The sequence below is a fragment of the Lissotriton vulgaris genome, chromosome 11, assembly GCF_964263255.1.
Source record: "Lissotriton vulgaris chromosome 11, aLisVul1.2, whole genome shotgun sequence".
In the NCBI taxonomy this organism is placed as follows: Eukaryota; Metazoa; Chordata; class Amphibia; order Caudata; family Salamandridae; genus Lissotriton; species Lissotriton vulgaris.
Genome location: NC_141699.1, coordinates 405,892,635 through 405,964,723, shown reverse-complemented (window position 1 = coordinate 405,964,723; position 72,089 = coordinate 405,892,635).

Here is a 72,089-nt window from a genome sequence, read left to right as displayed (position 1 = left end):
ATAGTGGTGGTGGATTGATAGTTTGAGTATTTTAAAGACTGGTTAATGTAGTAGGAAACTTTTTAGTGTTGTCGCTGATCTGCAATCACGATGGACTTTGTCTGTCACTTCGCGTGCAAATCAAGCAATACTAATAACGTAGTAGACCACATGAGATCGGTCAATATATCCCGTGGAATAGTTGTCTATTTGCTTTTTAGCCAAAATATTTTGTTATTGTTCTTTTGAAATGTTTGATTTGGTTGACAAATATCATCCATGTTTTCTGGTCTTTCTTTCTTTCATGTTGTACATCAGCTCCCCCCAGGGGCAAGAGGACACAGGAGGAGGAGGCTGCTGTTCAACAGGATGCAGGCAAGGATCGGGCAGGCGAGGGCTCCTTTGCTGGCCCCGATAAGTTTTAATTTTAATATAGAGTATCTATTTTTTCCTAGCGTTCCTCATTCGATTTTTTCTAAATCGTCTTTGATCTTCTTGTAGACTGTATCTAAATTCTTATCCTGCCTCGACTATGACTCCCTGTGGTATTACTAGATTATTCTTATTAGTCTGTCTGTGTAGCTAACTAAGATTGCACATTTGGCAATTCCATTGGACTCCCATTCTAGTCAGCAATAGCTCTATGCACTGAGTGCAGTCCTCTGGGATTGTCCATAATGTCTTTTCAAGTCTTCTAAATGTTTATGCTTTGACAATTGCCAACAATAAAAAGGTGAATGACCACCAAGAAAGAATAGGATACTACTTTACTTTTAGTTTGGATAGGAGGACAATCCATTCTACTACTGTTGCAGGGACAAATCTGCACAAACAGAACTATGGACACTAAATAATATATTGCTTAGCTTATCAATTATAATAGGCGCTGTTAGACTTTCCATATACCTCAGTGATAACAGACTAAAAGACCAAAAACCACAGAGTCTATTTAAGTTTCAAAGCTTTATTAAAAGTAAATACATTTATTAAAATCAAGTTTGTCATAAAACTAAACGTTTAACTGAAAATGGAAAAGTGCTTAGTGCTGACGATTATTTGAACACATTTCTTGTGGTCCAGCCGAGCTCTCACCTGGTTTGAACTTGATCTTGCTCGTGTTCTTAGAAGTCAAGCTTCTGTCTGTTAGGAGAAAAAGTGGTGAGTTTTTTTAAAATAAAAAGCAAGCATTCATCAGTTGTGCCAAAAAGTGCAGCAAGACAACAGCCTTCCCTGGAAAAAGGGACATTTTTACTTTAGAGTAGACAGTCACAAATTATTACATTGTTTTCTGTTTTTTTCACATTTCTTTATTCCTAGACCAAATATTATATAGTAGTGGGTGAGTGAGTGGTGTATTCTAACATTCTTAAATGTACTTTGTAGGTGGAACATCTGGTGGCGGGGCCAGCGCGGAGGTGGTGGTGCTGGATGAGGAGAACACTTCTGGGGAGGAGGCGGTGCAAGTGCCGGACGACACCAATGTGCCTGTGAGGGTTCACACGGTGGTGGCGGGCGGGCAGAGGTAAGCTATATATTCCTTACTTATTGAGATTGAAGACTGCAGAGTGTGCTTTCTGCACGGGTGTATTATAAATCAACCAGGTAGTAGCCTCATCTAAATGTACTTCGACTTAGCTGTGAAGTTTTTGGCGAGAAGAATCCCAATCAGATCTGAGATGAACTTGATGGATGAGATGAACGAAAAGCGAAAGAAGGGTGTAAGTAAGTGTGGAAGGACGAGAAATGCAATGATGACTGGCAAAGAAGAATGATATGTGTTTGCTTGGTCAACGAGGTGGCTGAAAAGGAAAGAATATGGTATGGCGCATGGCTGGGTGAATGATGAAGCAAGGATGGGTGGAAGGAGAACAGCCTGGGTGGGTGAAACAGAAACTGTATGTGTGCATATACTTTGAATGGATGGATGCCTGGATCATGGTACTATCTGACTCTTAGATAGCATATGTGTATCTAGAGAGAGTAGACGGTCACTGGATGAACTAAGTGTTACTTTGAAGAGGATGTAACACCGCACCCGCACGTCCGTTCCAGTGTAGGAAAGGCAAGGAAAAGAAGTTGTAATTTTGTCCAAATACTACCATGAATAGTAGCAGTAGTTTGTATTGCAACTGCAAGCACAGCATATATCCGGTTATTACGGTGGACACTCCCTACCTCTCTTAATAAGTTTAGTTTAGTAGTAGTACGTCATTCATGTGTGGGTGTATCACTGTTCACTCAATAATAAGCAAAGCACCTAAAGTCATCCCATATGTAATCAAATACATCCCATGTGAAGTGATAGATAATCAGATTTAGCTTCTTCATTTTCCTTTTTTCTAGTACTTATTTGCACTGTGGGGTGAAAGTATAATTAATTAATCAGTAGCCCTCTTAACAGAGTATTCTCAGTGTCACCGGTAATAGAAAAGTAAGAGCTTCACCACCTGCATGTACTGGACCGGTACAGTAACGCAAGTCTGTCTCACTCATCATGGTACGCGTCTGTTTTTCTCGGGTGCAAGTTCACTGCGCTGGCATTATGCCGGCTTGCAATAGATAACGTACCAATTTTCCTAAACAAGAGAGAAGAAGTAGAATAAGACTGTGTACTGTCATAGTCGACTGTAATGGAAGTCCATAGTGCTCGTAGAATTTGTTCCTTAAACTCCCACTAATGTTAGAGCAAGGATGAAGAAGTGGGAGGTTAGATAGATACTGGCCTCAATAGTTATGTACTGTGCTTTCAAGTTGCTAGTTGTACTGTGACACAACTTTCTGCTCATTCATTTTGTGTTAATCTTAAGGAGCATTGGTTACAGACTATGTCTTTCTTTCTTCATATAGTTGCTCCTTCCAAATCAACAACACCATCAAGGAAGGAGCGGGCTCGAATGGCCCGGCAACGGAGGCTGGATGCCACTGTCGCCGAATATCGGCGGCTGATGGCCCTGGAAGAGGAGGGCACGCAGTCTACTGGTACAACATCCACTGTGACAGCTGCATCCTCCTCCGTGCCCCCACGGGCTGCCAGCCAGCGCAGTGCTCCAGCGGTACGGAGCCGGGCTACCAAAGCCAACCGTCACCGCCGAGCAGCAAAGACAGCAGCTCCCCCCCACAGGAGTTGCAAGGCACGCCAGCACCGCTTATGCCTCAGAGTGTCCTACCTGGAGCAGGAGGTCCTAACATATAAGACCTTGGTGGAGGGCCTCCGCTCCGACCATGCCACCCTCTGCAAGGAGTATGATGCCCTGGCCGCTAAAGTGAACAGCATCCTGCCGTAGTGTCCCTTGCCCCTTTTTTAGAGACTTTTGGGGGGTGGGAATTGGGAGTTGGGTTGTTTTTGGGACTTTTGAAGGACAATCGTTGGGGTTAGGGAGGGTCTTGCGGGAGATTATTTTGTTAGGGCTACACAAATATACTTTTTGAAACTTTATCTGAGCATACCTGTTTTTTTTCTGCTTTTGAGTCTGGTGGGTGGGGGTTTAACAGTAAGTTTGTTTTCCTGAAACTTAAGTCTGTGTCATTTTCTTCCTTTAAGTGTAAATGGCTAAATGTTTTCAACACTAAGTGCCTCTCACAGAGTAAGTGAATTCAAGAGTCCTAGGACTTTAGTAGTACTACCGTCAATCTCTCCTAATACTCCATTATACTACCTCCCACCAAACGCTTATCTTACCTGTAATTTGTGTTTGAAAGTAGGGCTAGGCCCAGGGCTGGCTCCACGGGAAATGGCGATTAAGGTTGGCAATCCTGGGCGGATGAAATGTCCTTATTGCGGTGGTACTAGTGGTGTGACACAGTGGCAGTTGCATGCCTATGGAAAAAAAGAAAATGAAACCTGGTTTGTCCTTACTGGAGCATTACAACGGTACGATAGAGAATGTAGCAGGTGACAGTACACTAGAACAGTGCCACAATGTAGCCTAACAAATGGTAAAGTATTGAAAGTATAACTAGTACTTGCGTTGAATTTCTTTGACATTGGCTACTACTACAAGAAATAGTACTGAAGCTGAGTAAGTCTAGAATATATCCTCGGATTCCTTCACCAGCCTGTTGCTATGACCTTATCCTCCCCAGCAAGTGTGTGGAATTATTGATGTCATTTAGTCACACATCAATAAAAACCACACAGCCCGGGTGAAGAGGGATAGGGTTTGGAAAATGGATGGGAATGGGGGTTTCTTTTTGGGTAGGTTTTGTTGAGAGAAGAAAAAAAAAGCACAGCATGGACAAACAATAATTGAAGATAAAGAAATCTTTGGGTACAAAGCTAACCATAAATCTTTTAAGTGACATGAAGGAAGTGCATGCACTACTGCATGCATTGTTACTGAAAAGTAAGTAGTACTTTCGACAACCGTGAATGACAGAATGAGACAGTACAGGGCTGCAGCGTTTTCACTTGCCTATCTCTGCACTCAGTTAAACACTTCTTACATTAAATTAGGTTTAAAAAATAGCCGAAGTAAAACCTATAGAATGGCTGTAGGGATCAATTTAGAAGCAGAGAGAGATCCAAGAAATGCAGAGTCACACTCATAGAAGTTCACAGCAATAAGATTACTTAAAAAAACATTACAAAAGAATGGATACTGTATCTGTTTGTTGTTGTAGTTGTCCTGTTGAATTTGGTAAGTAAGTTGCACGCATCAAACCATTCCTCTTATTAGCGGCACTCCTCCATTCCAGCTGACGCTCTGTCCATCAATGTTGGTGACCAGAAGACACCCTGTCCACTGCCTGCCTGGCGGATGCTGAATTGCGGCTCGGTAATGTGAAGCCTGACTTCATCCTTTTTTTCCCATTGCACAGACTGAAACGCGGCCTGTAATTATTGATGGAAAACAGGAAGTGATATTAGAACACCACTGACAAATAAATATAAGGTATGTACGCTGTGTAGTGCAAAAAGTCACACTTTGAGTTTCCTAATAGACAGTACAATATTTTTGAAAGTGCGTACTCTGTCTGAGTCTCCTTTTGAAGGATAAATAAGTATGGGCAAATTAATTTAGCGAATCTTTCCCCTCAAGCTAGGTGTACTGTAAACTGTGTTTTAGAACAAAATTAGACCTTCCCAGCAGTGCTCCCACACAGACCCTTACTAAAGCCAGTCGCGAAAATGTAGAAGACCCCCAATCAGATCTCAATAAACGAGGCCTAGTAGAAAACTGGTGACAAAACGTACTTTGAAAGTAAAAGTAGGCCCAAATACCCCCTTACCCACCGTGGATTGTATTCAAACCACTTCCAAGCAAAAGTATCCATACCCAGCATCGCTCCAAAACTCGCAAACCCCCCCTCAAACAGCCCCCCACCCAAACACATGCAATACAAATACTGCTAACCCTAACAAGCCCTAAGTTAAGAATAGTGGAAAACGCTTTCTTAAACTATGCCAAATCCCCCCTTTCCCACCATGGATTTTCTTCAAATCACTTGCAACCAAAATTACACATTCCCACGAGTGCTCTAAGAAGACCCTAGAACTCAGTCAGTTGCAAAAATCTAGAACACCCCGAAACACATGCAATCCTGGTGCTAGGGCTAACCCTAACGAACCCTAAGTTACAAAAAGTGCCAAAAGGCTTTTCCGCATGGATTTTGGCCAAACCACATCTATCCGGTATTAGACCTTCTCAGCAATGCCCCAAGACCCGCCAACCCACCCGCAAAAAAGCACAACACCCCCAAACAGCCAAAAAGGAAAATATCATACTTACAATATTTATCGGCCTTCGGTCCAAACGCGCTGTGCAGCTAGGTCATAACTCCCGTTTTCCACCACGGATTTCCAGAAAAGCAAATGCAATCAAAATTAGACTCTCCCAGCAGTGCTCCCAGACCCCAAAACTCACCCACAAACACCCGGAACCCCCCCAAAGAGCACCTCAAAGGCAAGCAAGTCAGCAAAAACACAAATAAAATGTTGCCTCCGATTTGGTCCAAACCACTCTTATCCGGTATTAGAGCTTCCCAGCAATGGCCCCAGAGCCGTCAACCCAGGCGAAAACTAGTAGAAGACCCCCAAACAGTCAAAAAGCAAAAGTACAAAAATGGGGACTTAGTCATTTTCATGGCAATTTCCAAAATCACTCCGCGCGAACTCTGCAGCTAGGCCCTAACTCCCCTCTGCCACCATGGATTTGCTTCAAACCTCTTGCAATCAAAACTATCCATACCCAGCAGTGCTCCCAGACCCCGAAACCCACCCACAAACACCAGGAAGCCCCCCAAACAGGCCTCCGAAAACACTACATTGAGCAAAATGTCAGAAATAGCCTAAATAAATTCAGCATGGATTTTGTCCAAACCACTTGTATCCGGTATTAGACCTTCCCAGCAATGCCCCAAGACCCGCCAACCGACCCGCAAAAAAGCACAACACCCCCAAACAGCCAAAAAGGAAAATCTCATACTTACAATATTTATCGGCCTTCGGTCCAAACGCACTGTGCAGCTAGGTCATAACCACCACGGATTTCCTGAAAAGCAAACTCATTCAAAAAATTTTCTGCTGTATGACGTTTCTCCAAGCCAAACATGGCTAGTGTTGCATGTTTCCGAGCAGCTTTAAAAACTTGGTCCGGGTCAACACCTGCGTTTAGCTTTGCTTTAACCCCTGAAAAAGAGACCCAGTGTGCAGTGATGCACATGTAATCAGCACCTGCACCACTGGTCCACATGTCTGTTGTCAGATGTATAGTGTGAACAGCACTCTTCTGCAAAGCTGCCCCAATCACCTCCAGCACATCTTCATGTAGTGCTGGAACCGCAACTCTGGCAAAATAGAACCCGCTAGGAACCTTCCATTTAGGGCAAAGCGCTGCCACTAATTCTAGAAAACCAACCCCTTCTACAAAAGAAAAAGGGAGAAGGTCCAGAGCTAGCATTTTAGCCAGCTTAGTCTTATACAGACGCGTCAGTGGGTGGTTGCGATCATATGGCGCCTCTGAAAACAACATGGTTCTAATGTTGCCCTGGACCATGCATTTACGGGATGATGATGATGATGACTTCTTCGACCCAGTTACGCTCACTGATGAACTTTTTCGCATTATATTTATTATATATTTATTTGAGAATTTGTAAAGCGCGACTGACACCTTGCAGGCTTCCTGGCGCTGGAAATTACTCTGTTGACGGTAAACCGGGAGAACAGTCAGACGGACAATTTATTTGGGGAAGAGCCAGGTCTTGATACGTCTCCTGAAGGGAAGAAGCTGTGATATCTGACGTATGTCAGTGGGCAGGCTGTTCCACAGCTTGGCCGCTGCAACACTGAATGATCTGCCCCCTGTTCTGGTTCTGTTAAATCTGGGTACCTTTACCAGACAGGCAGAGGATGAACGTAGGTCTCTGGCAGGGGTGTACCATAGAAACAGGGCTTGCAGAGGTTTAGGTCCAAGTCCGTGCAGAGCCTTAAAGACAATGCAGAGGGATTTGAAGGCCACTCTTTGTTTTAAGGGTAGCCAATGTAGCTCAGCCAGAGCTGCTGTGGCTGAGGCCCTCCTCGTCCAGCCAAGAGCCAGCTTGGCGGCGGCAGATTGAATTCGCTGTAGTCGATCCAACATCGTGACTGGAGACTCCAGGAGCAGGGCGTTGCAATAGTCAAGGCGACTTAGTATCGTGCACCTGACTATCGATGCCCTGGCTTGTGCCGGGAGAAGAGGCATGATTTTCCGCAGTGATCGAAGCAGGGCTGTGCAGATTCCCACAGTTTTCGTCACCTGGGTTTCCATACTTAATTTGTTGTTCAGCATGGCTCCCAGGTTGCGCACCGAAGGAACTGGCAGAGGTTTGTCTCTAAACTCCGGGGGCCAGAATTCGTTCGGAAACTGGCGGGGTATCTTAGTGCCTGAGCAGAACAGGACCTCCGTTTTCGCGGAGTTGAACTGGAGGGAATTACTGTGTAGCCATCCAGCCGTCTCTCTTAGGCAGTCGTGGAAGGTTGAGAAAGGAATGGCATCTTCACCTTCCCACGAGAGGATGAGCTGTGTATCATCCGCGTAATTTATTGTTTTGACCCCAAAGGATTGGATCAATTTGATTAGCGGGATGAGGTACACATTAAAAAGGATGGGGCTGATGGAGGAGCCCTGAGGGACTCCCTGGGGTACTGTTGCAAAGGCAGATTGAAACGGGGGAAGAGAGACAGCCTGTCTTCTGTCCCGAAGATAGGAATGAAACCAGAGCAATGCAGTACCTTCCACTCCCACTTCCCCAAGTCTCTGCAGCAGCCTACCATGGTTGACCGTGTCGAATGCGGCAGACAGGTCCAGCAGTATCAATGCCACTGGCTGGCCCCTGTCTGCACGCATGCGAAGATCCTCCATGGCGGTTAAGACTGCTGTTTCGGTGCCGTGGGCAGGACGGAACCCGAACTGGTGATCGTCAAGAAGGTTGTTTTGTTCTAGGTGGGCGGACAGGCACGAACTGACCAAACGTTCGGCGACCTTCGCTGGGAAAGGCAGCAGAGAGATGGGTCGGTAGTTGGAAAGACAGTCTGGGCTCAGGGAGGGTTTCTTTAAGAGAGGGGTGATTAGTGCCTGTTTCCAAGGGGTTGGGACAAAGCCACTGTGCAAAGACTGATTGCATATTAGGCGCATGGTATCGAAAAGTTCATTACCAAAATTTTTCCAGACTTTTGGAGGTAGGGGGTCGAGTGGAGAACCCGAGGTGATACCAAGCGCAAGTCTTTCAAACTCGACGGCCGGGATCGGAGGGAATTCCCCCAGTCTTTCCAGCAGGGCAGAGCCTGGAGGCGACAAATTTCGCGAGCTGGTGTCTGGTCTCAGCGTGTTAGAAGTTTTTGAAGAGGGGGGTGTTTTCAGGTTGTGAATAATGGTGTTTATTTTATTAATAAAAAACACTGCAAGATTGTCGCAGAGGGCTTGGGTAGGAGGCTGTGTAGAGGTGACACAGTCCGGATTGGTCAGATTTTTGAGTATTTGAAAAATACTTTTTGAGCTGTTCGTGGCGTTGGTTATGATGGAGCAATAATGTTTGGCCTTATTTAGGGCGATGGCAGTTTTGTACTCCCGGAGGTTTGCTTTCCAGAGGGTTTTATGAGTATCAGAGTAACCCTGCCTCCATTTTCTCTCTGCTTGTCGGCATGCTAGTTTGAGAGCTCTTAAAGAGTCATCAAACCATGGGGCCGGTGCTCGTCTCTGTGGTTTGCCCTTTTTCAGAGGGACGAGGCGTTCCGAGGTGCTGGAAATCCTTGTACAAAGGGATAGGTAGTTGGCCTCCACTGGTTGCGTAATGGAGAAACTGTCTTCTACTTCAAATACTGGGCCATTCAGTCTGAGTTTGTCCAGAGCCTTCCAGTCTCTGTACGGGGGTACATGACCGTGGAATGACGGTCTGCAAGACCTGTTACCTACTATATGAAATTTGATCAGTGCATGATCAGTCCAGCACATTGGCAGAATGTCGCTCAGAAGTGCTAGCTGGGGGGAGGAAAAGATTAAATCGAGCTGGTGCCCTGCTGCGTGTGTGGGTTTGTTCACTAGCTGGGAAAGTCCCATTCCTTCACAAGAGATAAGGAGATTGTTGAGTGCAGAGTCGAGACTGCCGTTGGGCCAAAGGTTGAAATCGCCCAAAACAATCAGGTTGTTGTGAGAGGTAGCCATATTGGTGAGGGTGGTGAGGAGCGACTGCTGCTGAGTAGAATTAAACGCTCCCGGCGGGCGGTAGCAAATCACCGCCGTAAAGGTAGTACCAAGATGACAGTTGATGGAAAGGCCGAGTAATTCGGTCCCGACCACTGGGTCCATGGCAATAGTTTTTGCTGACCATGATGCTCTATAGATTACACCGACACCACCGCCCCGTCCCTTAGGTCGTGGGAGATGCAAGATTTTGAAGTCTTGTGGGCAAGCCCAGTCCAGTTCTATATTGCAGTCGGAGTGGGTCCATGTTTCCGTCAGGAATAAGACGTCAAGATGATGATTATCTATGAGCTGGGCGATTTCGTGAGCGTGTTTGGGCAGGGACCTCACGTTCAGCAAGCCACCTGTAAATAAGCCTTCGCGCGCGAAATCGTGCAGAGGATAGGCGGTGTCTTGGAAGGACAATTGTCCATTATGAGCAAAGTCTCTAAAGAGGAGTAGAGCCTCACGCGTCAAGTGTGGTGAGCTACTGGTGGACGGGGGGATCGAGGCCGCAGGTGGCGCACTAGGCGCTGCCGAGGCGCGGACGAGCGCAGACGAGCTTGCCTTAAGCGCGCCTTCGGCGCGCAAACGGCGCTCCCGCTGCGCTCGTCCGCTGCGCTTGTGTGGCCGACACATTTATGGCGATGTTGTGGGCGTGGCCTCGCAGGGGGCGTGGCTCGCCTTCGAACCGCGATGGCGGTGAGTTAGTGAATCCTGTCTCAGCGCTGGTTGCCGCTGTTTCAGGAGTGCCTCAGAGGGTCTGCTAGGCGCGTGAGGGCAGCGCTTTCCAGTGCAGGTGAGGTTAAAATGGCCAGAACACAAAATACAAGTGAATTTTTTTTTAAAAAATAAACGAAAGTACCGTCCTCCGGCTTTCCGCCTCAGAGGAGTTTCCCAAGTGGTGTTTGTTGCGCTGCGATCAGCGTTTTATAAGGGATCCTGGGTGGGCGTGGCCTCGCAGGGGGCGTGGCTCGCCTTCAAACCGCGATGGCGGTGAGTTAGTGAATCCTGTCTCAGCGCTGGTTGCCGCTGTTTCAGGAGTGCCTCAGAGGGTCTGCTAGGCGCGTGAGGGCAGCGCTTTCCAGTGCAGGTGAGGTTAAAATGGCCAGAACACAAAATACAAGTGAATTTTTTTTTTTTAAATAAACGAAAGTACCGTCCTCCGGCTTTCCGCCTCAGAGGAGTTTCCCAAGTGGTGTTTGTTGCGCTGCGATCAGCGTTTTATAAGGGATCCTGGGTGGGCGTGGCCTCGCAGGGGGCGTGGCTCGCCTTCGAACCGCGATGGCGGTGAGTTAGTGAATCCTGTCTCAGCGCTGGTTGCCGCTGTTTCAGGAGTGCCTCAGAGGGTCTGCTAGGCGCGTGAGGGCAGCGCTTTCCAGTGCAGGTGAGGTTAAAATGGCCAGAACACAAAATACAAGTGAATTTTTTTTTAAAAATAAACGAAAGTACCGTCCTCCGGCTTTCCGCCTCAGAGGAGTTTCCCAAGTGGTGTTTGTTGCGCTGCGATCAGCGTTTTATAAGGGATCCTGGGTGGGCGTGGCCTCGCAGGGGGCGTGGCTCGCCTTCGAACCGCGATGGCGGTGAGTTAGTGAATCCTGTCTCAGCGCTGGTTGCCGCTGTTTCAGGAGTGCCTCAGAGGGTCTGCTAGGCGCGTGAGGGCAGCGCTTTCCAGTGCAGGTGAGGTTAAAATGGCCAGAACACAAAATACAAGTGAATTTTTTTTTTTAAAATAAACGAAAGTACCGTCCTCCGGCTTTCCGCCTCAGAGGAGTTTCCCAAGTGGTGTTTGTTGCGCTGCGATCAGCGTTTTATAAGGGATCCTGGGTGGGCGTGGCCTCGCAGGGGGCGTGGCTCGCCTTCGAACCGCGATGGCGGTGAGTTAGTGAATCCTGTCTCAGCGCTGGTTGCCGCTGTTTCAGGAGTGCCTCAGAGGGTCTGCTAGGCGCGTGAGGGCAGCGCTTTCCAGTGCAGGTGAGGTTAAAATGGCCAGAACACAAAATACAAGTGAATTTTTTTTTTTTTAAATAAACGAAAGTACCGTCCTCCGGCTTTCCGCCTCAGAGGAGTTTCCCAAGTGGTGTTTGTTGCGCTGCGATCAGCGTTTTATAAGGGATCCTGGGTGGGCGTGGCCTCGCAGGGGGCGTGGCTCGCCTTCGAACCGCGATGGCGGTGAGTTAGTGAATCCTGTCTCAGCGCTGGTTGCCGCTGTTTCAGGAGTGCCTCAGAGGGTCTGCTAGGCGCGTGAGGGCAGCGCTTTCCAGTGCAGGTGAGGTTAAAATGGCCAGAACACAAAATACAAGTGAATTTTTTTTGTTTTTTAAATAAACGAAAGTACCGTCCTCCGGCTTTCCGCCTCAGAGGAGTTTCCCAAGTGGCATTGATGTCTCACTCTCTCCCACACTCTTAGTGTGGCTCACATGGGGTGTGCTGCTGACAGGGGTACTGGGTGTAAGTGAAGTGTTTGACACGTCTTCTTCCTCCTCGTCATCATCAGATGAAACATCAACGTTTTTTTGACTTGCAATTCGGGCTTCCTTGATCTCCTTTAGGTGCGCAAACCATTGGGCAGAGTGCTGTCTCTTAAGATGGCCTATCTGGCCTCCGGTACCATAGTTGGTACCAAACTTACCACGACTAACTGCAAGCTTACAAATGCTACAAATGGCGAAGGTTTCCTTTTTTGGGCAAACACTAAAGAAGTCCCAAACTGCGGACTTGAAATGTCTGTGGGGGCCGGAGGAGGCGGCGATACTGGTGGTGGTCATGCTGCTAATGCCAGATGAAGTGGAGGATGTGGATTGCCGAACTTTACTATGTTGTGCACTTTCACCACCACTAATTGAGGTCGAGGTGGATGGAGGTCCCTTCTGGCGAGGAAGAAATATGGAAGCGGTAGGTGTTGGTGTACTAGTTAACTCCAATGATTGTGGTATTTCCATTGCCTTCTCGTCGACAACACGATCACGCTGGGCCCTTTTACGGACGTTGAGTCTGGTTACGATCTCTACTGTAACTGGCTGACTAAAGCCTTGGATAAGTTGATCCCTATTGCTGAGAGTAAACACCGGCGTACTGACTCTAGCCCTTGGTATGATGACTCGCTTCGGCTCTTAAAAAAATCCTGCAAACAAGCTGAAAGAGCCTGGCGTAAGTCATACCAACCTGAAAGGAAAACTCAGTACCTCGCTGCTATTAAGAAGTATCATAGAGCAATCTGTAGGGCTCGGGCCGCTTATTTTTCTCGTGAATTTAGTGCTAGTACTAATCCTGCCAAACTCATTTTTAAGGCGCTTAAAGACCTTACTACTAGCAGAGCATCTGCCGCCGAGATTTGCTCCTCTTCCCATTGTGAAGATTTAGCTGCTTTTTTCATCAGTAAAGTGGAAGGTATTTATCGTGCCTTTCCCAGTTCCACAGGGTCTTCGCAGGCAACGATATCCACATCTAAAACTACCTTATCCTTATCTTACCTCCCAGAGCTTTCTATGGAGGATTTTAATAAACTTGCAGCCAAAGTTAAATCAGGTTCTCCTAAGGATCCGTTACGACCTGCTCAATTTAGAGAATCTGCCTCCCTTTGTCTCCCCCCATTATGTGAGCTTATTAATCTGTCCTTAAGTTCAGGCTCTATCCCTGGTGCTTGGAAACAGGCCTAGGTGATTCCCATTCTAAAAAAACCTGCCCTGGACCCACAAAAATTGGAGAATTATCATCCCATCTCCCTCCTCCCGTGGGCAGCTAAACTGACCGAGGCCATGTTAACTCCATCTTAGCTAACCACCTCCACTCTGCAAATATCTTAGATCCATCGCAGAATGGTTTTAGGCCCGGTCATAGTACTGAGACTGCGCTTCTCTCTATGGCTGAACATCTTCGCATGTTGGTTGATTCTGGTCATACGGCGGCACTGGTTCTTCTTGATCTCAGTGCCGCGTTTGACACTGTCTCCCATGATATCTTACTTCAGCGTCTGGTTGAGGCTGGTGTTGACAATTTTGCACTTGAGTGGTTTCGATCTTTTCTATCTGGTCGCACCTTCAAGGTTGCCACTCCACCTTTTGAATCTAAACCTCATGCGATTGCTCAGGGAGTCCCGCAGGGATCGGCTCTTAGCCCCACTTTATTCAACCTCTATGTGCAGCCGCTAGCTACTGTCGCCAGGCGTGGGAACTTGACTATGATGTCCTACGCCGATGACACACAGCTGGCGGTTGCCATAAGTGGGGACTCCGATCTCGAGGCTGCTAAGTTCTGCGAGGGACTTATATCTGTAGCTCGCTGGATGACTGATAATTTCCTTCAATTGAACGCCAAGAAAACCAAGGTGCTCATTGTCGGGAAACAGATTCATCTATGGGGCGACAATTGGTGGCCACATGAGCTTGGTCCTACTCCTATCTCTATTACTGAGGTTAAAAACGTAGGGGTATGGTTTGATTCTCATTTGAGCTTTTCCACTCACACAAAAAAGGTTGCTGCCACGTGTTTTGGGACTTTGCGTCAGCTTCGATCCATTTTTAAATTCTTTGACGCACCTACTAGACAGCTCATTGTACAAGCAATGATTATGTCCAAGTTAGATTATGCCAGTTCTCTTCTTCTCGGAGCTAATCAGGCTGAACTCTCTAGTCTCCAACGCGTCCAGAACGCTGCCGCCAGGGCTCTGGTTGGCCTACCTAGATTTTGCTCAGCCAGAAAAACCATTCACGAGCTCCACTGGCTCCCTGTTGCTCAGAGAATCCAGTTCAAATCCCTCTGTCTGTCGTTTAAAATCCTTAAACACTCTTCCCCGCAGATTCTGGAGCTCCTCATTTCCCCGTATGTTCCAACACGCTCTCTGAGGTCCTCTGGTCTCCACCTGGCCATAGTGCCGCGTTTTAAGAGGTCTCGGATTGGCGGCCGATCCTTTAGAGTCCTTGCTGCCAAGTTATGGAACTCCCTCCCTGTTCACATTCGTGCTATTGATGGACTTCTATCATTCAGGAAGGCTGTAAAAACTTTCCTTTTCCCCCCGACCCCTTAGTGTTGTTGTGTTTGAGTTCTGTTATCACTCATGTCCGGTTTTTCTGTTCTGTCAGCGCCAGGACGCCCCTTTGCTGGGGCATCTGTGCGCTCTACAAATCCGGCTAACATAACATAACGCTCAGCAGCTTCTCGGGCTAGGGTCAAAATGTCTGTTTGCTGCATGCCCGCTGGGGCTGCAGTGACCTTTATGATGACTGGGTCGTTGTCGTGAGAGTCTTCATCAGCAGCAGTATCGGCCACTTCTTGTTGAGCCTCATCTCACTCCATAACTATGAGACTTTGGACGAGCTTCCTTTTACGCTTAACTACCTTTGTCAGATCATGGTGTGCCTCACTCTCAGTCGGCAGTGGTGCTGGTTCCCAATTTTGAACCGTATCATCAGAAGGAGGTGTGCTTGAAGAAGATGTAGACACCACCCTTGATCTCTTCCTTGCTAGGGATGTGGAAGACAATGAATGATCATCAGGAGGAGTGGCTTCCTCAAATGATACCTCGGCTTGATTGTCGATTTCCTGATGTGCCCCTACTTCGGGAGGAACAACTATTGTGGGCACTTGTGACCCTCCATGCATCTCTGCTTGCACATTTCCTTGCGCTGCCTCTCCTTCCACTTGTACTTGGGCTTGTACTTGCACATGTGGTTGTTGTTGCGGCTGTGGTTGTTCAACACTCGTCAGATGAGTTACAACAACCTGTGTTGATTGAGGGACATTGCTGCTACTTTCTTGTCATGAGCCAACATCACTGGTCCATGGTGATTGAACAACTAGACTAAGTGCCTCTGCAGCACTCAAGGGCTTGGACTTAAGTTGGCGTGGTGGTGGTGGTGGCACTGAGCCCAATGGAGCGGGGTGCTGCTCCCAGCTTGGTCCCCAGCAGATCCCACTGCTGCTGCAGGCATACTTTTTTTTTACTCCCAAAAATTGTGGCGGGCGGCACACCAGTCTCCTTGGTAACTTGCTTCTTCTGCTCCTTACTGGCAACTTTCTTGCTAGAGGAGCTACGGGGAACTTTTTTTGGGGCCATCTTCTTCAGAGGTCAGAACAGCAGGCCGCAGTTGCACGAGTTGCAGAGTTGTCTGTGGCCAGACGTGACGTCGCGTGACGTTATGCTGCACACACACACACCGCTGCAGGACTTCTTCCTGGCACTGGTGGTTCTCTTGAGTCTTGTGCACCTAAAAGCAATGGAAGACAGAGGAACATCAGTTCAGTTATACACCCCAAAAACTCGAAAACCACATACAAATCAGCACAATCCCATGCCATCCATGCCCTCCATGATGTTTAAATTCAAGACACCCCACAGAAAGACTAGGCCCATGCACCACTCACTACCCCTGGGCATAATGGTTGAAACCTAGGCAAAATGGTTGCAGACCTAAGAACACTGCCTGCATTCAAAATGGCCCCCTGCCTCCCAGCACATGGCCTGCCTGTACCAGCACTCAAAATGGCCCCCACCCACATGGCCTGTCCCCATGAACACCCCAAAAAATCAAAAAATACGAAAAATCAGCACAATCCCATGCCATCCATTCCCTCCATGATGTTTAAATTCAAGACACCCCACAGAAAGACTAGGCGCATGCACCACTCACTACCCCTGGTCAAAAGGCCACAACAACAGCCCAAAAAAACGAAAAACATAGACAAATCAGCACAATCCCATGCCATCCATGCCCTCCATGATGTTTAAATTCAAGACACCCCACAAAAAGACTAGGCCCATGCACCACTCACTACCCCTGGTCAAAAGGCCACAACAACAGCCCAAAAAATCGAAAAACACAGAAAAATCTGCACAATCCCATGCCATCCATGCCCTCCATGATGTTTAAATTCAAGACACCCCACAGAAAGACTAGGCCCATGCACCACTCACTACCCCTGGTCAAAAGGCCACAACAACAGCCCAAAAAAACGAAAAACACAGAAAAATCAGCACAATCCCATGCCATCCTTGCCCTCCATAATGTTTAAATTCAAGACACCCCACAGAAAGACTAGGCTCATGCACCACTCACTACCCCTGGTCAAAAGGCCACAACAACAGCCCAGGAAATCGAAAAACACAGAACAATCAGCACAATCCCATGCCATCGATGCCCTCCATGATGTTTAAATTCAAGACACCCCACAGAAAGACTAGGCACATGCACCACTCACTTCCCCTGGTCAAAAGGCCACAACAACAGCCCAAAAAAACGAGAAACACAGAAAAATTATCACAATCCCATGCCATCCATGCCCTCCATGATGTTTAAATTCAAGACACCCCACAGAAAGACTAGGCCCATGCACCACTCACTACCCCTGGGCATAATGGTTGAAACCTAGGCAAAATGGTTGCAGACCTAAGAATACTGCCTTCATTCAAAATGGCCCCCTGCCTCCCAGCACATGGCCTGCCTGTACCAGCACTCAAAATGGCCCCCATCCACATGGCCTGTCCCCATGAACACCCCAAAAAATCGAAAAACACAGAAAAATCAGCACAATCCCATGCCATCAATCAATCAATCAATCAGTGACACTTATAGAGCGCGCTACATACCCGTAGGGTCTCAAGGCGCTGGGGAGGGGGGGGGGGTGCCGCTACTGCTCGAACAGCCAGGTCTTCAGCTTCTTCCTGAAGGAGAGGTGGTCTTGGGTCAGGCGCAGGTCGGGAGGGAGGGAGTTCCAGGTCTTGGCGGCCAGGTAGGAGAAGGACCTTCCTCCTGTAGTCGCTCTTCGGATGCGGGGGACGGCGGCGAGGGCGTGGTTGGCTGATCGGAGGTGGCGTTTGGGAGCGTAGAAGTTGATCCGGCTGTTGAGGTAGCTCGGGCTTTGGTCGTGTAGGGCTTTGTGTGCGTGGGTGAGGAGGCGGAAGGTGATTCTTTTGTTGACGGGGAGCCAGTGAAGGTCTCTCAGATGTCCGGTGATGTGGCTGGTTCGTGGGATGTCGAGGATGAGTCTGGCTGAGGCGTTCTGGATCCGCTGGAGTCTCTTCTGGAGCTTGGCGGTGGTACCGGCGTAGAGGGCATTGCCGTAGTCCAGTCGGCTGGTGACGAGGGCCTGGGTGACGGTCTTCCTGGTCTCGGTGGGGATCCACCGGAAGATCTTCCGTAGCATGCGTAGAATGTTGAAGCACGCCGAGGAGACGTTGTTGACTTGCCTGGTCATGGAGAGGGAGGAGTCCAGGATGAATCCCAGGTTGCGTGCATGGTCTGTCGGTTTGGGTGCGGTGCCCAGGGCGGGAGGCCACCAGGAGTCGTCCCAGGCAGAGGGGGAAGAGCCCAGGATGAGGACCTCCGTCTTGTCAGAGTTCAGTTTCAGGCGGCTGGTCGTCATCCACTCGGCTACCTCTTTCATCCCTTCGTGCAGGTTGGCTCTGGCGAAGGCGGGGTCGTTGGTCAGGGAGAGGATCAGCCGGGTGTCGTCGGCGTAGGAGATTATGCTGAGGTTGAGTTTGCGTACGATGGCCGCGAGGGGGCTCATGTAGACGTTGAAGAGGGTGGGGCTCAGAGATGATCCTTGAGGGACGCCGCAGATGACTTCGGAGGCCTCTGACTTGTACGGTGGTAGGCGGACTCTCTGTGTTCTTCCGTCGAGGAAGGAGATGATCCATTCCAGCGCTTTGTCCTGGATTCCGATGTTGCTGAGGCGCTGTACTAGGGTGCGGTGGCAGACCGTGTCGAATGCCGCGGAGAGGTCTAGGAGGATGAGGGCCGCTGTTTCTCCATTGTCCATCAGGGCTCGGATGTCATCGGTGGCGGCGATGAGGGCGGTCTCGGTGCTGTGGTTGGCTCGGAAGCCAGACTGTGAGGGGTCGAGGGATCCGTACGTCTCGAGGAAGGCGGCCATCTGCTTGTTGACGGTCTTCTCGATGACTTTGGCTGGAAACGGGAGGAGCGAGATGGGGCGGTAGTTCTTGAGTTCGGTGGGGTCCGCTGTTGGTTTCTTGAGCAGGGCGCTGAGTTCGGCGTGTTTCCAGCTCTCTGGGAAGGTGGCGGTGTCGAATGATGTGTTGATGATGTCTCGCAGGTGGGGTGCGATGACAGCGTCGACCTTGTTGAAGACGTGGTGAGGGCAGGGGTCGGTCGGTGATCCGGAGTGAATGGAGTTCATCGTGAGGATTGTGTCTTCGGTGCTGATCGGGGTCCAGGCGTGAAGGGTGGTGGTGGGGGGTGGTTGTTCGGTCATGGTGTGCGTTGGTTGGTTGTTGAAGCTGTTGTGTATGTCCGCGATCTTGTTGTGGAAGTATGAAGCGAGGGAGTTGCAGAGGTCTTGCGATGGGGTGATGTCGTTGTTTCCTGCGCTGGGGTTGGAAAGCTCTTTCACGATGTTGAAGAGTTCCTTGCAGTTGTGTGCGTTGTTGTCCAACCGTTCCTTGAATGCTGTTTTCTTGGCGGCGCGGATCAGCTGGTGGTGCTTCCGGGTGGCAAGCTTGAAGGAGGTCCTGTTGTCCGGTGTGGGTTCCCTTCTCCAGACTTTCTCGAGGGCTCGGCAGTTCTTCTTGGAGCTCTTGAGTTCGTCGGTGAACCACGGGGCTTTCTTGCTTCCGGGTCTGCTGGGGGGGGGTCCTCAGCGGGGCGAGCTCGTCCGCGCAGATGCTGATCCACTTCGTGAGGTTGTCGGCGGCCTGGCTGGGGTTCGCTGAGCTGGCAGGAGGGTGCTGGCTCAGGGAGGTGGCGAGCTGGTCTGCTGTGATCTTGTTACAGCTTCTGCGGGCGGCCTGTTGCTGGTGGTGGTGGGACGTCGTTCTCTTGAAGGTGAAGTGGACGCAGCTGTGGTCCGTCCATTGGAGCTCTGTGGCGTGGCTGAAGTCGATGTCTGTGCTGGAAGAGAAGACTGCGTCGAGTGTGTGTCTGGCGAGGTGGGTGGGGGTGGACACCAGTTGCTTGAGTCCCAGGTTGGCGAGGTTGTCCAGCAGGGTGGTGGTGTTGCGGTCGTTGTTGTTCTCCAGGTGGAAGTTGAGGTCCCCCAGGAGGATGTAGTCAGCGGAGGGGAGGGCATGCGGGCTGACGAAGTCGGCGATGTCCTCGCTGAATTGTGTGCGTGGTCCAGGGGGTCGGTAGATCAGGGTGCCTCTGAGGGTGGTGTTCGGGGTGGTGTGGATCTGGAAATGCAGGTGTTCGGCGGTGGTCAGGGTGTTGTCGGTGCTGGTCGTGAGACGGATGGTGTTCTTGTGGATGATGGCGATGCCTCCTCCCATCTGGTTGGCGTTGCGGTCCCTCCGGACGATCTTGTAGCCCTCTGGGATAGCGATGGCGATGTCGGGAGCTGAAGAGGCGTTCATCCAGGTCTCCGTGAGGAAGGCAACGCCAGGGGCTGTGGCGTCTAGGAGGTTCCAGAGTTCGATGGCATGTCTGTGGATGGAGCGGGTGTTGAGCAGGATGCACTTGAGGTGGGTGCTTCTGGTGTTCGACTTGGCGGGTGCTGGTGCGAGGCAGGTCCGGATGCAGGTGAATTTGCAGGCGTGGCAGCTGAAAGGTCCGTGGGTGCGTCGTGGTGTGGCTTGATGGCATTCTGGGAGTCGGCCGGAGTTGAGAGCGATGAGGGTGGCGGCGGAGTACGTCAGGCGGGTCGGTCGGGGTCTTCGGGGGCCAGGGGTCCTGGCACTGGTCGCGATCCGGTCGCGGACGGGCGCAGACGGGCCTACCTTTGGCGCGCCTTCGGCGCACAAACGGCGCGCCCGCTGTGCGTGACCGCTGCGCGTTCGCACGGTCGCCATATAAAGGCGAAGTGCGCGGGTGCAGCTGGGAGGCGGGAGCGGGGAGGGAACAGAAGGAAAAAAGGGGCGGGGTCTGCGGTGGTGGCGGGAAGCGGGGAGCGGGGAGGGAAGACGGAGGGCGGCGAGGTAGGCGGGCAAGCAGGAAGGACGCAAGCTAAGAAATAAACAAACAGGCACTAATGGGAGACAAAACAAAGAAAAAACGCTAACACGGGCAAGAATACAGTTGGACAAGCACAAATGTCGGACAAAACAAAAACAAAACAAACGGCAACGGAGTCAGCCGGCGGCGAGGCAGGCAGCGCGGCAGGGACAAGGCTGAGGGGCACACGCAGCAGCTGGTGGCCGTGCCATGCCCTCCATGATGTTTAAATTCAAGACATCCCACAGAAAGACTAGGCCCATGCACACTCACTACCCCTGGTCAAAAGGCCACAACAACAGCCCAAAAAATCGAAAAACACAGAGAAATCAGCACAATCCTATGCCATCCATGCCCTCCATGATGTTTAAATTCGAGACACCCCACAGAAAGACCAGGCCCATGCACCACTCACTACCCCTGGTCAAAAGGCCACAACAACAGCCCAAAAATCGAAAATTCCAAAATTGTAGTTGCAGCAACTGTAATGCCCCAAACAAACTTACTTGTGAAATTTCTAATCCAAAAGTGATCTAAAGAAAGTCAAAAAGGCCTCAAATCCAAATATCCAGCAGCATCCACAAAAAGTATCCTTCCAGGTCAAGAATCCGAGTGAAAGTGACCAGCACATGAAGAAAGCACTGGGAGGAGCCTGCTAGACAGGAACAGGAAGTTGGAGACTGTGGGGCACTTCCTTCCTCCAACCCCCCCCCCCAAAAAATGGACTCCTTGCAAAAAAAGTGCAGGCAAATGTCAACCTGAGGAGTTATTCTGATAAAAATCATCATTTTCAGAAGGTTTATGCTGCTTGCTGGTGGATTTCTTGTGCAGAATTTCAAATTTTGCAATTTCGCGCGTGCGAGATTGATGCTGCTCGCCGCATCTACGTGTTCGCAATTGCGAACTCTCGCGATGCGTGCTGTGCAAGGTGGTAAGCCGCGATTACGTAATCGCGGTCGCCAAACTCCCGCGGGATCCCGCAGCAAGATCCAAAATGGCGCAGCACTCGCAAAATATCGAGAAAAACAACTCGGCAAACGCTGAATGACGGTAAGTGAACGCCGCACGCCGCAAAATTGTATCACCAAGAAAAAAAAATCTGCTGCGTGAGAATTTGCGGATTTCGGGTAAATTCGCGAGCGTTCGCGGATTGCGAATTTACCGAAAATCCGCAAAATCCGCAAAATCCGCGAACGGAACGGATTTTCCGCCCATGCTTAATCTTAACAATTCGGTAATACTTACCAAATTTTTCCCTACATAGCATTTACCGATTCTAAAATTACGAATCTGTAAAATTCTGTATTTTAGAATCTGTAAATGTTGTTCATCTACATCTGGCCCTAAGTGTGTTGTTTCACTCGTGCACGTTTTCACGTTACATGAATTAAACTTGTATGTTTTTTTGAGCAGCCTGGAATTCCTTTATGGCATAACAATGGCATAACAATGGTAGGTAACAGGTTTGGTTATCAATTGTTGGTACGTCATAGCAGTAAACTATCGGATCTACAATCCAGTTATTCACACTAATGTCACTCTAGGCGAGTCATACATAACATATAGTAAGATAAATGGGTAACAGTGAATAACAGGGATAGTTCTCACTCACGAGTTCTAAATGATGTCAAATAGACAATGTGAGTGAGGGTTGAATTGTTTATGAAATCACTCAGAACTCCAAGTAGAAAAACATCACACGTTTCAACTTTTTACTCAGCTACAATTTTATGTTATGTATGGCCCCCAGAAGCATCTACCCTTGCTTTTGCTTTTAACTGCTATGCAGGGGTAGATGTGTAATGAGAGAGCTAGACGTAACATGGCCTCTCCTTCCGGTCCCAAATATAAACAAAATGTAACCTCCTGCCACCCAACCCAACCATCCTCTGTGCTGTCCTTCCCTATCCTTTCCCAAATCCGTGCTCTCTGTTCTCCATCCACTGCGGCGATGACAAGCTCTCAGAGAGCCTCGTCAGCATGGCCTCAAACTCCTATTTTACAAAGCAAAAGTGGGAAACAAAGTTTCCCACTGATAAAAAGACATAGCAGTGAATAATCAGATGTATAATCTGGTATTCACAATAGTGGCACTTAGCGAGAGCCATACATAACAATAACGCAGACATTGTGATGTTGGAGCAGAAGGTCTATTGGCCCTACTCCATTTTCTTCACTAGGGCGCCCAGTATTTCAATGTTCTAATAGCATTTAAACATAGTCTAAAGGTGTCTCTTATGGCTGATTTGAACACACTCAAGAAAGACGTTTTTAAAGTCTCTTGGAAAAGGGAGCACAGATGGACGGCAGAATTCACAGAGCCATGTGTGCCCATAAACTTAGATCTAAATAACCCCATTAACACCTGCCAATTACACAATGTATACAATATGATCCCTGACAGGGAAAATGGTTTTACTTACTTACTTATGCCTACTACCCCTCTTGGGGTTAGGCCATCAACCAGGAATCTCCAGCCATCTCTGTCCTGGGTTTTTCTTTCAATCTGACTCCAGGTGTAACCCATCTCCCTGCAGTCAGGCTTGAGGCCTCAACGCTAGGTGTTTCTTGGCCTTCCTCTTTTCCTTATCCCTTGAGGGTTCCAGGCGAGGGCCTGCCTGTTGATGTTTGATAGAGGCTTGCGGAGGTTGTGATCTATCCAGCCCCAGTGTCTTTTCATGAATTCTCTATGAGCACCGAGTTGGAAAGTCTGCTGCCATAAGTTGTTGTTGCTGATGGGGTTTGGCCAGCGGATTTAAAGGATTTTCCTCAGACAGGTGTTGATGAAGGTCTGGACTTTGTTGGTGGTGGTCACTGTTGTCCTCCAAGTTTCTGCTCCATGCAGAAGGACCGATTTGACATTGGTGTTAAAAAGCCTGATCTTGGTTTGCAGAGTTAGTTCCTTGGAGTTCCCGATCTTCTTTAGCTGAATGAAGGCAGACCTTGCTTTGCCAATTCTTGCCTTGACATTGGCGTCTGTGCCACCCTACTTTTCTATGACACTGCCCAGGTAGGTGAAGGCCTCAACATCTCCCAATGCATTGCCTGTAAGAGTGAATGCAGTTGTGCTGTCCGTGTTAGCCTGCAGGATCTTGGTTTTTCCCCTGTGGATGTTGCGGGCAAGTTGTGCTGATGTGGCTTCCACTTTTCCCATATGGTAGAGTAGGGCCAGGTTGTCTGCTAATTCTAGGCCGTCGAGTTGTGTCCAAGGTGTCCACTGGATCCCATTTCTTCTCCTTGCTGTGGATGACTTGATGATTCAGTCTATGGCTAGCAGGAAGAGAAAAGGGAAGAGCAAACAACCCTGGCGGACTTCAGCCCTCACTTAAAAGGCTTCTGTGAGTTGTCCTCCCTGGATTACCTTGCAGGTCATTTCCTCGTAAAAGTTCCTTATGAATCTTACACGTTTATCTGGCATCCCGCAGTGGCGGAGTAGTTTCCAAAGGGTCTCTCTGTTCACGCTGTTGAATGCCTTCTCGTAGTCTATGAAGTTGACATGGGGGGAGTTTCATTCCATCGACTGCTCAATGATGATGTGCAGTGTTGCAATCTGGTCTGTGCAGGATCTATCTTTGTGGAAGCCAGCTTGCTGATTTTGCAACTGAGTGCCAATTTATTCCTTCATGAAGGAACATGTAAATGGTTTTACTTTTGAGTAATTCTCCACTACAATTGTGTAGAATTAGGCAACAGACAAGACAGAGGTGCTTGCCTTTGGCACTGGGGCTAACCCCTGGTCCAGCCTTTTTTGGCCACAAGAGTTTGGCACCACTCGAAACTGGTGCCGGTTGTGAAGAGCCACCAAGCTAACAATGAACAATCAGGTAGCTGCGGTTGCGGGGAGCTGTGTGAGTTTGATGAGACAATTCGGAAACGGGTGCCCCTGCTGTCATTTACCACTATGCGCACCACTGTGTCCCCATTAATTTTGTCACTCCTGGATTATGGCAACGCAGTCTATATTGGGCTCCTCAAGAAACTCCTGGGGAAACTTCAGGTGACATTAAACGACACGGCAAGACTGATCTTTTAGCTGCCAAGAAGAACTAGTGCCTCACCACTGCCTCAACAACTACATTTTCTCCCAATTAAGCAGAGGGTCAGGTTTAAGGGCCTGTGCATTGCACACAAAGCTCAGTATGGAGCGGCACCCAGCTATATAAAAGACTGATTGAAGCCTTATGTGCCTAGTCGTTGTATTCGCTCATCCAGAAGAAATTTGCTGACCTGTCAGCGCTTTAACAGAGCTACACTGAGGGGGCGGGCTTTCTCTGTGGTGATCCCCTAGCTATGGAATAAGCTACCGGAGAGTTTACATGGGGAAGCTACGCTACTTCGTTTTTTTGGAGGAAATTGAAGACCATCTTATTTACTGAGGCATTTGGATAAGCTTAGCCCACCTCTGCTGGATAAGTTGGCAGTAGGGAACTTCTGGGTTCAGGTCCAGTTTGGTAGCGCTTAGAGACCGTTGGTGATTTGGTGCTTTACAAATACATATTAACATAACATAACAGTGCACCCAGAAAGGAGAGGAAATAATAATTTGTGGTTAACCTTTTCAGTGAATGAACACTCATAAACCTATGAGCAAACACCTTTCCAACCCTTTCCTACTGGGAAAAAAAATTGTATCCACTAAGTAAAAACAGAAAGAATATATAAGCACTTACACGTTAGTATGCATTTCTACTGTGCAAACAGTTATACTATGTACAATTATGCATCAGAGAAATAACAGCCTTGCAAAAAATCATGACTCACTCAGTACTAATAGAAAGCTGTGTCTGCTGCAGCTTTCCAGGTGTTCTACCTCTGAGTTTTGTGAATTAGGAAAACAGTCTAAATATGCACCTATGAGGAATAGCACTTTTGTAAAATGCAGATTTATGATTCCCTTTTCGAATTGGTTCAGATTACTTTCAGGGCTATGAGGTGGGGTCTGTTCTGTCTTTGTAACCTACATTAATCTGTGCCTCTCAGTTTTCCAATACTTTACCAACTGCTTCTTACTGACAGATCCAGCACAATCCATATAATGTAAAGGATTTTTGGATTAAATATGCTTACATGAGCGAATTAGAAATTAAGCTAATGTTAAAAACGATCACTCATGTTTTAATCAGAAGTTAATAAATTAAGCATTTTAACATATTCTCCTTCACAGTCACCACTGTATTGTACTGAATTGCATTGTAGAATTTGTATAGTACCAGGTAAGGGCATCAAAAGAGACAAAAATAGAAAGACAATCATTGGAATGCTAGTGCAGTAGGTCCATGCTAGCCTTTACTGGCCCATCACTTAAATGTCTTCGACGGGCGCCATCCACTGTGGCGAAAAAAACAAACCTTCATCTGTACCAATCAGGGACAATAGGCATTCTAAAATGTTTGTTTGTTTGTTTGATGATGTTAGCTTGGGTTTTGAGAGCTGTTGCCATATTATTCAGAGCCCCTTGAAGGAAGCTCTAAACATTCCAGTGTTTTAATATTCACCTAAAGAATGTACTACCTGGCCAGCTTCGCCTTGCTGTAACCCTTCTAGACTTTTGCAAACAATACCTGAGTGCAGGCAAGGACGTTTAACAATGGAGAGGGTGTTTAATGACTGATATAGCCCAAGACAGAGCGGCTATAATACATTTAGAACAATCCATTCGCTGGGGATGACAGCAAACAGAAACAAAAAGACAAAAATGAATTGTTGTCGCAGTAGGCCTACAGCAGCCATTATTGGCTCCTTGCCCTGGGACTGTATTGAAGGCAGCTCTGAAGATGCTCTGAAGGTGCTTATCCGTGTGCTACCCATACAACAGCATCAGCATAAACAGAGGTGTCACAAAATGGGTCTTTTCAGACAGGAGGGAGCTCATTACTGAGTGGTATTTATTAATGCTATTTTAATCGCTTATCTTATCAGATGTCAGGCATGAAAGGCATTCCGTGCAATGGCAGAACATTAATTAATAAGAAAATGTGCGTGATCAGCCACCTTCTCCAAATTTGGCACTTCTCCACCCCGCGATCATGATGCCTTAGCGTGCCTGTCTCGTTATTTCCAGAAAAAGAGGTATGTATCTTCTCCGCGCGTCTCCTTCCAAGTGTTTACTGTGACGGTTATTGGTGAGAATCAAGGGGAGATGTAAAATATTCATGTGCTGCATCCTCAGGAGAGCCAGCTCCCGTTAATGAGGCGCATCAGCATCCACAAGCGCTTGGGTTAGACAGCAAAGAGAGGCGCTGAGCCCCAGGGTTATCCACCCGCCTACCTGCTCTGACTGCTGATGCCCTGACCTGGGCGCGCCAACGCTAGCCACTGTGGCTTCAAGGCAATCCAACATGACCATACAGTATTTCATCAAAGAAACCTTTGTTTCCAGACCTTAGAACAGAGGCATGGTGGTCTGCAGAGGAAACACAAGGAGATGATGGACGGAGCACTGAAATTCTTCAGACACTCAACCCCAGTCACAGATCTGGGTTGAATCCATCATCATTCTTTAGCCACTTCACCACCCCAGTTCAGACCCAGCTATATGCAAATCAGTCTTGACCCTGTGCCTCATGGGAACAGCCCAGCCCGAACTGCCAAGCCAGGTCTTCCCTGGACTGGAAACAAGCATCCTGGGACCGGTTTTGAGGTATCACCCCTCATCAGCCAGGCTAGCTTAAATCCAGTGGCAAAGTGAGCAAGGGTCTGCAGAGGAACCTTGAGATTGGTCAAAATGCCATTGCTCTGGAAGGAACCACGGAAGATGTGCCAGCCAAGTAAAAATACCCTTTTACTCTCTTTTCTGTATTATTGTGTAATGGAAGATGTCTGGTCGGACAAAATTACCAGATATTATGGACCATCATTGGAGGGTATCAATGGGAGGCCTTAAGGAGTTGAAAGTGGATGCAGGAACGAAGAGTAGCAGGCAACACTTCCGACTTTCCCTTCTGTAATGTAATGTTATGATTAGATTACTTAGATAACATGACTCTAATTTTGCTCCCTCATACCGAGTTTTACCCTCGAGAAGAATCCACCTTTCTGACAAAATATTTCCAGGGCAAAAGTACACCAAGATCACTTAAACACTTCACCTTCTAAACACCTCACATCCTGACCGCGGTATGATCCTTAAGAGGTACTGTACCCATCATCACTCCTGTTTTTCTTCTGCCTCTTTCCCAAGAGCCATTTTCTTTTTGTTCCCGGTCCAGTGTGATCCCTGCTGTTTTGAGAAGTTCTGGGTCCTGGTTTGTAATTTCTTACTTACTTCTAAGCAGCCTTAGCCTCAGTTGCATGGGAAAAGGTGGGCACATGCTGACACCCTCTATAACGTGCCTAGGTTTCTCGCCCGGCAGAGGGCAGGAGTGTGTTCTTCCTGGAGGTTGGTGCCCACGCAGGGAACAAGTGCAGAGACGTTTTACGTCATGGGCAAAGAGAGCAATTGCCCAGGGTCCCCACCCCCATGTGAAAGTGAACTTTCTCTCTATTTGACCTCTATCGAGTCTATTTCTCTATCTGAACCTCTCTCCCTCTCTTCCTACCTCGACCTCTCGCTCTCTCTCTACTCACTGTCTCTGTAAGGATTTTTGGGATCCAAGCAAGACCTAGTTCAACTGGTTTAGTTTGACCCTGCTAATATATAATTTACTATTGATTGGCATCATGCTGGCTTGAATTAGCAGGAAAGGGGAAATACAATTCTAATTTGTTCCTAAAAATTGCTTGCCCTGAGCCCCCAATATCCTGATGATGACACTGGGGTATGCCAGTAGACTTAAGCCAGGAGCGTGAGTAGTGTAGTGACAGTGCATGTAGGGCTTTCCCTGCAGAGGGAGTCGATAGAGAGTGGGTCTTTGACCTGCCATCCAAACCTTGGTGTAGTTGATATACGTTTAAGTCGTCTCCCTGGAGTGTAGGGCAGTGGGGAGTCTTCTAATCCTGCGCCTAATCCGAGACAGCTAGGAAAGTGTGGGAGTGTGAAGGATCTCATGTATGTAGTTCTCAGCTGAGCCTAGAGCTGGCTTATTAATAGACTGCACTCATTTTTTGACACTGCATTGCATACTGGCGGCTCTTGGCACATGGCCTATATTTCAAGCTCGTCCTGAAGCAAAGCTGTCCCATGGGAAAGACACATGGACAGGCAATGCAATTCCCTGTAGCCACACATACTCGTCAGACCGCAGCTGTCTGACCAGTTTCAGTACATTAATAAATCTTGAGGCAAAGAAACCATATGTGTGGGACACACCTGCTGGACATGGATGCCTGAGAGCAGTTGAAGAGTTGACAGAGAAGCTTGAGTGCAAATAGTACAAGCACTGGCAAAGCCAATAGATTTTGTCTATGAGAGCTATTGGCTTTGGCAATGTTTTTGTATCCATGCTGTACAGCAGCGCTGATCTTTTGCAGTGTGGCTAAAACAAATGTTGAAAAGTGCTATGACGCAGCCAGAGCTAATGTGTTTTCATTTTTTTAAAAATTATTTTTCGTCATGTTGCACAGCAGCCGCGCTACTATGCAGCATGGCTAGAAATCATTCCCAAAGTTGGCAATGCCCATGCTGTACAGCATGAACAAAAGGCAGGGGCAGAGCCAATAGTCTCAAAGGTGAGTCCTATTGGCTTTGACAATGCTTGTTAGGTCTTGTCCTCTCTCCAACCACTTATACCCCACTCACTCAGCTTCTTGCTCACACTCATTGACCCCACAATCTCTCTTTACCTCCCTTGGCCAGTCCTCTTACACTTCTCAGACTCACTGTGCTCACCTTAGACATACTCGTCACTCCTTCTCAGACTCATTTTCCTCTCACACTCTCATTCCTCTCAAACCCCTTTCACACTCACTCCTCTCACACTCCTCTCCTGGTACTTATCAGTCGGTCACTAGTTGTTGGTTCTGTTAATGCTGCTCACTTACTTCTGCTGCTGTTTTTTGCCACCCTGACTGGAGAAGGGCCCCTATATCTGTGTCTGGGCAAAAGTGCCCAATGCCAGCCTTAAGGCAGGTGCAGGTCCTATGGCCCGTCCAGGGTGGCTTGGCATTGAGTCATTGCCTCACCCACTCCTGTTCCTAGCTAGCAAATCCCGTCCTTCACCGTGCCTCCATGTCCACCTCTAGCCAGAACTCCAAGGGGCGCAAGGAAAAAGGGAGATGGACAATGGAAGTAAAACAGCACTCATGCAGGGTACTGTGTATTGGGAGAGGGATAGAGGTACTGGTAGAGGATCACCTGGTTCACATATCAAGGCACAGCAGATGCCAGGTATCCGAGCTAACCACAAGACACCAATCAGAGAAGAATCAGAGGATTCAAAGACTCCAAAACTCAAGCATTGGCAAAGTCAATAGGCCTGGCACTGGCTGCCAGTCTTTTGGATTTGTCAATGTTTATTATGTTTAGTCATGGTTTTTCCATACCTTTATTGTTAGGGGGGACATGGCCAGCAAGATGGCCACGAAGATGTGTTTCCCAGTTGCTCCAGGTGTGGAAACTAGAATCCTGTGGCATCCTGGGCTATTTAAACTGCTACGGTCCTTGAGCAATGCCACTGCTGCTCTAGAGAATAGTGGCACTTATGATTACGCTGACTGACCCTACATCGGACGGCATAGCAGAGGGGCCCTGCAAGAGGATCGGTGTGAGGTGACTCCGGAAGGCCGCACGGGGCTTGTTGTAGGCCCAGGTGGCGCTTTGAGCAAAGCGCTCTTGTGGTGGTCTGGGGGCCCTCCTGGGGAGTACTCGCCAGGAATGATGGGGTGAAACTCCTCCTCACCAGAATGCACCAGGGCCCGTAAATAAACCAATGGAAGGGCTTGGCGAAGAGAGAATCATCCGAAGTACAGCGTCCCAACGTAAGATGGCGGCCTGATTTTGTGTGGCCGATACAAGTGTTTTTTCTTGTTCCTCATGACTTTTTCTCCATTTCCTTTCTAGCTTTTAGCATTCCTTTTTTAAGGATACTAGATGAGATGTAAACCAAGGTGAGGACTTTTCTTTGTGGCCTCTTTTAATTAAGGGGATTGGAATGATTTAATCAAGAGATTGTTTAATCCAATCTTCAAATGAATTATTGGCAAGAGTAGGGTAGTCACCTAAAGCGGCTTTAGCAGTAGCCAAAGAAGCGATCCATTTATCTTTGTTAAGTTTCGACCACCTACGGTTATTTGTCGGCGCTGGATTAGTACCAATAGATGATGATTTATAATCCATCATCAATGAAATCAGAAGGTGATTTGTCCATGACATAGGACAGGGTTTCTTAACCCTAATATTGGGATTGTTGCTGAAAACTGGATCAAGCAGATGCCCTTTATCGTGTGTGGGGCCTTTTATTGTTTATGTTGAAATGAACCAAGGTCATGTATTATGCCTGATGATACTGGGTTGTTGGTGTCGTCAAAGTGAACATTAAAGTTCCCCGATAGGGTTAGTTTTTTCAATACCTAGACTAGCAATCAGATTGAGGAGGTCCTGGGGGTCTGTAGAGTAGAACTCCTGAGAATGAGCATGTAGGTGACATGTTTATGGAGAAAGAAAGGTTCTCACAGTTTGTAGATGGGAAGAACATTATACACACATCTGTATGAGTCTTTTAGTATTATTGTTATCCCTCCAGCCTCCTTACTTTTAAGATCTTTGCTACATATCTAATTACCTGTAGGGAGTGATCCTTAGAACTTTCCTTGAAATCTTAGTACTACTACTCATCTCCTCCAGAAGAAATGTGGTCTAATCTTTAGTTCTCTTTTACCTGGATTATTTGAACTCCCTAACCATAGGTTCCCCTAAATACATAACCAAGAGACTCCAGATCATTCAAAACACGGCTTAAAGGACTCTAATCAATACCCCCAAACACTCCTAGGCTAAAAATGCCCTGGCCTACCTCCATTGGCTCCCCATTGATAAAAGGATAAAATTCAAAGCATTAAGTATATCCCATAGAGGACTTTACTCCAAAGGTCCCTCCTTGGTCAGTGCCCTATTGGTACCATACACCCATAGCAGGCCACGTAGATCTTCTGCCTGGCTCCTGAAGGTGCCTCAACCCATAGAACTAGATGGGGCGGAAGATCCTTCTCCCAGCTTATCCCTAAACTTCAAAACTCAACTGCCCTGGGAATTAAGAAGCCTAGAGAAGGAGACACTGTTTAGGAAACAGCTTAAATCCTACCTCTTTTCCTCCTAACTAAAGCCTCCTCATTTGGTACCCTGTCAGCTCATATGCAACACTACGGATCAACCAACGCTGGGAAGCCTTTGGGTGGTCATGCACTTTAGAAGTTCGCATATACTAGTATAGAATCGGGACCGAGAAGTAATACTGAATCATGTGCGCATCCATAGCCCACCTAGATGTGAGGACAAACAAATTATAATTTTTCTGGACTAGACTCGTAGGGTGCAAGCCCGCTGCAAAAAGTTCATGCTGGTCAAAAAGAAATTTGAGGGAGTGTAATATTAAATATAATCTGATATTTCCGTCCAGGCTCAGAATCAAGTACAATGGCCATGCCCACTTTTACGAATAGCCACAGGAGGCCATAGACTGCCTTGATTTCATTGGACATGGCCACAGCTTAGGATCCCCCACACGGAAGGGGCCCCGGAATTGATTTGTGCATCACTCTAGCAGGAACAAGAGAACTACGGCGCCCTTGACGCTGGGCCTGGAGAGTGCCTCTGAGGCCTGGATTCGTTCTGCCTCAATGGCACTTTCAAATCTGCCACACTGGATACCAGCGACCAAAACTTATTTTTCACAAATCCAAGTGGTCCCTGATACCCTGAGTTACAACACAGATGCTGGTTAGGTGGTCATGAACTCGCCTAGAGTAACTGGATTATGTTGAAGGACCTGATTGGGTATACTTGATGAACAAGATAGGGAGTGGTTGGGGAGCAGAATCTGGTGGCCCTGGAATGCCGGCATGGTGCCATTTATTCCAGACTCCTCTGGTGCCCATGGAGGGGGCGGGGTCTGGGTACAGAGAGTACAAATGTCACTGTATCAAACTACTGTAACTAATGCCTTTCCCTTACAGGTTGACTGACCTCCAACAGGGCTGATGCTTTTTCCAAATGTGCAAGGCTCTATTAATTCATCCATATGCTCCACAGCTGGGGGCCCAACCTACCATGCAACGCTGTGTGCCAGATCTGATCTTGCAGCCTGCCGAGGTTACGGTATATTGGGCTGTGATTAAGCCTAGAGTTCTTTAAGTTTGCAATGGTTGCGGGAGGAGGGAGAGGAAGTGGGGTGGTGATCTGTATCCTTTTGGCCGTTGGTTGTGCCAGAAGGAATCCTGTATACTCTGCCTCTGGGTGGGGAGAGGAGTGGGAAGTTTGAGGGAATGTTACGACCTGTTGTTGTGTTATGTTGGGGTGCCAAATGCAAAAACAACAGTTGATGGACAGAATGCAGAACAATGTCATACATTCACCCCAGTACAGAGATCTGGTCCTAAATCCATCGTTTTTCTGCACTCCACACCACCCCAGTTCAGACATGGCCATATGCAAATCAGCCTTGACCGTGTGCCTCATGGGAACAGTCCAGCCCGAACTGCCAAGCCATGTCTTCCCTGGACCGGAATCAAGCATCCTAGGACCAGTTTCTGGCTATCAGCCGTCATCGGCCAGGATAGCTTGACTCCAGTGGTGTGGAGAGCACGGGACTCACGTCTGAGCATACCCTTCCCACTCGGGGTGACAAATGCAAAAACAACAGTTGATGGACAGAATGCAGAACAATGTCATACATTCACCCCAGTACAGAGATCTGGGCCTTAATCCATTGTTTTTTTGCACTCCACACCACCCCAGTTCAGACATGGTCATATGCAAATCAGCCTTGACCCTGTGCCTCATGGGAACAGTCCAGCCCGAACTGCCATGTCTTCCCTGGACCGGAATCAAGCATCCTAGGACTGGTTTCTGGCTATCAGCCGTCATCAGCCAGGATAGCTTGACTCCAGTGGTGTGGAGAGCATGGGACTCATGTCTGAGCATACCCGTCCCACTCGGGGTGACATTGTTTCCAGTCCAGGGCTGACCTGGCCTGGCAGTTCGGGCTGGACGGCTCCCATTGGGCCTAGGGTCAAGACTGATTTGGATATGGCTGGGTTCAAACTGGAATGGCATGATGTGCAAAAAAACGATGGATTTAGGCCCAGATCTCTGTGCTGGGGTAAATGTATGACATTGTTCTGCATTATGTCCATCACCTGTTGTTTTTGCATATGTTGGGGCGCTCCATTCAAAACATGGCAACTTGGTATCCTGCAGTGGAAGCCATGGCCCACTAGGTAGGTTCTGATAGTTGATATGATGAACATAGGAAATAGGTACAGGTTCCTCACCTGGAACGTAAAAGGGCTAAATAGACCAGAAAAGCACAATAGAGTGCATACCCATTTAAAAAGGTAGGGTGAAGTCTTGGGTACATTACGGCAGGAAACACATTTATGGGGAGCTTGCATTGGTTGCCAAAGTAAAAAATGGAGAGGTCAAATACATGCAACTTCCTATTCAGAATTTGCACAGAGGGTCCTTATAAGGATAGCCCTCGGTCCCTTTTCAGAAGACGCATGTTTGTGTAGAAGAGGAGGTATGTTATTTTTACTGGCACCCTTGATGTCCACGAAATATGCCTCTTTACTATGCCTCTTTAATGTTTATTCACCCAATGAGGACGGTGCTGATTACTTTGGGACAGTGTTATTGGTGGCACAGAGCTACATGGCAACAGAGGTTATCCTGGCTGATGACTTTAAATGTGGTGTGTATGAAGATGTAAATAGGTCATCTCCTAGATAAGCACTAAGCCCAATATGATGGAAGCACTTAAACCGGTGTTGGCAAAAATTGGGCTGGTGAATATATGGCAGATCCAGCACCCACAGACACCTGTGTACTCCTGTTTTACCCAAGCGACTGGCACCCCTAGTAGATTTAACTATTGTATGAAACATGTAGATGCTACACAGAGACTGGCTGACACAGTTTATTTGGCTAGATACTTGTCGGACCACTCGCCTCTTCTGATCACATACACTTTGGCTAGACCGGTGCCCCAAGTACTGCAGTAGTGACTGAGAGTAGAGGCCCAAACAGACCGGGTGTTTGTGGGGATGCTAGCAGAAACCTTAACTGACTACTTTGCACAGTTGCTGCATAGAGCAGTGGAGTGAAATGCACTGAAAGTGGTGTTGAGAGGAGGGTGTATGGCTACTTCTACAGGTATACGTCAGACCTGATGCTTCAGTAAGAGAATCAGGCTGCACTAGAAGCAGCTCTATCAACTAATCAGGGAGCCCGGGAGGAATGGGGTAGAGCCAGACGGCGTATTTATGCCCATGGGTCCGTACTTGCAAAACGGCGACAGGGAACCATAGGAGGAGGGATACTACGTCTGAGATACTTCCGGATTCAAGGTGCACCCACGCGAACCGGTACCTGCACGTGGATCCCCTCCCGGTAGAAGCTTAATGTGCATACTCATTAAGCACGTCCGATGCTTGCAGCACTCTGATTCCGTGTGCTCATGATTGTATATTCCGTGAGAATTCTACCACGTGAAGATTGAGATAACCCTGCTTCAGTTACCACTCTGATTGGCGCAGGGTGCTACCACTCCTGGAACCTCCAAAGACGCTTCTAACACTTACTCTTCTCCGTTCCTTAAAGACATACGTACCCGGCTAAGATGGGTTGGATCAATATACTTATACATGATATAATTCTGTAGAATTGTCACCACACCTACACGAACGTAGGTTCAGTCTTAAGCCCTGAGGAGTCGCAGTGATTTGTTTCCCACGCGACGAAACACGTGTCGGCTGGTTGTGGAACTAATAAACTTTTATCCATCTTCCAAGAAACGGAACTGAATTGCAACTGTCTGAATGAGTGGCTCTATGCATAGAATGTTGTCTATTACATAACTACTGTCTTTTACACCTTGATTGTTGTGTGCGAGGGCATTGCTGTTTATTATTGTCTCGTAGGTTTGGTGACAGATCTACTTTTGAACGGTTAAGGGGTCTTATCCGCTCCCTGTCCGCACCACGCCATACCGTAGCTATTTTGCATACATTAACGTTCACACCAGGTAGTGCGCCCACACTTATCAGAAATACTAAAAACCCTGTCTGTTGTATTATTTATGCCCATGGGACCGGTTGGAGAAATATGTGTAGCTCTCCTACATGCAGAGACTACACATGGAGGGAGATAGGGCAGGGCATATGTTAGCCAGGCTGATCAAAAATTAGAACTGGACAAAGCCAATTCTGTCTATTAGAGATAAGAGGAGACGTGAAGTCTGTACCCAACAGTCCGTAAATGGTGTGTTTGTGGAGCACCCGTGAGGGGTCTATACTCCATTCCGGCGGCCACTGAGTCCTTGGTTAACTGCATTGATGACAAAGCTTAGCGAGTTGAAGCAAGCAGAGCTTGAGGCACCGCTGACTAAACAGGAGATCCTGCAGGTGATAGCCTCTCTTAACACTGCTAAATCTTTGGGAGAGATGGAATCCCAACTGAATTATGAGAAGCTTTTTTGGGGACTCTGGCTGACAAACTGTTTATCTGGAGGCCTTGGGGAGAGGAGTGCTCCCGGAATCCATGAGAGAGGCCTTCATTTTATTGGTGCTGTAACCAGGGAAGGACCCTTTATATGCCACCTCCTACTGCCCCTTTCAGTGTTAAATGTGGATCAAAAAATACTCCGCCATGTCCTTGCAGCATGTCTCCTGAAGCTGGTCCACATGGACCAGTAGGGTTATATTCCATGCAGAAATACACTCTGTAATTTGTGGCACTTAGAGCATTCACTGCATTCCCCTTGCCTAGAAAATAATCAATATGCGCTTGCCTCTCTGGACATAGAATAGTCCTTCGACTCAGTTTGCTGGAAATATGTCTGGATAGTACTGGAGAGAATGGGTCTCGGGCCCAAGTACGTCCAATGGATAAAGTTGTTATACACACAACCGATAGCGTGTGTGAGGACTGGAAAATATATCTCTGGAAAGATGCTACTCCAGAGGGGTACACAGCAAGGGTGCCCATTTCCCCCATGCTGTTTGCCCTGGCAATAGAGCCCATGGCATGTCAGCTCCTTCGGGTGATGCATGGTTGGGAGATCCTTGGGAGCCTGACAGTTCATGTTGTGTCTCTTTATGCGGATGAAGCAATGATATATCTACGTATCTGATGGCCCTTCTAATGAGAGGGAAAAGAGTGCCTAAGACCCAGCCACGTGGTGGTTCGACTGGCATGCCGGCACTGGGAGATAGCGGTTCAGGGAGTAATACAGAGGGTGCAAAAATGAGCCAGCCTTGGATGTCTGGTTGGTGAGAACCTTTGCACAGATAGCTCAGATTATGTCCTTTGACTACTGGCGAGACGGTGGATGCACTGCGCTGTCTGATCTCTATCCTGCAGCCCGGATTATCACCATGCACGATGCATTTTAGGCTCTTGGGCTTGGACCTGGACAGTTTCTCCAGGACTCAAAAATGATTGCCACGGTAGAGAAATTTGGAACTCATTCCCTGAGCCCCCAAACCCACACAAACAATGGTCACCATGCTTTCTATGGCAAGGGCCATAAACGATGATGGGGAAACCCTGTGGCCCTCAGAACCTGGATAAGTACACTGGAGAAAAAGTGGTTCTGTCTGGTAGCTTAACTGATTTGCACAAGGTATTAAATACATTAAAGAGATTATGTCCTAATCATATATCCAAGGAACACACTGGTAGTGATAGGTGAAACAGTGCTGTACAAAGGTGAACTAATTGAGTCAGTAACATCAATGTTTCGACCCTTAACAATTGTGCAGCCTATTAGTCATCAGAGGCGTGTCTTCATCAGGACGGGGGGAGGGGGAGGTGACAGCCTGTTCAATAATAGATATTGACCATAATATCAACGTTACTATCTCAATTATTCCACTCAATTCCCCGACTTGAACAGGAAATCATAAATGCTGTTGGGATTTATGCTTTTAGTCTTGGACTGGTAAGATAAATACCTCCCTGTGTTATGTATATGTAATTTATTTCACCTTTGTACAGCACTGTGTCACGTATCACTACCAGTCACTAATTGTACACCGTAGTCATTTGTTCTTTCGCCGTATGTGTGTTATGTCATAGACAGCCATTTCATTGATTTGCATATGTATGAACACGAAGTAAAGAAATTCATTTTTTGTATAAACAAGCTGTTCTTTTTAGTGTGTTACTTGGATATATGTTTAGGACATATTCTCTTTAATGTATTTAATGTGTTTAATGTGCAAATCAGTTGAGCTACCCGACAGAACCGCCTTGTCTCTTCTATGACAAGGGGGTGGAAACTAACTGTGCATTTGTATCGGAAACTGCGGGCTGATAAGCCAGTAGCACCCTTGAAGGTTGATGATGCATGGTAGCAGTTTTGCGATGATGACTATTACTACTAAGGAATGGGCCAAAATACATGGTGGAGTGTGAGAGGTGATTTAAGCTTATACAGTAAAACCTCATACATATTGCTTACTTTTCCCCCAAACAGCTAGATAATATTAACCCTGGGCATAGTTCACGTAGTTCGCATAGTCGCACTACGAGTAGCTACGCGTAGCTACGTGAAGTGCACTTCACACTACGCAAGCTGCGTTGTACGGTAGGGAAAAAGCGGTTCGCACTGATTGCACAGTGCCGGATGCTTGTCGGCACAGTGCAATCATTGCAAACGGCATCTTGCACAGTGCCATCGGTCGTTTTCTGCCGCTCAAGTAGATTTGTACTCGAGCTGCAGTTTTCTCAGCGTGGACTGGTAGTTTCTCATCGTGAGCGGTCGCTAGCATACGCGACCATTCGCAATGAGAAACCTGACCTCCCCTCCCGGCGAGATTCATTTTTCACGCTCGCGATCGGCAACTTGACATAACATAACATGTGTATTTGTAAAGCACACGTTCACCCCCAAAGGGGCATCTTGGCGCTGACCAACATATGCTTATTGTTACCCAACTCAATGGTACTCATTTAATCAACCTCAGAATGGATGAAAGGCTGAATGGACCCGCTGGGAATTGATCCTGGGACCATGAGGTCAAAAGCAGACCCCTGTAGTGGATGCATTAGTCCACTAAGCCACCAGACCCGGTAGCTCCACCCCCATTAAAGACTGTGGTGAGGGGACCATCAGTCTCCCATATCTCATGGATATTTGAAGACCTAGGGCTGAATGGGGGGGCCCATGAAGGGTGGGGAATCCCTGAGTCACAGGGGCCAGCATCATGCCTATGGATAAATCTCTCCTTGCAAGTTCAGCATCAGGTACTTTGTGTTGGGGCAGAGGACGCTATCCACTGGTTGTCTGACTTGGTGTGGAGGGAAGAGATGTAGGAACAACTCCATCACTCAGGGACAGCATGGCTTACAAGTGGGGGGACGTGCACGGGGTCGGGCGGGGGACGGGCGAGTGGTCACGAGGGAAGGGGGGTTAAATAATAAAAATAAAAAAATGTACCTACTTTCCCGCGTCTTTCGTCTGCTCCTGCTTTTATGCCTCCGCATGAAGAGGAAGCAGGGAAACTGGAACAAAATCACCACGGACCAAATCTCCACATCGCTCCTTCGAAACACCCCAGCCCTCTCTTCTAACGCTAACGAAGCCGCCGCCAACCTCACCCTATGGTTATCCAACACCGCCGACACCTTAGCACCACTGAAAAAACGCCAAAGCAAACCTGGCAGCAAGAAGGCCTCATGGTTCAACGATGATCTCAAGAAGTCCAAGAAACTCTGCCGCTCCCTTGAAAAGGCCTGGAAAAAAGACCCAACCACTAGCACCAAGGACGCCTTCAAAAACGCCACCCGCACTCACCACCAACTAATCCGAAAAGCCAAGAAAACAGCATTCAAGGATCGACTTGACAACAACGCCCACAACAGCAAGGAACTCTTCAACATCGTCAAGGAATTTTCCAATCCCTCGGCCAACTCCAACGACATCACCCCCTCTCAAACCCTCTGCGACTCCCTAGCCTCATTTTTCCACAACAAGATTGCAGACATCCACAACAGCTTTGACAACCAACCCGGAAACCAACTCACCCTACCATTTGCTGATCATCTTCCCCCCGTGAACACCCTTAACGACTGGAACCCAATCTCCACTGAGGACACCATCCGCCTGATGAAGTCCATCCACTCAGGATCCCCCACAGACCCATGTCCTCACCACATCTTCAACAAAGCAGACACCGTCATAGCACCGCACCTCCGAGACGTCATCAACTGCTCCTTCAACTCTGCCACCTTCCCGGAAGACTGGAAACACGCTGAACTCACCGCCCTTCTGAAAAAACCCACAGCGGACCCCACCGAACTCAAAAATTACCGACCCATCTCACTTCTTCCATTCCCGGCCAAAGTCATCGAGAAAGCTGTCAACAACCAGCTCGCCGCCTTCCTCGAAGCCAACAAATCCCTCGACCCCTCACAATCTGGCTTCCGAGCAAAACACAGCACTTAGACCGCCCTCATCGCAGCAACAGACGACATCCGAACTCTACTGGACAATGGAGACACAGTCGCCCTCATCCTCCTTGACCTCTCTGCAGCATTCGACACAGTCTGCCACAGCACCCTTTTACAACGCCTCAATAACATCGGAATCCAAGGAAAAGCACTTGAATGGATCACCTCGTTCCTCACCGGAAGAACCCAGAGAGTCCGCCTTCCACCATTCAAGTCCGAGGCCTCAGAAGTCATATGCGGCGTACCACAAGGATCCTCACTCAGTCCCACCCTCTTCAACGTATACATGAGCCCCCTCGCGGCCATCGCACGCCAACACAACCTCGACATCATCTCTTACGCGGATGACACTCAACTGATCCTTTCTCTCACCAATGACCCCAGCACCGCCAAAACTAACCTACACGAAGGAATGAAAGAAGTTGCCGAATGGATGAAACAAAGCCGTCTGAAACTGAACTCTGACAAAACAGAAGTCCTCATCTTAGGTACATCCCCCTCTGCGTGGGACGACTCCTGGTGGCCGGAAGCCCTCGGAAAAGCACCCATCCCGACAGACCACGCACGGAACCTAGGCGTCATCCTGGATTCTTCACTCTCAATGAACAGACAAGTCAGCGCCGTATCCTCTTCCTGCTTCAACATTCTTCGCATGCTCAGAAAAACATTTCGCTGGATCCCCTCCGAAACAAGGAAAACAGTCACCCACGCTCTGGTCACGAGCCGACTGGACTACGGAAACACCCTCTACGCAGGTACTACCGCAAAACTCCAGAAGAAACTCCAACGAATCCAAAACGCCTCAGCCAGGCTCATATTAGACATCCCACACAACGAACACATCTCTGGTCACCTTAAAGACCTCCACTGGCTACCCGTCAATAAGAGGATCACTTTCCGACTGCTCACCCACGCACACAAATCACTCTACGACATCGGACCAGAATGCCTCAACTCACGACTGTCCTTTTACACCCCCTCCCGCCAACTACGTTCTTCCAGCCAAGCCCTCGCCACGGTACCTCGCTTCAACAAGACCACCATGGGAGGCAGATCCTTCTCATACCTGGCTGCTAAAACATGGAACTCACTGCCCGCTTACCTTCGCCTTACCCAGAACCACCTAGCATTCAGAAAGCAACTTAAAACGTGGATATTTGACAAGTAATCCTCCTCCCCTTCCTAAGCGCCTTGAAACCCTCTGGGTATGTAGTGCGCTATATAAATTCTATGACTTGACTTGACTTGACTCTCCTCCCTAAGCCAATCACAACGCTGCAATGCTAGTGATTGCATGCAGCCTACATGGAGAAAAGAGAGAATGTGCATGACTGGTTCGGTCAGCCCCAGAGGGCCGACCAAACAGTCAGGGCCCGCTACATTGGGCTAGCTACTCCTCCCCTGCACTCGAGCAGACCCACCCGCCCCCAACCAAACCCTTCTGCTTTCTTGCAGTGTGAGAAGCAGAAACATAAAATGGTATTTATAATACCATTTTATGTTTGTGCTTCTCGCACTGCAAGAAAGCGGTGAGGCAATGCTTCTCCACCCACATGGAGGAGCCGCCCCTGATTATTACTCCATTGAAACACATATGCCCATATCCATCTTCTCTCTTTCTCCGTCCCCACTTCTCCTCTCTTTCATTCCTCACTCAGTCTATCTTTCTCTCCCTTACAGTTTTGCTTTCTCCGTTTCCCTCATGCTCTTTCTCTCTCTCTCGCTCACGTTTTCTCTCTCTCTCCTGCTTCCTTTATGGCTTTGGAGTGCTTGGTGCAGACCGGCAGTGAGCTCGTGGCAAAGAGGAGCTGCATGGAATTATTAATCAGAAGACCTGTTATTGAACCACCAAGAGTTAGGTTTGCAGTTACATATTTGAACACATTAATGACAGGATAGTATCATGACACATTAGCTGAGACTGGCTCATTGAATCCGAATTTTGAGCCTGCAGACATTAACTGTAGTTATTTGCCTACATTCTAATTATAGTGAAAGGCTGGAGCAGGGACATGAAGCCATTAGCTACAAGCAGGCATGTGCCTGCTAGTATTAAGTGGAAGTAGGGGGCTGTTGCTCTTACCTAATAAGAAAGCGTGTTATGCAGTAATGTGTTCTTTTTGGAATTAAATCTTCTGGCGAAAAATATCATTACAACAAGCATTTGTAATGCAATAGGTCTCGCATTAGGAAAGTGTGAGCTATTGGTATTGTAAACAACACATTTTTTTAATATGTGCTGGCTTTGAAAATATATAAATGAATAGCATTGTTATTCACAAAGCCAATAGCTTACACTTTCCTAATGCGCGTCCTATTGGCTAGGGCAATGCTTGTTGGTAGCAAGCAAAGACAGTGCTGTTGTGGTGCTGAGTGATGATGTGGTTGGGCTGAGTGATGTGGTGGTGTATTAGAGTAATGTGGTGGTGTATAAGAGTGATGTGGTGGTGTCACAGAGTGATGTGGTGGTGTCCCAGAGTGATGTGGTGGTGTCCCTGAGTGGTGACCCTGAGTGATGATGTGGTGTCCCTGAGTGACGTGGTGGTGTATTAGAGTGATGTGGTGGTGTCCCAGAATGATGTAGTGGTGTCCCTGAGTGATGTGGTGGTGTCCCTGAGTGGTGCCCCTGAGTGATGTGGTGATGTCCCCGAGTGATGTGGTGGTATTCCTGAGTAATGAGGTGGTGTCTCCGAGTGATGTGGTGGTGTCCCTGAGTGATATGGAGGTGTCCCTGAGTGATGCTGTGGTGTCCCTGAGTGATGTGGTGGTTTCCCTGAGTGATGTGGTGGTGTCCCTGAGTGATGTGGTGGTGTCCCTGAGTGATGTGGTGGTGTCCCTGAGTGGTGCCCCTGAGTGATGTGGTGGTGTTCCTGAGTGATGTGGTGGTGTCCCTGAGTGATGTGGTGGTGTCCCTGAGTGATGTGGTGGTGGCCCTGAGTGGTGCCCATGAGTGATGCAGTGGTGTTCTGAGTGATGTGGTGGGTGGAGGTGGGTGGAGGTGTGAGGGGGTGAGGGTGAGTGAGGGTAAGAGGGTTGTGAGGGTGAGGGGTGTGAGGGTGTGAGGTTTTGAGGGTGAGTGATGGTGTGTGAGGGTGGATGAGGGTGTGAGGGTGATAGAGGGTGTGTGAGGGTGAGGGGGTGTGAGGGTGAGGGAGAGTGAGGGTGATGGGGTGTGGGTGAGGGGGTGTGAGGGTGAGGGGGTGTGAAAGTGAGGGTGAGGGGTTGTGAGGGTGAGGAGGTGTGAGGGTGAGGGTCCGAAGTAAATGGTGGCAGGGCAGACATCATAAGACAGAGAGAGGAGACTGCGTGGTGACTGCGTTGATCAGTTTCTGAATCAGGAGGGGCAGAGTCAGCACGGTAGGCTTTCACATTCGTCCAGAAACAAGCTCTTGGCATTGTTGTGGCGGGGGCGGGGAGCGGAAGCGCATTCCTTTGAAGTCTGATGCGGGGGCGGGGAGCAGCAGCCTTTGAAGTCTGATGCCGAGGCACAGACAAATGGTGGTGTGTTATGTGGCTGGCTTTGTGCACGCACATAGATCACATGAACTGTATGCGATCCGCAGCCGTTTTGGTAGACTTTTCTTTTCCGCATACTATAATCTCGCTGGAGCAATGAGCAAGCGCATTGGCTCAGGCGAGACCTAAAAACAGGGTGAGAAATGGACAAGATACAGATAAGTAGGTGTATAAGAGCAAAGCAAGTCTAGTCTTATAGTGAGAGAAAAGTAAAGGGTTTAGAGGAATTGGCGAGAAAATAGCTTATGTTAAGGAGGGGGGGGGGGGTCTTTCGCCGTGGAAAAAAAATAATTACACCAGGAAATGAAAGAAAGTAACATTTTATTTTTTGAAAATAATAAGATCTCGAAATCAATTACCTCAAGATTAGTCACTGAGTATTACAATCAGAGTGACTACTCCGAAATTAACACGTTTTTTGTGATGACTATACAAAAGCCACCTCGTTCGTCGAATTAAAGCGTGACGTTGCGCCAGCCCGCCACAGTCCCCCCGCCTGCCCCCTCTTCACACTGCCACTGGACACATCCCCAGCTTTGTCTCATGCCATGGTCAGCGCAGATCTGTGGTACTCCTTTCATCAATAAATCATTAAAGGCAGGCAGCCCATCTAATATTCAGCGCGTCAGCCTCGCTCCCAGGAGCGCGCTGAAATATTCCGATTGAAGCGCTCGGCGAGTGGGGAACATGTGCGAAACGCATCTCGCTGCGTGATCTCAGACGGGGTCCTGGATTCCTTCAGTCAAAAATAATAAATACAGGACTGCTTAGGTGTAATAATTCTGCGGCGGAAACGAGACTATAGGCAAACAGGGATTTCAGAACAGACAGCAGCTGTCTGCAGAAATGGGAGCATCGAATCATGGTGGAGTAACTTGGGGAAGAAGAACACATCCTTATGATTATCTTGCTTGTAGTGCGCACGCTGCAAACCTTAATTGCTTCTAGGCGCACAGGAGCTGAGATGGAATATATATATATATATATATGTACGTGGGGACATTTTCAACGAAAGTTTTCACGGTTAATGGTATATAGTACACAAGGACGTAAGGCGAGGAGGATGCAGATAGGTAGGTGGCATAGATCAATAAATAATAAATCAACATCTTAATAAATTATGCATGCGTAAATCAAAGGTGTGCATTTTTGTACAGAATCAAAATCACCCACTCAGTGTTTGTCAGATTCTAAATTCCCCAGAGGAGGATGCAAATCTGGCCTTTGCTTCTCAATGGATCCCTATTCGACAGGCAACCTGCTGAACAAAGGGGCTAAGGAATGGGGAAAAAAGGAGACGGCCTGACTTGGGTCCCTCTCAGAGCTGGGTTGAACTGAGTAGAGATTTCGAGATGTTCCTCAGGGCATCCGAAAGCTCGAAATTCTTTGGTTGTCTTAATCGCAGACTCCTGCTCCTCCTCGTCCCAGTTCAAACAGTATGAGTATGAATCCTTTTCGGGATACAGCCACGCTATACATTTACATTGTTTTAAAAAGTATTAGCGCTTCCAGTGGCATAGGAAGGGGGGTGCGGGCCGTCCCGGGTGTGATCACTGAAGGAGGTGACAAAATGGCCCTGAGGGGGGTGAGAAAATGGAAAAAATATGTCTAACTATCTTTTTTTTCCTTATTTTAATAATTTCAATGTGGGGGGGGGGGGGGAGAAGAAATTTTCCGCACAGGGTACCACCTGACCTGGCTACGCCACTAAGCCCTTCCACGTGCTCTTCGGACACACAGCCTCTCGCTCAGTGCTACCATTGCAGTGCCACAGCGGCCAAAGACACACACAGCACGGGCAGGTGGTAAGCCAAGACTGGCACAGAGAAAAGCAGTACTGGTATATTTTTATTTATTTATTTAAAAGGTTTTATATAGCGCTGGCTAGACCCGAGGGTATCAGAGCGCTTTACAAGGAATGGGTGATAAAAAAAATTACAAAATAACATTTGAATAAAGACATAAAAATACAAGACAGTTATAACATTATAAACGTTGCAGATATTAAATGTGGTCATAAATAAAGAATACCATTGGGCAATAGCAAGAATTGGATAATGAAACTAGTGAAGGATGGTTAGAGGTGAGGAGGTGCAAGGTGTGAAGGTGGGGGTGGAGCTGAGGAGGATGATGGGAAAGGTGATAGAATGAAGGGGTAAGGGGTAACTACAAGAGAAAATAGAGGGGGGAGGTAGTCGAATATGTATGAATGAGAAAGGGTAGTGAGACAGGCAATCAGTTGAGGGAACCCCATATAGTCAGGGTTCAATTATAATCTATGTTGGGTGAACAGGATTAAGGCCCCCAGAATCAATTGAAAAGATGTAGCTTGAGGTCCTTTTTGAAGCTAAGGTAGGAGGGGTTGCACGTAGGTCTTTAGGGAGTGAGTTCCAGATGGTAGGCGCGTTACCGGAGAACGAGCGTGACTGTGTAGATTTCTTGTTTAACAAGGGGGGTCAAGGATGAGGGCATTGGTGCTCCTCATTGCTCTAGAGCAGCCAGCTATGTGGAGTTTATCGGAGAGATAAAATTGGATGTGTTGATGGGGGGCTTCTGCGTAATACAAGCGGTCTTGTAGATGGATCTGTCTTCGATGGGAAGCCATTTAAGACCCTTGAGGACGGGGCAGATGTGCTCAAACCGCTTACAATCCAAAAAAAGTCTGTCCGCAAGGTTAAAGACCGATTTAATTGGGGCTAAATGGACTTCATGCGTTCCATCGAGAATGGCATTACCATAGTCCAATCTAGACAGTACCAGTGACTGCACAACTAGTTTAAAGTCATCAGCAGGAATGAAGGGTTCAATTTTCTTGAGGTGTTGGAGAATGAAGAGAGCTCCTTTCGCCGCATTTTTTATGTGGGGAGTAAGACTGAGGTTTTGGTCAATGCTTATTCCAAGGGATTTGACTGAGTTAGAGATGGAAAGAGAGCAGTTGAGAGCTTTAAGGTCAGAGATCCAGTGTTGGATTGGAGCCCGTTGATTTTGGGAGAGAATAGAATGATTTCCATTTTTTCAGGGTTGAGTTTGAGGTAATTGTGATGGAGCCAGTGTTGAATTTTAGTCAGGGTTTCATTGAGGTGTAGAATGTCAGTATGAGATTAGTAGGCAAATGATTCAATATTGCATTTTGCGATTCCTTAATTGTGAAAAATAAGGAATCGCAATTAAGGAATTGCAAACTGCAATGCATCAAGAAATTGCTATAAAAATAGCGATTTCTTAAAATTCCTTAATTGCGATTCTCTAATTGAGAATCGCAATTAAGGAATACTTCCCCATCCATTCCTATGGGCCTAGAGGGCCATAGGAATGAATGGAAAGACATTCTTAATTTGCAATTCACCATTAGAAATTTGCAAATTAAGAATGCAATTTCAAGGGTGCAGGGGTGTCCAAAGGACACCCTGTTGCACCCCTGAAATCTGCTTAGAAGTACATTTTTCACACTCACATGCCCCAAGGGCATGTGTATGAGTAAAATGGAACTTTGAAAAATGCACTTTAGTGCTTTTTTCAAAGTTTTCGCAAATTACCATGAAGGTCAACTTCATGGTAATTTGCTCCTCTTATTTGCAAATTCGCAAATTTTCAGAGTTTGATGCATTGCATTTAAGGAATCTCAATTTGAGATTCCTTAAATGCAATCGCAATTTAAGAAATCGCAATTTTGCGATTTCTTAAATTACAAAAATTACAAAATGTTAATGCATCCCAAAAAATGGAAATTGCATTAGCAAACGGCCGAATTTTGCGATTCTCACCGTTTGCGAATGCAATTTCCTTTGATGCATGTGGCTGTTAATCTTATAGTAAAGTTGGGTATTATCCGCGTACAGGTGGAAATTGATTCCTGCTTGTTTAAGAATGAGGGTGAGAGGTTCCATGAAGAGGTTGAATAGAGCGGGAGAGAGTATAGAACCCTGGGGGACACCCAAGGAGACGGGCATAGGTTTAGAGAGGCAATCATTGAGTTTAATTTGTTGGGTTCGGTGTTGGAAGAAGGAGGTGAACAATTTGAGGACAGGACCACTGAAGCCGAAACGATCTTTGAGCATGTTAAGTAAGGCGGAGTGGTTAACAGTATCAAAGGCAGCAGAGAGGTCGAAGAGAACGAGAGGGGATGTCTCCCCCTTGTCGAGGGAGTGGTGGATGTCATCCATAAAGGTGAACATGGCAGTTCCTGTACTGCAGCCCTTTCTAAAGCCTGACTTTAATGGGTCAAAAAGGTTGAAATAATCAATGTGTTTGTCCAGTTGGAGCTGGGCGCATTTTTCAAGGGTCTTAGATAGAAGAGGAAGGTTGGAGATGGGTCGCAGATTGTTGAGGTCATTAGGGTCAGCTGTAGTGTTTTTGAGGGTGGGAGTGATTTGCCCCATTTGGAGGGAAGCAGGGACAGAGCCCGTGATCAAGGAATAAAGATAATTATATAAAGATAAAGATGGTATAAAGATAGTTACTGCTAAGGCCCCAATTCCGAGTATAGGGTAGATTCCAATCCTTGCGCACAGGGACCGGAATGAAGCGATATGTGATAAACATTACACCACTCCCAATTTGCCCAAAGTAAATTTTGGCAGGTCGAACATTCCACAATTTACTGAGGGAAAAAGATCCCAGTATGCTCTGATACATTGTTGTTTTTGCTTTTGTCACCCTGAGTGGGACGGGTATGCTCAAACATGAGTCCCGTGCTCGCTATGCCACTGGAATCAAGCTATCCTAGCTGATGACGGCTGATAGCCAGAAACCGGTCCTAGGATGCTTGATTCCGGTCCAGGGAAGACATGGCTTGGCAGTTCGGGCTGGGCTGTTCCCATGAGGCACTCAATCAAGACTGATTTGCATATGGCCATGTCTGAACTGGGGTGGTGTGGTGAGCAAAATAACGATGGATTAAACCCAGATCTGTGACTGGGGGTGAATGTTTTGCCATTGTGCAACATTCCGTCCATCAATTGTTGTTTTTGCATTTGTCATAAGGCCATGCCACACCCTAGAAAACTGTATTTTTCTTGTTGTCGTAAGGCCATGCCTCATCCATGATAATGGAATTTATCTGGTTTCTCTAAGGCCATGCCTCACCCAAGATAATGGTATTTATCTGGTTTCTCTAAGGCCATGCCTCACCCAAGATAATGGTATTTATCTGGTTGTGGTAAATAACCCATCCCATTCTGGGCCATTCTTAATTCTGACCTGAGGAATAAGAGCATTATCACTTCATTACACTGTCTCTTTGTGGCCCAAACCGGATGAGGACTTAGCAGGCATCCCTCGGAGGCAGCCTACATATCATACAACAACATGACCCATGTGAGAACTCTGGTTTCAACGTATCCCTCAAGGAAGCAAGCAGCTATTAGAAGAACCATCAATTGACGAACTGCAGAACAACCACTGTATTCCAGATTCCACAAGGCAGCCGTCAGGCACACAGTCATACAATAAGAAAGGTAAAAAAAAACTAATAGGACCTAACAAGGATTCTCAAAGAGCAAACATTCCATATCCACGGTTTGTCATGGGGTTACCAACACCAATGTTTCTAGGTAATCTGTAAGAGCTCATGTAACAAAATATCGATCTGAGGGCTTTAATATAGACTAACAACAAGCCAAACATAAATACCTATTGAATTTAAGATATCGTTTGTTTTTCATAACAAATATGACAGACCTCGAGTCTTCGTCATAACATTTCATAACAAAAAGATCAGGCCCATAGGCATGAAAATTGGCCTGCCACCATAACCAACTCATCCCTGTTGTATAAACTATAAGCTTTGCCACAAGCAAAAAAGTGCAATACAGGCATTCTTTTTAGTTGAAGCACACATATTTGGGCAGTCAAATCCTGTACTCAGGGGAACCAAACATGGGAGTTGAGCCTAATCATTAGTACTCTAAATGTTCTTTTTTGTTGTTGATCACATAAGGTTAGCTGACAAATGCACTATTAAGCCCGACATAAAGAGTCATATTAATAAGTGTAGCCCATGGCATCTCATACTCCTCTCAAAAACACTCTCAAGTCCAAAGTTGATGATGCAAGGGGACAGTGGTAGGGGTTGCACTACATTCCTTTTGGCTGCCTTCCTCCCATCTGTGAGAGAAAAACAAACACCATAAATGATTTAGGGGCATATTATCAAGGGGGTTTATCTCCGCTTTTTTGGCTTTAAAAGCCAAGAAAGCGGAGATAAAATTATCTCCCTATTACCAAGCTGTCGCTAACACCAGTTAGTGACAGCTAATAGGAGATAGCGACCATCTTGGGCCTTGCTTTGCATGTCAGTGATATTTATCACTAATGACATGCAAAGTGGGCGTGCCAAGTTGTTAGCGACTGGAAACAGTCCCTAACATCGCTATCTCCTATTACCAACTTTTGGAGATATTCGCGCTAAGCGCGAATATCTCCAAAAGCTAACACCTGCCCTGAGCAGTTCTTAGCCATGTTATCCAATGGGAGGTGGATAACATGGCTAAGAGCATTTGCTCGATAGTGCATGAATATCACTGACTTTTCAGCGATATTCATGCATTTCGGCCGTTTTTATCGCATTTGGGATAACCCTTGTTAATAGCAAGGTTTATCTGCGATAAAAATCGCCGATGTGCGGCGATAATTTTTGTCTCTAAACAAGTTAGAGACAAAAATTATCGCTAGTTGTTGGTAATATGCCCCCTAGTTATTTATCTAAGACACGTTAACAGCATTGCAGTGCCATGTGTGTGCCCCTGAAAGGTGATGCTTAGGCAGTCATACTGATCTGGCTCAGGCAGCTCGATAAAATGTTCACAGCTGCGTGGAGGGGGAACATCTTTTTTTCTGTGGAAGCATGCAACTTCTACCCAATCAAAACGTACTCCTGGCTCCCAAAATGTAAGCTTCACTCCATAGTACTCTGGAAAGCTCACATTTCAGGATGATCACAGTACATATGGTGGCAGCCACCCTGTCAAGCCAGACCTAAAAGATAATTGGCCTGATGTACAGAGAGACAGGTCACAAATAGTGGTCACAAACTGTGCACCCTATGCATGGGACCTCTCGAATTTTTGCATGGTTGTGTGCAAAATCTCCAGCCGTAGGGGCCCACAGAATGACATGTCTCAAAAATATTAATTAGGCAGGTCGCTATATGTCAATGTCTGGGATTCGCAAAACACAGGAGAGGTGGCCTGAAAAATACAGTAGAGCATCATCCCTGTGTTTGCATTTACATTCAAAGGCACCACCACCTTTTAGCAATAAAACAAGGAGGAGGGACAGAGTGGTGAAGGCAGGAAGGCTAGAGCAGAATCAAGCACTGCCTGTCAATACGGCCTCACATTTTATGTCTGTGCCCCTCCCAACAGCCGTAATTTGTCTTACAAGACTCTTACTCTAAAAATATCTTTTCTACACAGCCCACCAAGGCCCTCCTTATTCTTTTACCTTCACAACTAATATTCCTTATTGTTTTAAATTCAGTAGGTGGATAGGTTGGCTACTTGTCCCAAGTGGGCAAAGTCCTCTACATTTGTTATAGGTACTCCTGTAGCAGATACTAGCCAAATAACTGTTCATATTGTTTTAAAGTTGCCAAATGACGTTGAAGGATATAAGCAAACAATAATTATTTTAAACTGGAACATTGGTTAAAATGCTGATGAAAATTGATGTCCACTGGTGTAAAGGAGCACTAAACCCATCTTGTTCTTCATGAACAGAATGGGCTCCGGAAAAATCATAGCACGAATCAGCGCTTATTGCCTCCACAGATTCTATTCTCAGGCAAGTGGATCCGGGAGGTGCTGCTATCCTGGTTTTGCTAGACCCATTAGCAGCCTTTGACACCATGTCTGCAAAGGCTGTGGCAGGCCGGGCTGAAGGATGTGGCCCTTAAGTTGTTGGAGTCTTTCCTGTGTGACAGATCGATCACTGTTAGTTGCGGTGACTTCAGAGCAACCCCCTTTAGGTTCCCTCTGGGGTTCCCCAAGGATCTTCCATAAGCCATACTCTGTTTAAAGTGTATGTCCCCCCTCTGGTAAAACCGGTACGCTCTTTTTGTTTCCAGGTATTGTCCTATGCGGATGACACCCAGATCATCGTTCCCATCTCTGATAACTGGGAAGAGGAAGCAGGGAAGTTTAGGGCTTGTATGCAGAAGATTAGCAGGTGGATGAGGGAGAACTGGCTCAAAATGAATGGGGAGAAGACTGAGATCATGGTGTTCGTATTGGACAGTACAATCTAGACAGACTGCTGGTGGCTACATACTTGTGGTACCTGACCTGTCCCAGCGTCGGCCAAAAACCAGGGTGTGATTTATGACAACACCTGGACCTTCAACACCCAGGTCAATAGAACAGTAAGTTCTTGTTTTTAGATGATTAGGATCTCAAAGAAAACACTCCCTCTTCTTCTAACTAAACTCAGGGTACCAGTTGTCATTGCACCCATCCCCTCCCACCTAGACCACTGCAATGCCATGTATTTAAACATCAACCAACTTTCATTCATTATCTCAGTCATTCAGGATGCGGCCACGCGCTTGGTCCCGGGTGTACTCAAACACTCCTCGGTCAGGGACGGTTTGAGAGCCCTTTACTGGCTGCCAGTAAAGAAATAGGTGTCCTTTAAAGCGCTTTGCTTGACGTATAGCCCTCCACTCTCAGGGATCGAGCTCTCTTAGGACAACCCTGAATTGATATGTTCCCCGGAGACCTCTGAGATCAGCGGGGCGCCATAAAGCGGTTCCACAGTGTAAGAAACCCAGGTTGGAGGAACGTGCTTTCACAGTGGCGGCTGCCAGACTATCTAACTCCCTCCATGACTATATCAGGAGCCTGGGCTCGCACCTGTTGTTCCGTAGGCACGTGAAAACGTGGATTTTGGTGGATTAGGCTTCTGTTAGGGGTTGTATTACAGTGGGTTTGTCTGCTTTGGGTTGACACAGTTCACTCTGTTCTCCTCTGTTCATAGCGCTTTTATGCCTTTAGCTGTAATGCGCTTCAGAAATACCACGAATACCAATACAAATACATGTTCCCGGGTGGTAATCTAGAGATTTTTATGTATTCTATAAACTTTAGTACTTCTGTAATCTGTCTCTTAAAGCGAACTCTTTTGCAAGACATGGAAAGTGAGGTACATGGAGGTGATGTGGTTTGCTCATGATGTCACAAATTGGTCACGTCAGGAGGCCAGGGTTCAAATGGGGAAGCCAGGATTGAAGAGGTGAAGCCAGGATTAGAACGAGACTTTACGTTTAGAGAGGTCCCGAGGGATAAAAGCTACTTTTGCACTCCTGTGAGCACTCATTGAATCCTGGGCCATGTTTTCTCAAACCTCTGTTCTTTGCCTCTGCACTCGGTCACCTTGTTTCAGGCCTTGTTTCACCCCATTGTCTCAGTTTGGCACAATGCACAGGGTGCCCTGTACTCCATGGACATCTCAGGGCTCAGCTTCACTGCAATTAAAGGATGCACTTCGACAACGGCCCCGAGATAATGACGGGTTCAGCCCGTTTTCAGGCTTTAGGAGATTACTTTAATTGTTCCCAATGAATGTGCGCACATGCCAGAAAACAACGGCTTGCCCGGCGTCACTGCCCGCGACTCCCGCCAGGGAAGGAGGGGGTTTCCCAGCCTGCACCGCGGGAGCGTGCTTCAGGCCATTGGGCGACTCAGTGAGACTGGGGAGGTTTCTTGATAGAATGATAGGGCGGCTGAGAGAGGGGCATTCGCGTGGCCGGTGAGTTTACCTACCTACGCCTGGCACAAACCTTTCTTTCATGGCCCTAAGTTACGTGAGATACGAATAGAATGTCAGCGCACTCTTATTGTATCATTAGGAAAAAGATATATCTATTTGAATCAAAGTTGCGTGCTACCCGGTGAGAGGCAGCCAACCTCTGAAACACGTAACTAAACTGATGAATGTTCAAAAGTGTACTGGGTGCAAAGGCATGTACCAAGAATCATTTGACACCAGTTTTCATGCAAAAAGAAAACCAATACACGATTCTTTAAAAAGAAAATTGGAGCCAGGATTTAGGTGGGTAGTTAGCAAACAGCGCCTCCCCCTAATATACTTTTGTAACTGAGAAAAAGCCTGTGCACACGTCAAAACTGTATAATTTCGTCAATACCCCATGTGTCACAATCACAAAACATATATGAGTTATGCAACTATTTCTTTTTTTAATTTCAAAGTATTTTATTGATTTTTAATGAACAGATTCATTAGCAGTACTGTCGTAGGGGTAGCCAAACTCAGCATGTATTACAGTGATTACAGGTACATGGGATATATGCTTAGCTGAACCCCTCTACATGGCTTGCAGGAAAAATAGAGACAGGTTGATAGAAAGAAAGAGACAGGAAAGAAAGGGGTGAAAGCAGGGTATGGGAAAAGCTCTGTGGCAGTGAGTCTAATTGGGGTTATAGTCAACTGACCTCCCTCTGGTTAACATATGGGGAAAATTGCGACCCACAAGTTCCCCCCCGCCCCCTTGGCGCCTCTTAGGCCTTTGGTAAGGGCGTTCCTGTGTCTCTCGTCCCCCTCCCCACGGGTATTTATGGAGGTTCATAAGAGTCTAGGTATGTGTTGAGTGTCTCCCACATCCCTCTGGTTGCTGGCCTCCAGGATGAGTTTTGCAGAGCAATGTTATCTGCGCCTCTAAGGTACGTCACCCAGTTAAGCCAGCCTTTGTATGAGGTCTTGGTTGTGTCTTTCCAGTTAGTCAGAACCGTTTTCACTGTGGCGGTAAGAACCAGGTCAAGGAGGTCTCTGTCGTGTTCCGATCTTAGTTCTGTGGCCATGAATGCGGTGACAAGGGAGGAGAATTCAGCTGTTAAAGTGCAGCCCGGTACTTTATTTATGAACCCAAAGATTTTGTCCCAGAACGGTTTGAGCGATGGACAATAGTAGATAAGATATGCTATTTTATTTTTTATTTATTTTATTTTGAAGGTCTTATATAGCGCGAACAAGATCCTTGCCGATATCAGAGCGCTTTACATTCAATCAGGCTGGGTATACAAACGAATAACTGTAGGCACATCAAGAATACAAAACACATGGGGGGCGTGGCTTGGCAAGGCAGCGGAATGGTCGCTTAATAGAGCGGCTCCGCCGGCTGAGTACATTAATCCGGCACAAATCCGACCTGGAATGCTCATAATTACGTGCACTAACCAAGATACAATCGAGGCCACAAAGTAATAGTTGCTGGAGACCTACCCACGGAGGAAATGCCAACATGGAGGCGGTGAGCGCTCCCGAGGCGTGACGAGGCCTGGAAGTGCGGCGACTGGAGAAAGCCAGGGACTACATTTTTCAAGTTGACCCACGGGTGGCGCCAGAAGCTCCGGAGTTCAACTGGCTGGCAGCGGGCCTGGCATTGCGAGACTGCGGCGAGCTGGGGAGGAGTCCCAGCAACACCAGAGTAAGCGACCGAGTGTCTGATGATGCAACCGAGACCCACACAAGATGCAGGACACAGCGCGAGCCGCTACAAGTAAGGTGCCGGGAAACCGGGAGAAACGACTGGACCGCCGGTGAGGTCGGGGGCTGTCCAGACACGTCCAAGCAAAAGAGAAGCAGACGCTCGGTGCGTTGCGGCAACACGGGGCACAGCGGCGGGTAAGGACACAGCGGGTAGCGGATTGCGCCCCATACTGGAGAGTGGCCACAACAAACGTGTGTGGGACAGTGAAGTGAGGATTGTGTCGCCATTTTGAGGTGCTCCGGCCATCACCCCGGTGGTGTGGCTTACACGGCACAACATGAGGTCAGGTGGAAAGACTTTTCACATTTGTTGAGGAGTATGAGTGGAACCACCGCAAGGGCGCGAGCCAGGGGGGTCCCCAGAAGAGGCGCTGAGCTAGGACGACCCTGATCGGTGATTGCAAGTGGTGACAGCTATACCGCAGATCACAGGAGGATACGTGGACACAATAATCATACAGCGCAGTGTACATCAGGAAGACCCCTATAACCTCAAGTGCAGACAGAGCTCAGGTGATATCTGGCCAGACCGAAGGACCACGCATCGCAAAACGCAGGGTGGTCAAGATGGGGGAAACTGGACACGCGGCAACCAAGATTGACCTTTGGCAAAAAGACTGCCAAAGGTACTGAGACAGAAACTGGTCATCAAGATCATATGGCAGAACATACTGTGCCACAGACACCGTCCGTAGAAATTAGAGAAATGTTCAAAGACCTCAAAACCATCTTACAGGATCTTGGTGCCAAGATGGACTCCCTGGCTGACAGATAGGACAGGATCACGCAGAGAATGGACAAACAAGAGGGCAGGGTAAGCGTATTAGAGGCAAGGGTCACGGAAACAGAAGAAGGGCAGATGGAAATGGATAAGAAGATACGCAACATGGACGGCGTTCTGTACGCGATACAACAAAAGAACGAGGATTTGGAAGCTAGGTCGAGGCGTAACAACGTAGGCATCACAGGAATTGCAGAATCGACCGATATCCAAAACATGGAGAAGTACGTTGAAACTATGATGATGGACCTGTTCGGACAAGATTTGTCAACTATGTTTCTCATCGAACGAGCGCACCGCACCGCACATTGGGACCGCGACCGAGGCCGGGCGCCCCCACAAGACCCATACTGGCACGAGTGCTGAATTACAGAGACCGGCACACTATCCTACGCAAAGCAAGGGAGAGAGGCGACATACAATATAATGGGAACAACATTGCGATATACCCGGACTTCACGCTCCAGGTTCAGGCGGCTCGGAGGGAATTCATACCGGCGAAAAAAATATTTCAACAAATTGGGACAAGTTATTCTCTGATTTATCCCGCCAAGCTGAGAGTTCAAGGGCCAGGTAGGCCTACTTTTTTCATGGACGGAAAAGTGGCGCTGACGTATGCCAAGCAACTAGCCAAGGAACACAATCAGCAAGCAGGGACTGGAGACACGCAGTCTGAAGCTCGCCTGAGCGATAATGATTGAGAAGGGACCAATTGGACACAGGCCACTTAGATAAGTACCATGGTCTGAATGTTGTATGAAACTGTTTTGCCACTATAGTGTGGGAATTGGGAGCGCCTATTGTACTCTGGTAATGGGCGGAATAGGTCTAGTAGTTACAATTCTCTCTAAAGTTTGCAGATCACATGTGGTAAGATGTATCTTTATCGTTATCTCAACTGCAGAGACGCATTCAATGCTCGGCCACCCTGTCTAAAGTACAGGGGAGTATTGCCGGTAAACTCATGCACCCCACTGGTATGATTCCCGTGAGCTCACGACTGTGGACTGTTTGTTTGAAGATGGGGGAAGGGCGGGAGGGTAGTCCACAAACAGTTTGGGGGGGTTGGTGTGGGGGAAGGGGGGGAGGGAATCGTTTCATGTTATTGTGTATCGATGCTGACGGCCCATTTTAGTGTCATAGTTCCTTAGTGTGGCAGAGTTGAAATGTTTATCTTGGAATGTGGAGGGTCTTAATGACCGCAGAAAGGTCAGACTGGTACACTCATACCTTATACGGAATGGTATACACATCTGCTTACTGCAGGAAACCCATTTAATGAGTACGGCAGTTAGCGCACTTAAACACACAAGGTGGGGGGAGGTAGTAGAAGCAGGATTCTCAAACTATTCTAGAGGAGTGGCGATTTTAATCCGCAGAGGGCTACAATGGCAGACACACCACAAATACATAGATGGGGAGGGGAGATACATCATACTTCAAGGCACCCTCTATAATAAGCCAGTAGTGATCATCAATACATATGGACCAAACATTGACAACCCCAAATTCTTTCAAAGCATAGGACAGGAAATTCGGCTACTAGGCGATGCGGCTGTCCTTTGGGGAGGGTACTTTAACGTTGTCCTTTCCATAGAGGCGGACAGACAGGGAGCACCACAGGACCACCACCCAAGAGCGACAGCTATATTGTTAGAACTGTTCAGCTGGCGTTTCCCGACGGGTGCATTACTGGACCAGGTCTTCCGAGAAGAATTGAGAAACAAGGTGACAGAGTATTTCAAATTAAATGCGGGGACCTGGAGTATTATGGGAGTCATTTAAAGTAGTCGTTAGAATAAATTGCATGGCGTTGAAAACCCGGGTGCTCAGAGATTTACGCAACACATTATGCAGATTGGAACGAGAAATAGGTGCACTGGAGTGATCGATGCAACAGGCCCCATCTCATGCAACCATGGCCCAGCTGCATTCGAAGTTCACAGAGTATCAGTCGGAGGCCGACCGTGAACGGTTTATATGTCTAAATATGCACAAGCAAGGAGGTATGGGGAGGGGGAAAGAGCCATGAAAACCTTGGCTGGTTTGCTCAGATCTCCGAGGGGAACTAATTATATTATTGAACTACAGAACGAAAGTGGTGAGTTGGTGAGGACCCCCACCGATATTCTACACAAAATGACCCACTTCTATAAGAAATTGTACACCTCCCAGGCGAACCCAGCACAGACGGACATTGAAGATTATATGGACACAGTAGCTTTAGCATGGTTTAGTAGGGGTGCCCGGGAATACATGGACCTGCCATAACAATTGAAGACGTGAAGCAGGTGATAAGTGGCATGCCGGCGGACAAATCCCCAGGTGCGGACGGACTAACATCAGCCTTTTACAAGGAGTACGCCGATATACTAGCGCCATACCTCTTGCAGGTTTATCTGAAGGCTATGGATACAGGCATACTGCCCCCTAACCTTAGAGAAGCCACCATTATAGCGCTACTGAAGCCTGACAAAGATCTCACCAAGCCAGACTCCTATAGACCGCTGTCGCTAATCAATCTAGACACCAAAATATATGCCAAGTTACTGGCCAACAGACTGCAGCCAATGCTGCCGCAGATTGCATTGCCAGATCAGTCCGATTGTATCCTGGGTAGGTCGTCAGCGCATAACTTGTGGACTATATTCGGAACATTGCACTATCTTGCCCCCCATGTGCAGGCGGTGGCTGCCTTATTGGATGCTACGAAGGCATTCGACTCATTGGAGGGGAAATACCTTTTCACTTTATTGCACCGACTGGGTTTCAGCCCTCTATTCCTGCAACAGATATGAATAATCTATAACACCCCAATGGTGAGAGTGAGGATAAATGGACAAGTGTCAGATCCTTTCACAGTAACTAGAGGCACAGGGCAGGGGTGTCCCTTATCCCCGTTGCTATTTGCAATTGCCACTGAACCTCTGGCAGCCAGACTTGGTCAGCATCATACTAGGCGGAGTAAAGGCTTTACATCACGTGGATTGCTAATATCCATCTATGCCGATGATACGACAATATACCTGGTAAACCCGAGTGACAACTTTGATATACTGATGAGGGAAATGTTGCGCTTTGGTGGATTGACAGGCATTCAGATTAATTGGGAGAAATCAACAATGATACCACTTACTGATGGCACAACCCAGTGTGAAACGGAATTCCCAATAAAGTGGGTTGAAACTGCTACGAGATATCTAGGCATCTGGATAAGTAGGTCGATGCAGTAACTCTGGCTAGCGAATTATGGGAGAGTGATGAACTGGATTGAGAATAAAGTCCAATGTTGGAAAAAGCTCCCACTGTCACTGACAGGCCGCATAGCAGTCACAAAGATGGTGATACTTCCAAAACTCCTGTATCTGTTCGTCAATATACCGATGCCGCTAAATGTACATTTATTTAAACGCTTACGCACCAATTGTAATAGAACTGGTGTGGGCGGGCAAGCAACCCCGGTCTCTTGGAACCTCTTGACGCTGCCGTTTACTCAGGGAGGCCTGGCTGCCCTGGAGTTTGAGCTTTACGCATTCAGCGCGCAGGCACAATACCTGTACTATTGGCCCCACCCCACGCCTTACCAACCACATGTAGTGATAAAAATGGACAGAGTAGCGCCCACTCCACTGAACACTGCAGTGCATTAACACCTTGGCTGCTCGAGATATTCTTCCCCTGTGCTGGACCACAATAGAAACGGGTGTGGTCATGACGAGCTGAGCTCGTCATGAGCACCGAAGAGGTTAACCTTATAAGAGACCACACATGGAAATTGACACGGTCGAAACGACAAGATGGGCGTGGAGGAAAATAGCTAAAAGAGCAGGACATAGCGAACTCCATGCCGCTTCGATGCCGCTGGGTGGTAACCCGCTTCTGGCGCCGCTCACTGACCGGGCCAGGACTCTGAGGGCCAAAACACACAACCTGACGAGAGGCTGTGACCGATATCCTGAGGACACATTCTGGCCTGGCAGTGAAGACCGGTGACACAGTTTTGGGATGAAGTGGGCAGACACATAGGGGATATCACAGAGGTCCGGATAGTTCTCACTCCACTGATGGCATTGATGGGGTTTGTACTAGAGGTACCGAAAAAAGTTAGCATAAACTAACAGCTATGCAACTACTGATGGCAAAAGGACAGGTAGCCATACACTGGAAAAAACCTATTATTATTATTATTATTATTATTATTATTATTATTAAATTACACTTGTATAGCGCTATCTACCCGGAGGCCTCGTAGCGCTCAATCCTATCCCCCCTACAATTGCGGGATGGCTGCAGGCGGTGACATATTGTCGAGATCAATTGACCAATTACTGGGAATTAATGCCGGTGAGATCTAGGCCTGTGTATATATTGGAACCTTTCGTACGATGGCTAGGTACTGGAGGTGCTGATCTACAGAGCAGCGACTGAACTGTGCCTGGGTGAGAAGCGAGGTAGTTGGGACTTCGTGCGGAATGTCCGGAATGGGTACCGATCCCCCTAATGGAATTAATATAAGTCACGATAGGGACGGACATGTTAGCAGCCGGCAAAACACAAAGGATAAATAATCAACAGTCATGCATCACGATACTGTTACAAAGGGCTAGGCTAGTAGGGAGGGGAGGGAGGGACGTTCAGGATATAGTATTTGGGTTTGAATAAATTCTGATATTAAATTGAAGACTGCCTACAAAGTTCAGTAATGTTGTATGTTTCACTGCATTGTGAGGATACATTGCCGCCGGGCCTCAGAGATGTTGGCACAGAGGCTGTGTTCTTTAACTTGAACTATTGCCCACCATGCTGCCGGCCTCTGCGGTTGTAGGCACTAAGCTGTGTAAGGGGTATAAGAATTAATAAAACTTGTTTAAAAAACAAAGAATACAAAACACATAATGCAAAGTGAGGCATTAGGGTACAGGAACAACAAAAAAACGTTGAGTTAGGTCGCGGTCAGCGTGCATTCCTAGAAAGTCGGGAAGGCCCCTTATTGATGTAGGATTTAATGGTAAGGGGGTGTTTGGTCTCCGCAATACCTTGGACTATGGGTAGGTGAGTTTTGCCATGAGGAACGCTTTCACTTCCTTTTTGAATGAAACGGTAGAGGCATTTAGTCTGGTTTCTGGAGGAAGTGAGTTCCAAATCCTGGGCGCCATTCCAGAGAAGGTTTGTTTATGTTTTCTTCCTGTTGAATCTTTGGGGTTTCGGTAGCAGGTTTTCAGGTCTCCCTTTTCTTTGCGGCAGTTCCAGAACGTCTCATCCTCCCCTGAGGCCTAGTGTATATAATCGCACAGGGGTCCAGAAGGCCTTGTGGAGTAGCCAGAATTTTGTTTGTGATAGAACCGGGGTGATTTTGTTATGTGAGGGAGAAGACCATAGCCTAGCAATTTGTTGCTCATTAAGTGCGATCCTGCCTTGTTTTAACCAATAGTTAGTTGTTTTGTCATTAAGTTTGGTGAAGTTTGGGCGCAGACGTTTATAGAGGTGTGATACCTGATGGCCTAGCATGTTGGTCTTCGACAAGTATTGTGGGATTGATGGTTGGGCACGTGAGAGAGTGGCTTTGGATAGGGCTATTTCGATTTTCAGGAAGTTGTAGAATTCAATGTCTGCTAGGTTATATCTAGCTTTCAGAACGGAAAACGTGGCGGGGTCTCCTCCTTCCTCTAGCTGTGCTGGGTAGGAAATACCTTTCTCTATCCATGTGTCGAGGGCTAGGGGTTTCCCCTTGTATCTGATCTTGCTATTAGCCCAGAGTGAGTCCCATTTCGAGTCCTTTATGCTGATCTCCATTTTATAGTCCATTTTTAGAAGGGCAATTTTTGTGTTTTTAAAAATGGGGTTGGAGGAGTGGGGATGTTTATTGGCTGTTAACAGTGCCATTGGGTTTAAATTGTTCAGTATGGCTCTCTCGACTTGTAGCCATACCAGTGTGTACCCACAATGGGGCGAGATCCAGCAGGCCCCTTGTTTTGCTAGGAATGCAGTCTGAAAGGTTTGAAAGTCTGCTAGATTTACCCATCCCAATTTTTTCCAATAGTCTTAGTTTTTTAATGCTAATACGTGCCCTCCTCCCCGCCATAGGAATACGGTAATCAAGTTATCAGCTTTACGGTGGAAGTCATCTGTGAGCAGGAGGGGAAGCTTGCTGATCAGATAGTTGATCATTGGGGTGCTACCCTTCAATTCTATCAATGGGTTAGCTCGGCAGCCACAGCATTGGTTCAAACCAAAAAACGCTCCCGTAATCGGCAAACCCCCTCGGCCCCATGGTACTCTGAGGTGCTACGCACCCAGAAACAACTATGCAGGCATAAAGAGAGACTATGGCGGAAAAACTACACAGATGAAACCAAACTTAGTTATAAGGAGTCAGTTGCCATTTACAAAACCATGATTGCTGAGGCAAAGAAAAAATACTACTGTGATAGGATAGAATCAGCCAAAAACTCTAATAAAACTCTCTACGAGACAACTAAACAACTAGCTGGTCTGTCCGTCGATCTTGCCCCTCCTCCCTCCCAGTCGCTCTGTGACGCTCTGTCTAACTTTTTCTTTAGCAAAGTTGACGATATTTACAGGGTTTTCTCCAACATTTCCTCCACCCCCCCGGCAGCCACTATTTCCCACCAGAGTCATACCTTCTCTCAGTTTCATGAGGTCACCTGTTTACAGGTACAGAATACAGTGTCATCTATTAAATCAGGATCAGCCTTAGATCCTTGTCCCCTGAAGGTGCTACGACCAATTATGAAAACAGTCATCCCTGCCATAACTGAAATTTGCAATTCTATGTTCTGTTCCGGCATCTTCCCAGAGACACTGAAAAAGACCTTAATTAAACCTCTCCTTAAGAAGCCCACCCTCGATAAGGAAGAGCTGAAAAACTATCGTCCTATCGCCAGCCTCCCATTGATGGCCAAAATAGCTGAGAAAATAATGAACCTCCAACTCTCGTCCTTCATTGAGGAACATAAACTCCTGGACGAATCCCAGTTCGGGTTCCGCCAATTCCATGGCACGGAGACCGCTCTGATCAAAGCGGCGGATGATATAAGATCCATCCGGGATGCCGGAGGTACAGCTGTTCTCATCTTGCTGGACCTATCGGCTGCCTTTGACACGGTCGACCACACCATCTTGGTCGACCGTGTCGAGAGCATTGGGATTCAAGGCAAGGCTAGGAGTCTCCTTGCCTCCTTTCTGGCAAACAGATCCCAGGTCGTTACCATTGGACCTTTTGAATCCTCTCCCCTGTCTCTGCCATGTGGAGTTCCCCAAGGCTCATCCCTTAGTCCGACACTTTTTAACATCTATGTGTCGGACCTTGCCAAAGTCATCAGGGCACATGGGATGAGCCTGACCTCCTACGCAGATGATACTCAATTGGTCCTCGCAGTTAAAAATGACGGTCCCAAAATAGCATACGCCTTTAACCAAGGCATGTTGGCTATCGGAAGTTGGATGGCTAAAAATTGCCTGAAATTGAACTCTGACAAGTCAGAGGTGGTAATTTTTGGTAACTTATCTCCGCAATGGTCCCCCCTTTGGTGGCCATCATCTATGGGCCAACCCCCGGATCCAACAAAAAAAGTGAGGAATTTGGGAGTCCTTTTCGACGACCATCTAAATTTTATGCCACATGCCAACCAAATTGCTTCCTCAGCCTTCCATAAGCTGCGGCTTATAAAAAAAATTCTGCCTTTCCTGCCAGTAAATGCCGGCAAAACACTGGTTAGTTCCCTTGTTTTGTCGACCCTAGATTACTGCAATGCACTGTTCCTGGGTGCCCAGGAGAGAGTGCTCTGGAAAATGCAATCCACTCAGAATGCTGCTGCCAGGCTTTTAGGGCGTATTCCCAAACATCACTCGGCTGCATCCACTATAAGACAGTTGCACTGGTTGCCAGTGAGAAAAAGAGTCATGTTTAAGTCCCTCTGCCTGGTTTACAAGGCTCTGAAAAACGTGGGACCGGCGTTCTTTGTCCAAAACCTTATTCCTTACCGTCCCTCAAGAATGCTACGCTCATCCTCCCAGCATGACTTAGTGGTACCCCGAACCAAACTCGTTTCTTGGGGGGACAGAAGGTTCATGGTAGCTGCACCCAAATTATGGAACACCCTCCCAGAATCGATCAGAACTAGCCCCTCCCTCTGGACATTCCGCAAGCAACTGAAAACGTGGCTCTTTAACCAATGAACCCTGTCCGATGAGGCTTAACACACTGCAGTAACTTCAGCGCCGAGATGCCCAAGGGCCTTCGTTCGCGCTTTATAAATGTTTTTATAAATAAATAAAATAAAATCATCATTTTGATAATTTTGACTCTCCCCCACCAAGTTATAAAATTCGGGGACCAGGCCTCCAAGAGTTTCTTGATTTTTCCTAGCAGGGATTTCTCATTGTGGGCGAGTGTGCTCATGAGGTTGTTACCAAAGTGAATGCCTAGATATTTAATAAACCCTGTTTGCCATGCCAGTTCTGAACCCCCTAGGGTATCCCTAGTGCAGTGGATGTTGAGGGGCTTACATTCTGATTTGTCCCTGTTGAGCTTATATCCTGAGTGGCTTGAGTATATCTCTATGGTGTCTATCAGGGCCTCAATTGAGGTATTGGGTTGCTCCGCTACAATCAGGTAGTCGTCTGTGTATACGGTCAGTTTCATTTCAATGTCTATGATAATGACCCCTTTTATTTTTGCATTTGCTTTGATGTCGCTGATTAGGGGTTCTAATGCTGAGTGAGGGAGACAGCGGACATCCCTGTCTAGTGCCCCGTTTTAGTGAAAATGGTTCGGAGAGTGCCCCATTAACGACAATGCGTGCCCTTGGGCCCACGTACAGCGCCATCAACATCCGCATGTATCCTTCCCCTAAGTTTAAGGATTTCATGCACTGCTCCAGGAAGGCCCATGATACTCTATTGAAGGCCTTCTCTGCATCTGGGGTGATGGCTACTGCTGCCTCTGTCCTCTTTGCTGTGTGCTCTAATATTTGGCAGAGGAGTCTGGTGTTATCGTTGGACATACAGGTTTTCAGGAAACATACTTGGGAATTGCTTATTAGGTTGGGTAGGACGGGATTTAGTCTGGTTGCTAAGATATTTGCATATATTTTACCGTCCACATTAATTAAAGATATGGGCCTATAGTTCTTGGGTAGCATCTGATCCCTACCCTCTTTTGGGATTACTATTATGTTTGCTTCGGACATGGATGGCGATTCCAGCCCATTCTCCGAACAGTGATTGAACACCTTCTTCATGGTAGGTTTTAGTTGCTCTAAAAAAGCCATGTAAAAGGTGGCCGTGTACCCATCCGGGCCTGGTGCCTTGTTGTCTTTCATAGACTTGATTGCTATTTCAATGTCTGCGCTGCTAATTTCTTGCCCTAATCTTTGCGCTTCTACACTGGTTAACTGCGGGAGGCCAAGCCTGTTGAAGTAATATCTGCACACCCCCAGATCCAAGATCTGGTCGTTTTTATAGAGCTCCTGGTAAAACTCTTGAAAGGTCTTTAGAATGTCATTGTGTTTTTTGTGGATTTTGTTGTGTGGGTCTGTAATGGATGAGATGGTGACATGGTTACGCTTATGTTTCAGGTAGGAGGCTAGTAGTCTCCCCGCTTTGTTTGCTTCGCAAAGGTTAATGGCTTTGTATTTGTTAAACCAAAGTCCTGCTCTCTCACTCAGGATCTTATTATATTCGTACTTTTTTCTAGTTAGTTCAGTTAGGACTTTGTTATCGTGGGTGGCACTGGTATGTGCTGCTTCTAGGCTTTTGATGTCCTGCTCGAGCTTAGTTGTAAGTTTGCGTTTTTGTTTAGCTTGACTTTAATTTCGATTATTGTGCCCCTGATGGTAGCCTTCAGTGCGTCCCATAGTGTATTGGTGCTAATCCCTGGTAAGTCATTATGTCTAAGGTAATCCCTTGTTGCCTCCTCTATTTTTTTGTTTATTCATGGGGTAAGCTAGGACATTGGAGTTAAACCACCACCTCCGAGGGATATCTTCGTTGTGGCTCCCACTCAGTTTTAGACTTATACAGGAGGGATCTGACACTAACCTGGGGGCTATGTCAGAATGTTCTATTAGGTGTGTGTGAGGGATTGTGATTAATATGTAGTCTATTACAGGGAGAGGCCTGTTAGAGCTCTCCCTAGAGGGAGGACTAGGGCTGCGAGCTACCAGTCGAGCAGCATTCGAGTCCAGCGATAGCATTGTGATTTTAGATCGTGTTTTTGTGACTGTAACGATTTTAACCTGAGGGGGGCTTTTTATTCCTAGAATTAAATGGGAATTGTTTTTTGAGGCACTCTGACACCTCTACACACGCTACTTCGTCGCTGACAGCCTCGCCCAGCCGCTCTTTACTCCCGGTTGAGGCGGCGGCGGGCGCCATCTTGGGTGTGGGCAGGGGCTGCGCTCTAGTCGCGCCGGCCTCCCGCCCTCCCAGACTATTTTAACAGGGTTTCTTAGCTGCTCGCTGCCTGTTAGAGCTCTCCCTAGAGGGAGGACTAGGGCTGCGAGCTACCAGTCGAGCAGCATTCGAGTCCAGTGATAGCATTGTGATTTTAGATCGTGTTTTTGTGACTGTAACGATTTTAACCTGAGGGGGGCTTTTTATTCCTAGAATTAAATGGGAATTGTTTTTTGAGGCACTCTGACACCTCTACACACTCTACTTCATCGCTGACAGCCTCGCCCAGCCGCTCTTTACTCCCGGTTGAGGCGGCGGCGGGCGCCATCTTGGGTGTGGGCAGGGGCTGCGCTCTAGTCGCGCCGGCCTCCCGCCCTCCCAGACTATTTTAACAGGGTTTCTTAGCTGCTCGCTGCCTGTTAGAGCTCTCCCTAGAGGGAGGACTAGGGCTGCGAGCTACCAGTCGAGCAGCATTCGAGTCCAGCGATAGCATTGTGATTTTAGATCGTGTTTTTGTGACTGTAACGATTTTAACCTGAGGGGGGCTTTTTATTCCTAGAATTAAATGGTAATTGTTTTTTGAGGCACTCTGACACCTCTACACACGCTACTTCGTCGCTGACAGCCTCGCCCAGCCGCTCTTTACTCCCGGTTGAGGCGGCGGCGGGCGCCATCTTGGGTGTGGGCAGGGGCTGCGCTCTAGTCGCGCCGGCCTCCCGCCCTCCCAGACTATTTTAACAGGGTTTCTTAGCTGCTCGCTGCCTGTTAGAGCTCTCCCTAGAGGGAGGACTAGGGCTGCGAGCTACCAGTCGAGCAGCATTCGAGTCCAGCGATAGCATTGTGATTTTAGATCGTGTTTTTGTGACTGTAACGATTTTAACCTGAGGGGGGCTTTTTATTCCTAGAATTAAATGGGAATTGTTTTTTGAGGCACTCTGACACCTCTACACACGCTACTTCGTCGCTGACAGCCTCGCCCAGCCGCTCTTTACTCCCGGTTGAGGCGGCGGCGGGCGCCATCTTGGGTGTGGGCAGGGGCTGCGCTCTAGTCGCGCCGGCCTCCCACCCTCCTCATCACCTATAAAATGTGCGTAGGGTTCAGACGGCGCAGCGGGCTGGCGCAGCGGGCACGCCGGACGCGCGCCGAAGCCGCGCCTAAGCCAAGCCCGTCCGCGACCGACCCGGGCCAGGGGCCCAAACCCCTACATCTCACGCGTGCCACAGACAGTCCTACACAAGTAAGAGGCTGAGAGATCTTTGCCCCGCTCTACCTACCCTATGCCGTCACACGATGGAGCCTCTGGACCTAGGTCCATGCCCTCACTGTTCATTTAGAGGAAGTTGTTTAGCGCCCGTTGTCCTTGACTCTGAAGCGATTCTTGTTAAAGGGGGTCTTTTAAACTGTAGATCCATCAGCAAACACACTCTCCAGCTGTGGGATCTCTTATTGGATGAGGACATGCAGATATTGTTCTTAACTGAAACATGGTTAGGAGAACACTCTGATCCAGATATAGTGGACACTATCCCACCAGGCTACACCCTCAACAGACTTGATAGGATAAAAGGAAGGGGAGGTGGTATTGCCATTATCGTCAAACACCCTTTTGAGTGTGTTCTAAAGCCAGTAAAAAATGATGACAGCGAAGCAGGTGAATTTAGTATTAAATTGACTCAACACGAGGCTATCTCGGGCATCCTAATATACAGACCTCCTGGCTCCCTGGGCAACTTCCTAAGTAGTTTATTAGAAGGGGTTGCTCAGACCGCAATTAAACACAATAAGGTTTTGGTGCTGGGTGACTTGAACCTACACCTAGAGGATCCCGTACAGAAGGAGGCAGAGGATGTTCGCCTTGTTCTACAAGAATTACAGCTCAACCTGCTAAGTGTCGCAGCTACACATCAGAGGGGTCACTGTTTGGACCCTATCTTCGCCAGTTGGGATATGATAAAAATACTTACCCCTTGTCAGCTCCCCTGGACCGACCACTTCCTGGTCCCTTTTCAGTGTTTTTACCAGCCTGCTAGGACTTTTGACAATGGAATGGGAAACATTATGAAACGCAAATGGAGACAATACTCTAAAGAAAACTTTATAGGTGCCATCCAGAAAGCACAACCATTATGTGCCACGGACAGTGATCAGGCGAACAAGGAATTTAATCTACTTGTAACTGCCACCTTGGATGAGCTAGCTCCCATGAGCAAGGGTAAAGCTAGAGAAGGCAGACAACGTACTGCCCCATGGTTCACTACTGAACTCCAGCAAATCAAATCTAACTGTAAAAAACTTGAAAGGAGATGGAGAAGGAACCCGAGTGAACTAGCAAAAAACAGTTATAGCTCAGCACACCGGAGCTACCAGTATGCGGTGCGTAGAGCTAAAGCCAAATACTTTCAGACACGCATTGAGGCTGCCGAGAGCTCCTCGCGCGAACTGTTCAAAATATATAAAGAAATATCTTTAGTCTCTACCTTTAACACCCCCACAAAGACCTCCAAGGAGGGATGCAATAGAGTCGCCGACTTTTTCTCTAGCAAAGTTAAAAAGATTTATGCTTCCTTCTCTCAACAACCTGATAAGGGCATAGATTTTATAGCAGGCAGCTCACCGGCAGCCCCTGATTCCTCATTACTTACTTTCGAGGTCCCCGCAGCTGACAAGCTAATAAAGATCTGTCGAAGTGTGAAGTCCGGTTCCCCCAACGATCCGGCTCCGGCCTGGGTCATCTCAGAGGGCCTGATAGCCCTGGAACCTCACATCAGACACGTTCTACAAACCTCCTTTTCCACTCAACAAGTCCCTATGGAGTGGAAGAAGGCCATAGTACTGCCAATAAGGAAAAAACCGAATGTAAGCATGGAGGTGCTGGAAAATCTTAGACCTATTTCCTTATTGCCGTACGTGGCGAAGGTGGCTGAGAAGGTGGTTAACGCTCAGCTTACGGAGCACCTGGAGAAATGGAATCTACTCCATCCCTCACAATCAGGTTTTAGGGCGGGCTACTCCACGGAGACGGCTCTCCTACGAGCCACTGAGACCTTAAGAGCTGGGGCAGATGCAGGTCATACAATGGCCTTGATCATGCTCGACCTAAGCGCGGCTTTTGACATCTTGCTACGGTGTCTGAGCGAAGCCGGGGTCGTAGGTCCTGCGCTGTGCTGGCTACAATCGTTTCTTACGGAAAGATGCTTCCAGGTACAGCAAGGGACATGCCGCTCAGTTGAGATGTCACTAGACCAGGGAGTGCCTCAGGGCTCAGCTTTGAGCCCTACTCTTTTTAATCTATACATGGCCTCCCTGGCGAAAGTTGTACATTCATTTGGGGTGGAATTGGTGTCGTACGCCGACGACACCCAGCTGCTGATCTCCCTATCGCAGAACACCTCCAACACCCCCAACAACTTTAAATCCTGTATGCAGGCACTAGCAGAGTGGATGGATGCCCATTGCTTAAAACTCAATGGCTCTAAAACAGAGGTGCTGGTGGTAGGGGGTAAAAGCGAAAACTGGTCGGCCGAGTGGTGGCCTTCATGTCTGGGCCCTACCCCCATACCATGTCAGGAGGCTAAGAATTTAGGAATCTGGATGAACCCCTCTCTTTCATATAATGGCCACATAAGGCGTCTTGTGGGCAAATGTTTTGGAGTACTAAAGACCCTAAATAAAACTTTAGACCTCCTTCCCTTAGCAGCCAGAAGGACACTAACTCAGGCACTGGTGACCTCGCGGTTAGATTATGGAAACATTCTGTTCCTTGGGGCAACCCAGGGCAGCATAGGCCGCCTACAAGTCATACAGAACTCCGCCGCCAGACTGGTGTTAAGAAGACCCAGGAGAGCTAACTCGAAAAAGGCGCTGGACGTGCTTCATTGGCTGCCTGTGAAGAAGCGTGTGCTGTTTAAGTGCCTCCTCTTCTGTCACCGAATTGTCTGGGACAGGTCGCCCGCATACCTAAAGGATCTAGTCAGCCGATATGAACCAACTAGGACCCTCCGTTCGGAGGGTGCCGGACTGCTGACAGTCCCCAGGATTAGGAAGGCTAGAATGGGTGGACGCTCTTTTGCGCTCCAAGCAGCTCAACAATGGAACATACTTCCCCCTGCTCTGAGATTGGAGAGCAGTGAATCGCGGTTTAGGGCCATGCTTAAAACACATTTATACATTGCGTAGATCCTAGGCTCTCTCACTGTTCACTGATAGCTTCAGCGCGGGGACACGCCGCGATGGCGTTACTGAGCGCTTTATAAGCTCTTTATTATTATTCTGCTATACGAGTTGTGCGGGTTAGAATACAATGTGAAGTCTCTAGTGTCCGGGTACTGGTTCGCCATGGGTCCTTGAGGTTGAATTTGGAGCAAATGTTCTTTAGCGTAGTGTTTGCATTTGTAGGGTAATATGGGCATGATGACTGTCTAGCCAATATATGATCTAGAGGCATATTGAAGTCACCCGCCATCACCGTAAGGTCACTCATCGAGAGGCTGTCAAGCCTGTGCGACACCCCGTCCCAGAAGGTGGGGTAGTCTATGTTTGAGCCGTAAATGTTAACTACATGTATAAGCTCCTCCCCTTCTCAGGTGTGTTATCAAAAGTCTCCCCGCGTCATCGTGGTATAGGAGATAACCATCAATAAGTGCACATGACAACTGGAAATCAGTCAGAATAAACATATCCACACAATAGTGTTATATTCACAGTTTATGCTGGCATTTTATAATTGTGCATAATACAGACAGTGCAAAGTGAACATACACAGGTGTTCCAAAGAGAAAGACCACAAGAGGAGTGAGGGAGACAGCACCATGGAAAAGAAAGAATAAACAGACCCACGACGACCGTGATAAAACGAAGGAACAACCAGCATATTCAAATGATGCATCCCACCCAAAATGAGGGTGCCCGGTAATCATCCATATGTAGTACGTGCAATCTACCAAAGTAATCCTCTGTAAACCAATTCCGATGCTTAATCTAAAGGTTCCATGTTGGGTCCTATAGTGAAAAGCTATTTAAACTCGCGGGTTCATCACTGACATAAGCAACTTGTATTGAAACAGACATAGGACTTTAATGATGAGCAGCATCTTAGAATAGGCAAAATGCTGTTTGCAAATGCACTCCTAATCTAACCTGTCACATCTCACAAGTTGGCACTCATCGCAAAACTTAAAGCTGTGTTCTGTGATGATCCAATGATCACTCAATACTCACTCTGCAAAAAAAAATTAGAAATAGCGAGATAAAAAATAGTCCAAAAGTATAAAGCGCCCTATATGACAAATGTGAATCATACTGACGACAGCCGTAAAAAATAATAAACTCCTACCTCCCACTCACAAAGACTCCCTAACACAAACACCAGGCTGCCGCTAATAATCTAAATATTGCCATGACTAAACACATCATGCTAATCATAAACACTGCGCAATGCTACTGGAACTACACTCCGCTGTGTCAAACAGATGATAGTATAAACGGATCTAAGAACTGCACCGTGGCTAAGAACACTACAGGAACCTGTTTGTCCTGTCAATGGATGACGATATGTAATAGTCATCAAAGATGAATTCCTCAAGGAGTTGCATGCTCAAGAAGAAATAATAAAACAAGGTGAATTGGCCTTAGAATAAAACTCACAACAACTTAGAAAAACACCCTTGAGACACACCTGAGATGTAAAAAATATTAAACTGGTGAAGTAAATTAGAGAGAATTAAATTTCAGTTCAATTTGCCATGTGTAAGTCATATCTCACAATCTGAATATGAATTGCAATTTGTACCATCTGAAGAAAACA